The sequence below is a fragment of the Pezoporus flaviventris genome, unplaced genomic scaffold, assembly GCF_033815535.1.
Source record: "Pezoporus flaviventris isolate CSIRO_AGI_PZ_B2104156 unplaced genomic scaffold, CSIRO_AGI_Pfla_v1 ptg000088l, whole genome shotgun sequence".
NCBI classification, from domain to species: domain Eukaryota; kingdom Metazoa; phylum Chordata; class Aves; order Psittaciformes; family Psittacidae; genus Pezoporus; species Pezoporus flaviventris.
In genome coordinates, this window is record NW_026892636.1 from 1209650 (window position 1) to 1280679 (window position 71030).

A 71030-nucleotide genomic window follows, 5' to 3' on the forward strand; every position below is an offset into this window, starting at 1 on the left:
CCATTATGAATTTGGGATTGGAGAATAAGCATGGGTCACCCGACTCAACATCTAAAATTCATTGTCTAGTTATGAGATAGTCAGGTCCCTTCTAGGGTGGTTTGGAATAAAAGGATGTTTTATCACATCCTAGGACAGCTGGTGAGAATGCATGTGGTCCAGAGCAGGTCTGAACATCAGAAGGACTTGTATATGCATCTCAGAATAGCTTTCTCTGGATTGAACTAATTCTAGTCAGGATGTGAAGGCCTCCTAGAGGTCAAACTGCATCAGTTGCCCCCTCAAAACTATTTTCAGTTTGTTTTAATCCAAAAGACAGGACAAGAGGAAACGGCCTCAAGATGCACGAGGGCAGGTTTAGATGGAGCTGAGGAACAATTCCTGCCCCAGAAGGTGCTCAGGCATTGGAAAGGCTGCCCAGGGCAGGGCTGCAGGCACCGGCCCTGCAAGTGTTTACAAACCCTATAGACAAGGCCCTCAGTGCCATGGGTTAGTGGTGGCCTTGGCAGTGCTGTTGTAAGGGTTTGACTGGATGAGCTTGAAGGGCTTTTCCAACCTGGTTCATTCAATGAGTCTAAAAGGAGCCCAGTTCATGCAGCCTGACCCCAGCCTCTGATGGGGATGGAAACACAGTGAGGGGAGAACACTCTGTGTGTGTGTCTTCCAACTTGAACTCTTGAAACTGCTCTTTTTATCTGAACAAATACTAGAGATACAAAAACACACCTTCACTGAGCACAGATGGAGACACAAAACTGTGATTTAATGACTCAGCTTTTAATTATCTAAATTCGAAGAAGGTGAAACTACTTCAGATCTCCTAATCCCTCCTCCCAACACTCTTAAAAGAGGTATTTTAGTTTTCCTTTCAGTTGGACTAAAACTTCATACAGGGGGAAAACATATAAGATAATTGAAGGACTAAGAAACCACTTTCTTTGCATGTTTTCCTAGAAGTGGTGGGGAAACTTCATTTAAGTTGCAGGGAAGGAGACAGATGCAGTGAAATGCCCCAGGTCAGGTTTGGTCTCCCTTATATAGAAATGTGGTGCCATTTGCTCTGTCCTGAACGGCCCAGGACATTGCCATGCACTTGACATGTACATCCTGCAACCTTCAGAAGGGTTGGGTCATTCTGGAGCCACATCTGAAAGCTCAGAGTGAGCCCCAGGGGCATTTCCATGGTGTTAATAGTCAATGTTCAGGCAACTGAACTCCGTCCCAGATGCTTTTATGCTTCCTGACATGGTTCATCCAATCTGATCCACCTACCCATGCTCATGTGAATGTTTCATTGCGATAATGGTCTAGGACTATGGAATTATGTCTGTGTGGTGCAGTCATCATAGTGAAGAAATAACTGGGACAGCTCAGGAACAGACACACGTTACTTCATGACTTCTGGTTACCCAAAGCAGTGGTAAGTGCTCCATCCCTGGCAGTGTTCAAGGCCAGGTTGGACACAGGGGCTTGGAGCAAGCTGCTCTAGCGAAAGGTGACCCTGCCTGTGGCAGGGGGCTGGGACTGGATGATCTGAAGGGACTATATGGTATCTAAAGATGAGAATTGCTAACTAATTGTTAGGTTAACAAGGCTGTCATATGAATATCATCTTTAATGTTCATGTCAATAGAGGCCAGGTTTTGAATCATCTTCAGAAAAACCAATATTCTTCTCCAAAACATTTAGGCTGATCTAACAGCACCTGAAGCAGAGGACAAAGAGACCCATGTCCAGCTCTTCCTACCAAAAAGGTGCTTGCTATTTGAGGTATCAGAACCATTTATGCAGAGGACCCCCATCATGTATTTGATGTGGGAAGTTTGTGTCTACAGCCAAGGGTTGCTGCATTTTATAGATCCCTTCTCTGCCAAGATTGAAACAAAATTCATACAATGATGCTCTCAGTATGAAATGTATTTCCAAAACCTCAAGCCTGTTTCTTGTGTTGCTGGAATTCACCATGCTGCCTCCCCAGCATGTTAAACTGAGGTTTCTATTGCCAGCTCACTGAGCAGTTTCCTCCACACAAGACTATGGCAATCTAGAGCTCTATTAGTGAAGTAGCATCTAGTCTGGGTAAATGTTTGACCATTTCAGTTGTCTCTGAAATGGAAACTTTCTTAAACACAAGAGGAAATAAGGACACCAGAGTGGGCTAATTCATCAAGCAGCGATGAGCCCTACACAGGACACTGCTCATCTAGACTCCTGTTTACACAGAAGCTCAGACCAGAGTATCTTTTGAGGCCCAGCCTGGGCTTTCTGTGGCTCTATGATTCTATATGTATAGTCTAAGCCAAAATATCCAACAAAATGGAAGAAAACAAGATATGGTTAAAGTTTTGAAGGAAGCCCTCTGATATCCAAGGTGCCAAGCCCTTTAGCATTTAATGATACAGATTCTGGCTCCTTCATTGACTGCAGGTTGAAGCCACGTTGCCCCCACACCTATGACAGTGTATGCTTTCATACTGTTGTTTTTCTGAGCACATAAAAATTCTGTTCACCATCCATATACTTTCCCAATATAAGTTAATTGCCACTCACAGCAGGTAAGGGAAAGATACTTTCCCCCATCAGTGTGTTTTGGCTTTATTGAGACCCAGACAGCTCTCACTTACCATCAATTCTTTGTTCTTTCATTTATGGAAGCTTCCTACAAAGTTAATTCTAATGTGAAATAGACAATTTGGTTTTCGTGGTGTGCTTGAGCATGAGCAGGGCATGGACATGGGATATGGGTGCTTACCTCCAAGTGGAATTCCGTTTCTCTCACCATTTAGGTAAAAGGTTATTTCAGATGAATGTAAAACACCACGTAAAATGAATGGGAGGAGATCTTGATGTTCCCAAAATGTCCCTAACACTGGGTGGTCTCAGCACAGTCCATGATCCTCCATTATGAATTATATTGTCTATAACTTTTTCCTTTAAATGAAATCTCCTATGAAGCTGCAGCCTGGGGAGGGATTCCCTTTAACATTCAAAGGCGCAGCTTGAATCTTTATTCCCACCAGCTTCTGCTCCTTGAAAGGCACAAACAAATGCAATGAATGTTTTGAAACCTTTTCTGTGACTCTTTTTCAGCAAGCAACTGTAAAACTACACTTCCTCTTCCCTCCCACCCCAACAGCTTTAATAAAGAGCTCACAGGTAAGAGTGAGGAATTTTATTGGAGCTGAGGGAGAAGGTCAAGAATCTTGCAAGAAAAATAGATATTTATCAGTGACAAAAGTTATAACTGAATAAAGCTGATTGGTGTTTTCTGTGAGGAAAAGAGGCCTGGGATAATTGAGGGTAATTTCTTCCTACAGGCTACTAACTATGAAGTGAAATGAAGTATGAGGTGCCTCTCCTTTTGGTTTCCTTCCAAGGAAGGGAATTGGGATTTGGGGGATCTATATCTCATTAAAAACTGTAATTGAGTTTTGTGCAGGAAGCATGGAAGGATCTACATCAAATCATGGGGAGTATTGGGAAAAATTCCATTGTTTTAGTGCCCCATAGGCTTTCTCACTTGAGATGAACTGTTCGTGTCCTGGATGACAGAAAGCTTCTGTGTTGCCAGCAGCTGAAAATCCTCCTCCCGCATTTCACCAGAGACCCCTTCACCTCCCTGTTCCTCAGGCTGTAGATGAAGGGGTTGAGCATGGGGATGAGCACAGCATAGAAGATGGAGGCCACCTTATCCAGGCTCCTGTGGCTAGAAGGAGGTTGTAGGTACATGAAGAATCCTGTCCCAAAGTACATGGAAACAGCCATCAAATGGGAGGCACAGGTGTGGAAGGCTCTGGCCCTGCTCTGTGCTGAGCACATCCTCAGCACAGTGTGGATGATAGACATGTAGGAGAGAAAAATAACCACGATTGCACCCACCGCATTGATGGTGACGAAGGCAAAGATGACCATCTCACTGCTGTGAGTGTCAGAGCACACAAGCTTTAGCACAGGGAAAAGCTCGCAGAAGAAGTGGTCAATGCTGTTGGGACCACGGAAGGAACCTCCAAACGTGCACCAAGTGTAGGTGATGGCAGTGAGGAAGGCAAATAGGTAAGATAATGCTACCAGCTGCCAGCAGACACGGCTGGAGATGATGGTCACATAAAGCAGAGGATGGCAGATAGCAATGTGCCTATCGTAGGCCATCATGGCCAGGAGGTGACACTCACTAATAGCAAAGAAAGCAAAGGTGAGGAACTGCATCATGCAGCCAGTGAAAGAAATGGTTTTGTCCTCTGATAACAGGTCTGCCAGCATCCTGGGGGAGATGACTGTGGAATAGCAGATGTCAGTGAAGGCAAAATGGGTGAGGAAGAAGTACATGGGGGTGTGGAGGCTGGGAGACACCCGCACCAAGATGATAATGCCAAAGTTCCCCACTGTCGTGGTTTAAACCCAGTCAGGTAACTTGTTCACTCACTCCCAGTGAGTGGTGCCGAGCTGACAACAATCAAGGTCCGTGTCCGTCTCCCCCCCCCCCCCACCCTGCACCGGGGCTCTCCCCTTCCCCGCTCCCGGAGGAACGGGGAGGAGGATCGAGAGAGTGCAACTCCTACGGGTTGAGACAAGAACAGTCCAGCAACAAATCACCACCGCTACTATCAGCTAAAACAATGATAAGGGAAAATAACAAGGGAAGAGAATATGATACCACCGGCCAAGAAAACGAGTTCCACCCGGAAGCTCCTGTCCTTCCGGGTAACTCCCAGTTACCCCCCACCCCGGGCATGACGTGCTGTGGTATGGAATACCTCCCCGGCTAGCCCGGGTCAGGAGCCCCGTCTCTGCTTCCTCACAGCTTCCCCTCCTCCCTGGCAGAGCATGAGCCTCACAGAGTCCTTGGTCAGGGTAAACATCACTTAGCAACAACCGACAACATCGGCTTCACCAACGCTGTTCTCAAACTAGAAGTCAAAACACAGCACTGCACCAGTTAACACAAAGGAAAAAACATGACTGCTACTGCTGAACCCAGGACATTATCCACCCCTTATTCCATACCATTCACGTCGTGCTCAGATCCCACATTTTCAATACACCATCGCTCTCCCACATATATACATCCATATACATACAGACCAAGAGGAAAAAAAATCATTTTCTTAGTGCATGGACCAATCCCGATAATGCTGCCGAGTCCATTCGGTCCATGATGTTCCAAGTTCATTCTCTGTTGGGATGATGGCTGGAGGGAAGTCAGGGCCAGTCGCTGTCTCCAGGTCAATCTAGTTGATGGGCTATAAAAGCATTACACAGCAGGCAACAGTATACAATTGAGTTCACTGGCTGTTTTCCCCTAAAATCAAATCCCCTTGAGGTATACATCGGACTTCCCCATCTTCCCGCATTACCCACCAAGTATATCCAGGTCCCTGAGCAAAAGCAATCCCACGAGTGGGTTTGCCTTTACCTGAAGCAGGAATAACCCAGACTGTCTTCCCCAGCAAATTCTTCATATGCACCACGGGAACTTTGTCCCCCTCTACAATATGTAAAAGTTCTGACTGGGCTGGGCCAGCCCTGTTGGCAGATCCTCTGGTGTTGACCAACCAGGTGGCCTTTGGTAAATGTGTATCCCAATGCTTGAAAGTTCCCCCACCCATCGCTCTCAGTGTAGTTTTTAACAGCCCATTGTACCGTTCGATTTTCCCAGAGGCTGGTGCATGGTAGGGGATGTGATATACCCACTCAATGCCATGCTCTTTGGCCCAAATATCTATAAGGTTATTCCGGAAATGAGTCCCATTGTCTGATTCAATTCTCTCTGGGGTGCCGTGTCGCCACAAAATCTGTTTCTCAAGGCCCAGGATAGTGTTCCGGGCAGTGGCATGGGGCACAGCGTATGTTTCCAGCCACCCGGTGGTTGCTTCCACCATGGTAAGCACATGGCGCTTGCCTTGGCGGGTTGGTGGCAGTGTGATATAGTCAATCTGCCAGGCCTCCCCATATTTATACTTCAACCATCGTCCTCCATACCAAAGAGGCTTTAACCGCTTGGCTTGTTTAATTGCAGCACATGTTTCACACTCATGAATAACCTGGGCAATAGTGTCCATTGTTAAGTCCACCCCTCGGTCACGGGCCCATCTGTATGTTGCATCTCTGCCCTGATGGCCTGAAGTGTCATGGGCCCACCGGGCCAGAAATAATTCACCTTTATGTTGCCAATCTAAGTCCATCTGAGCCACTTCAATCTTATCCGCTTTATCCACTTGTTGGTTGTTCTGGCGTTCCTCAGTGGCCCGACTCTTGGGTACATGGGCATCTACATGACGTACCTTCACCACCAGGTTCTGCACCCGGGCAGCAATATCTTTCCACAGTGCAGCAGCCCAGATGGGTTTACCTCTGCGTTGCCAGTTGTTCTGCTTCCATTGCTTCAACCACCCCCACAGGGCATTTGCCACCATCCATGAGTCAGTATAGAGATAAAGTACTGGCCACTTTTCTCGTTCAGCAATGTCCAGGGCCAGCTGGATGGCTTTCACCTCGGCAAATTGACTCGATTCACCCTCTCCTTCAGCAGTTTCTGCAACTTGTCGTCCAGGACTCCATACAGCTGCCTTCCATCTCCGATGCTTTCCCACAATACGGCAAGAGCCATCAGTAAACAAGGCATACTGCTTTTCACTTTCTGACAGTTTATTATATGGTGGGGCCTCTTCAGCACGCACCACCTCCTCCTCTGGTGACATTCCGAAATCTTTGCCCTCTGGCCAGTCCATGATGACTTCTAGAATGCCTGGACGACTGGGATTTCCTATTCGAGTTCGTTGTGTAATTAGTGCAGCCCATTTACTCCATGTAGCATCAGTTGCATGATGTGTAGAGGAGACCCTGCCTTTGAACATCCAGCCCAGCACGGGCAGCCGGGGTGCCAGGAGGAGCTGTGCTTCAGTGCCAATCACTTCCGAAGCAGCTCGAACCCCTTCATAGGCTGCCAGTATCTCTTTCTCAGTTGGGGTATAGCTGGCCTCAGATCCTTTGTATCCCCGACTCCAAAAGCCGAGGGGTCGACCTCGAGTCTCCCCTGGAGCTTTCTGCCAGAGGCTCCAGGTAGGACCGTTCTCCCCAGCTGCAGTGTACAGCACATTTTTTACATCTGGCCCGGTCTGGACTGGTCCAAGGGCTACTGCATGAACTATCTCGCGTTTAATTTGCTCAAAGGCTTGTTGCTGCTCAGGGCCCCATTTAAAATCATTCTTCTTCCGGGTCACATGATAGAGAGGGCTTACAATCGAACTGTAATTTGGGATGTGCATTCTCCAGAACCCCACTGCACCCAAGAAAGCTTGCGTTTCTTTCTTATTAGTTGGTGGAGACATTGCTGTTATCTTGTTGATCACATCTGTGGGGATCTGTCTACGTCCATCTTGCCATTTTATTCCCAAAAATTGAATCTCCTGTGCAGGTCCCTTGACCTTACTCCGTTTTATGGCAAAACCGGCTTTCAGCAGGATTTGGATTATTTTCCTCCCTTTCTCAAAGACTTCTTCCGCTGTATCGCCCCACACAATAATGTCATCAATGTATTGCAGGTGTTCTGGAGCTTGCCCCTGTTCCAGTGCAGTCTGGATCAGTCCATGGCAAATGGTAGGGCTGTGTTTCCACCCCTGGGGCAGTCGGTTCCAAGTGAACTGGACACCCCTCCAAGTAAAAGCAAACTGTGGCCTGCACTCTGCTGCCAAAGGAATGGAGAAAAATGCATTGGCAATATCAATCGTGGCATACCACTTGGCTGCCTTTGACTCTAGTTCATACTGAAGTTCTAGCATGTCCGGTACGGCAGCACTCAATGGTGGTGTGACTTCATTCAGGCCACGATAGTCTACTGTTAGTCTCCATTCTCCATTAGACTTTCGCACTGGCCATATGGGGCTATTGAAGGGTGAGCGGGTCCTGCTGATCACCCCCTGACTCTCCAGTCTACGGATCAGCTGATGGATGGGAATCAGGGAGTCTCGGTTGGTGCGATATTGCCGCCGGTGCACTGTTGTGGTCGCAATTGGCACTTGTTGTTCTTCAACTTTCAGCAACCCCACAGCAGAGGGATCTTCTGAGAGACCAGGCAAGGTGGACAGCTGCTCAATTTCCTCAGTCTCCAAAGCAGCAATACCAAAAGCCCACCGGTACCCTTTTGGGTCTTTGAAGTACCCTCTCTTGAGGTAGTCTATGCCGAGGATGCATGGAGCCTCTGGACCAGTCACAATAGGGTGCTTTTGCCACTCCCTCCCAGTCAGGCTGATTTCAGCCTCCAGCACAGTCAACTCTTGGGATCCTCCTATTACTCCAGAAATATAGATGGGTTCCACCCCTTGACAGCTTGATGGCATCAGGGTACACTGTGCACCGGTATCTACTAGAGCCTTATACTTCTGTGGGACTGATGTGCCAGGCCATCTGATCCACACAGCCCAGTAAATCCGATTGTCCCCTACCTCCACCTGGCTGGAGGCAGGGCCCCTCTAATGGTCGTCACAGCATTGGATACTTAAGTCGTGTTGAAAGGGATTATTCTTCGTTATCACAGGAGCTGGAGTAAAATCAGCTCTTCCACTCCATCTGGGAAACTGCTCACCAGAGACTGAAGCCGTAGCTCTCATGGGACGATCAGTCTTGGCCCTTGCTCCCCTCTTCAGTTCACTCACCCGTTCCTCCAAAGCTGAAGTAGGTTTTCCATCCCACTTTGTCATGTCTTCTCCGTGATCCAGCAGGTAAAACCATAGGGTACCCCGTGGCGTATACCTTCTGTATCTCCTCTCTTGAATAATAGGACGTCTTTTGTTAATAGCTGAGACATGTGTTGGTACACGTGAGGAGCTGGATAAATCAGATAGATCGTCCCTCAATTTGTCGAGGTCCTGGGACAGTTTTTTCACAGCTGAGATGATGGAAGGAGTGAGATTGTCTTCGAACTCTCGGAGTTTATGAACCATTTCATCCACTGTTAGTGGTACTATGTCATTCCAGGTCACTGTTGCCAATGAATGGGCATATGATGACGGTGCATTCCGTGTAAGTTTTCGCCACATGGGTCGTGTACATTCAACTTCATCTGGATCTATAGGTGTATCCCCGTTATTCGGCTTGATGTGATAGATCATCTCTATGATGGCCGATTCCCTCAGAGACTGGATGCCTTTGTCTATAGTAGTCCACTTGGCCGAACGACTCGTAACATCGTCCTTGTACGGAAACCTTTCTTTCACAGCTGCCAAGAGCCTCCTCCAAAGGCTGAGGGACTTTTTCTCTCTTGCAATTGCTTTGTCAATTCCCCCTTCTCTAGCAAGTGATCCCAGCTGCTTGGCTTCTGTACCTTCTAGTTCGTGACCATCGGCCCCATTGTCCCAGCATCGGAGTAACCAGGTGATGATGTGCTCCCCTGGTTGACGGGTAAAATCTTTTCGCATATTCCGCAGCTCGGTTGAGGTCCGAGGTCGAGAAGTTACCTCTTCTTCTTCTTCTTCGTCATGTGATGATGACTCCTGATCAGATTCTGGACCGGGTGGTGAATTCATTGGTTCTTCATCTCGCTTCACCCTTTTTGCCTCCTTTTTGCTTGTTCTCTTGCGTACAGGGGCAACTGATATTGGTACGAATTGGTCCTCTGGTTTGGCTGCAGTGATTATCACTGTGGTTTGAGTAGCGACTGTACTTGTTGCTGGGGGTGGTGTAGCTACCGTGCTTGGAGCTGGGGTAACCGCGCTGTCTGTTGCAGTTGAAGTTTGAGCAACTGCTGTACTTGCCACTGGGGTAGCTGCGCAGTTCATTGCAGCCAAAGTTTGAGTAGCGACTGTCACTTTGCCCTCAAATCCGCCGACATTCTTTTCCTTTTGAAGGTGCTGGATAGTGTTGAACAAGGCCCTGTAAGCATAGGCCAAGCCCCAGCACGTTGCCGTGATTTGTCCATCTCTGGTATGGCCAGAATGACCACACACCTCATTTAAGTGTTTTACTAATTCTTCTGGATTTTGCAGTTGTTCGGTAGTGAAATTCCAAAATACTGGAGGGGCCCACTGACCTAGATACTTGCCCATACTATCCCACACACCCTGCCACTCATGGCTGTCCAGCCTCTGGGAAAATCTCTCGGTCCTCCTACATCGTCGTTTGACCCCAGACAAGACCCAAACCTGAATCTGCTTAACTCTTGAAATCAGTAGTGGGCAAAACACACTCTGTATGCGTGTTAGCATGGTGATTCCCATCACCATCAGCAAAGAAGTCTCAACAGCATTAAAAGGCCATTCAAAAAATTCAAAACTCTCAAATGTAAATGGTCTGGGGGGACGACTAGGAGGGTAAAAGGATGTCTCCTTCACAGGTTGAGCACCTGAGAAGGAGAAAAAAGATGTGTAATTGCTAAGCACCTCCATCATATACCTCCCAAAGTATAAAGGTGGTGACCACACTGGGAACATAAGCCAGATCAGTTTCATGATCAATGATTCTATTGTATTACAAGTCATTACCATAAAGTACAATGGGATAAAAACCTTAGCCCAAGCCCCACACTTGAAAAACACTAATACAGCCAATACCGGATGGACGTAAGATATGATATACTGAAACTGTGAGATCAAGAGGAAAAACCTTGAGAGCCAATAAATCAGCATTGTGACGAGTGACTATCAATCCAGTCAGATCTGTTCTTATCTCAACCCCTCGAGCCCCACGTTGGGCGCCAAAAAGAACTGTCGTGGTTTAAACCCAGTCAGGTAACTTGTTCACTCACTCCCAGTGAGTGGTGCCGAGCTGACAACAATCAAGGTCCGTGTCCGTCTCCCCCCCCCCCACCCTGCACCGGGGCTCTCCCCTTCCCCGCTCCCGGAGGAACGGGGAGGAGGATCGAGAGAGTGCAACTCCTACGGGTTGAGACAAGAACAGTCCAGCAACAAATCACCACCGCTACTATCAGCTAAAACAATGATAAGGGAAAATAACAAGAGAAGAGAATACGATACCACCGGCCAAGAAAGCGAGTTCCACCCGGAAGCCCCTGTCCTTCCAGGTAACTCCCAGTTACCCCCCACCCCGGGCATGACGTGCTGTGGTATGGAATACCTCCCCGGCTAGCCCGGGTCAGGCGCCCCGTCTCTGCTTCCTCACAGCCTCCCCTCCTCCCTGGCAGAGCATGAGCCTCACAGAGTCCTTGGTCAGGGTAAACATCACTTAGCAACAACCGAAAACATCGGCTTCACCAACACTGTTCTCAAACTAGAAGTCAAAACACAGCACTGCACCAGTTAACACAAAGGAAAAAACATGACTGCTACTGCTGAACCCAGGACACTTGCCTTACCTGGCCTTCCGTTGACTGTCCTGGACTGGCCTTGCCTTGCCTTGCAGTGCATTACCTGGCCTAGCATTGCCTGTCCTGGAGAGGCCTTGCATTGCCTTGCCTTGCATTGCCTTACTTACCAGGCCTTACCTGGCCTTGCATTACCTGTCCTAGACTGTCCTTGCCTTACCTTGCAATGGTCCAAACCCAAATCAATCTATTACAAACAGGTTCTTTCATCAGTTTTGGGGCTGTTTTGCCTGGTTTTCAGGGTGCTTTGGGCTGCCTTGGGTGGTTTGGGCACTTTTAGGGGTGTTTTGGGGTGATTCGTGGTGTTTTGAGGGCATTTAGGATTGTTTCAGGTTGTTTTGGGGGTGTTAAACTGTTGTGGAGGGGGTTTGGGCTGGTTTTGGGTTTTTTTTTTGAGCTGTTTCAGGGATGTTTTGGGGTGTTTTGGGGCTGGGTTTGGGGTGTTTCAGACTGCATTGTGGGTGTTTTGGAGTGTTCTGCAGTGTTTAGGGCTAGTTTGGGGGTATTTTGGGCTGGTTTGGGTGTATTTTATGGGCTGTTTTGGGCTGCTTTTGGGGTACTTTAGGCTGGTTTGGGCTGGTTTTGGGGTATTTGGGGCTGGTTTGGGCTTGTTTAGGGGTATTTTGAGCTGGTTTGGAGGTATTTTACCTGTTTTGGGCTGGTTTTGGGGTATTTTGGGCTGGTTTGGGCTGGTTTGGGGGTATTTTGGCTGTTTTGGGCTGTTTTGGGGGATTTTGGGCTGGTTTGGGGGTATTTTAGGCTGGTTTGGGCTGGTTTTGGGGTGCTGAAGTGCCACCCCCCCAGTGCAAAGGGCCATGTCCCTATACTCCCTCACGGAGCTGGTGCTGAACCCTGACTCCCCCCTACCCCTGGAGAGGCTGCGGAGGAGCACCCCCCATCAGGTACAGGGACCCCCCCTCCCCCATATGGAGACCTGCCCCCCATGTCCTCCTTGTATGTGGGGCTGGGACCCCCACATGTGGGTCTGGAGAGGAGAGGAGAGGAGAGAGGAGAGGAGAGGAGAGGAGAGGAGAGAAGAGAAGAGAAGAGAAGAGAAGAGAAGAGAAGAGAAGAGAAGAGAAGAGAAGAGAAGAGAAGAGAAGAGAAGAGAAGAGAAGAGAAGAGAAGAGAAGAGAAGAGAGAGAAGAGAAAGGAAGGGATGCGGAGGATGAAATGAAATTCAATGAGATTACGTCAGATGAACATGAAATGAAATAAAATAAAATTAAAAGAAAAGAAAGGAAAATGAAATTATATGATATGATACAAAATGGTATATTTTTGGAGAGGATACGAGATGAGACAAGATGAGGTGATGTGAGATTCAATGAGGTGAGAGCAGTTGAGATGTGATGCAATTCGATGTGATGTGATGAGATCAGATGAGAGGAGAGGAGAGGAGAAGGATGAAATGAAATGAAATGGAAATGAAACTATATCATACAATATAATATGATATGAAATGATATATTTTCAGAGAGGAGAAGAGAGGAGATGAATGAGATGAAATGGGAGGATGCAGGATGAGTTTAGAGGAGTTGAGATGAGATGAAATGAGAAGGAAGAAATAACGGGAACTGATATGATGCTATAACATAACATGATTTGATACAGCGTGAGAAGACATGATGTGAATGGAAAGGAAATGGAAATGGAAATTAAATCAAAGTAAATTAAAGTAAATTATGATATAACGTAAAATGATACGACATGAAAGGTAAATGAAATGAAATAAAATGATAGGATGGTTATTATATGATAGATTATGACATGATATATATGATATATAATTTGATATGGCATTACATGATACAGTATTTTCGGAGAGGACAGGGGGAAAGAAAATGAGAAGGAGGAGAAATGAAAACAAATGCAATGAAATGGAAATGAAATGAAATGAAATTATATGATCTGATATGACGCCGTAACATGATGTAACATGGTATAACACGACAAAACATAATATGTAACGTGATATGATACGAGATATACAATGAGATGAGGAGGATGAAATAAAATTAAACAAAATGACATCAAATGGACATGAAATGAAACGAAAGGAAATGAAATGAAATGAAATGAAATGACATATAATTAAATTATATGGTACGGAACGGTACGACATGGTATGACACGGTACGAAATGGTAGGGCATGGTACGGTATGGCGCGGCACGGTATGGCACAGTACGGTACAGAACGGCACTGTATGGCACAAAATGACATCAACTGGACATGAAATGAAATGAAATGAAATGAAATGAAATGAAATGAAATGGTACGGCACATTACGAAACGGTAGGGCATGGTACGGTACGCAACGGTACGGCACGGTACGGCACAAAATGAAATGAAATGAAATGAAAGGAAAGGAAAGGAAAGGAAATTATATATAATTAAATTATATGGTACGGTACGGTACGGAACGGTACGATACGGTACGAAACGGTAGGGCATGGTAAGGTATAGCGCGGCACGGTACGACACAGTACGCAACGGTACGGCACCGTACGGCACAAAATGACATCAAATGGACATGAAATGAAATGAAATTAAATGAAAGGAAAGGAAATTACATGGTACGGTACGGTACGGAACGGTACGGCACGGAACGGTACGGCATGGAACGGTACAGCATGGTACGAAATGGTAGGACATGGTACGGTATAGCGCAGCACGGTACGGCACAGTACGGTACAGAACGGCACTGTATGGCACAAAATGACATCAAATGGACATGAAATGAAATGAAATGAAATGAAATGAAATGTCATGGTACAGTACGGCACGGAACGATACGGCACAGTATGAAACGGTAGGGCAGGGTACGGAATGGTGCGGCATGGTAGGGCACAGTGCGGTACGTAACGGTACGGCACCGTACAAGACAAAATGGCATCAAATGGAAATGAAATGAAATGAAAGGAAATGAAAGGAAATCAAATTACATATAATTAAATTATATGGTAGGGTACCGTATGGAACGGTATGGCATGGTACGACACGGTAGGGCATGGTATGGTATCGTGCGGCACGGTACAGCACAGTACACTACGCAACGGTACGGCACAAAATGACATGAAATGAAATGAAATGAAATGAAATGAAATGAAATGAAATGAAGTGAAATTACATGGTATGGTACGGCACGGCACTGTATGAAATGGTGGGGCATGGTACGGTATCGTGCGGCACGGTAGAGCATGGTCTGGTACGCAACGGTACGGCACGGTATGGCACAAAAAGAAATCAAATGGACATGAAATGAAATGAAATGAAATGAAATGAAATGAAATGAAATTACATGGTACGGTACGGCACGGAACGGTACGGCACCATATGAAAGGGTAGAGCATAGTACGGTAAGGCGCGGCATGGTAGGGCACGGTACGGCATGCAACGGTACGGCACCGTACGGCACAAAATGACATCAAATGGACATGAAATGAAATGAAACGAAATGAAATGAAATTACATATAATTAAATTATAGGGTATGGTACTGTACGGAACGGTACAGCACGGTACGAAACGGTAGGGCATGGTACGGTATGGCGCGGCACGGTACGGCACAGTACAGTACGCAACGGTACGGCATGAAATGAAATGAAATGAAAAGAAATGACATGGTACGGTACGGCACGGAACGGTACGGCACGGTACAAAACAGTAGGGCATGGTACGGTATCGCGCGGCACGGAACGACACAGTACACTATGCAACGGCACTGCACCGTACGGCACAAAATGACATCAAATGGACATGAAATGAAAGGAAAGGAAAGGAAATTACATATAATTAGATTATATGGTACGGTACGGTACGGAACGGTACGACACGGTACGAAACGGTAGGGCATGGTACGGTATCGCGCGGCACGGTACAGCACAGTACAGTACGCAACGGTACGGCACAAAATGACATCAAATGGAAATGAAAGGAAAGGCAATGAAATTACATATAATTAAATTATATGGTATGGTACAGTACAGAATGGCACGACACGATACAAAACGGTAGGGCATGGTATGGTATGGCGCGGCACGGTACGGCACAATACGGTACAGAACGGCACTGTATGGCACAAAATGACATCAAATGGACATGAAATGAAATGAAATGAAATGAAATGAAATGTCATGGTACAGTACAGCACGGAACGGTACGGCACGGTATGAAACGGTAGGGCAGGGTACAGAATGGTGCGGCACAGTAGGGCACTGTACAGTACGTAACGGTACGGCACCGTACAAGACAAAATGGCATCAAATGGAAATGAAATGAAATGAAATGAAAGGAAAGGAAAGGAAATGAAAGGAAAGGAAATTACATATAATTAAATTATATGGTACGGTACCGTACGGAACGGTATGGCATGGTACGAAATGGTAGGGCATGCTACGGTATCGCGCAGTACGGTACGGCACAGCACACTACGGAACGGTACGGCACAAAATGACATCAAATGAAATGAAATGAAATGAAATGAAATGAAATGAAATGAAATGAAATGACATGGTACGGTACAGCACGGCACGGAACGGCACGAAACGGTAGGGCATGGTACGGTATCGCAAGGCACGGTAGAGCATGGTCTGGTACGCAACGGTACGGCACGGTATGGCACAAAAAGAAATCAAATGGACATGAAATGAAATGAAATGAAATGAAATGAAATGAAATGAAATTACATGGGACGGTACGGCACGGAACGGTACGGCACCATATGAAAGGGTAGGGCATGGTACGGTAAGGCGCGGCATGGTAGGGCACGGTACAGCATGCAACGGTACGGCACCGTACGGCACAAAATGATATCAAATGGATATGAAATGAAATGAAATTACATATAATTAAACTACATGGTATGGTACGGTACGGAACGGTACAGCATGGTAGGAAACGGTAGGGCATGGTACGGTATGGCGCGGCACGGTACGGCACAGTACAGTACGCAACGGTACGGCATGAAATGAAATGAAATGAAATGAAATGAAATTAAATTAAATTAAATTAAATGACATGACATGGTACGGTATGGCACGGTATGAAACAGTAGGGCATGGTACGGTATCGCGCGGCACGGAACGACACAGTACACTACGCAACGGTACTGCACCGTACGGCACAAAATGACATCAAATGGAAATGAAATGAAATGAAATGAAATGAAATGAAATGAAATGAAATGACATGGTACGGTACAGCACGGAACGGTACGGCACGGTACAAAACGGTAGGGCAGGGTACGGTATCGCACGGCACGGAACAGCACGGTACGGTATGCAACGGTACGGCACCGTACGGCACAAAATGACATCAAATGGAAATGAAAGGAAATGAAATTACATATAATTAAATTATATGGTACGGTACAGTACGGAACGGAACAACACGACACAATACTGTAGGGCATGGTACGGTATGGCGCGGCACGGTACAGCACAGTACAGTACAGAATGGCACTGTATGGCACAAAATGACATCAAATGGACATGAAATGAAATGAAATGAAATGAAATGAAATGAAATTACATGGTACGGCACGGCACGGTACGAAACGGTAGGGCATGGTATGGTATCGCGCGGCGCGGTAGAGCATGGTCTGGTACGCAATGGTACGGCACGGTATGGCACAAAAAGAAATCAAATGGAAATGAAATGAAATGAAATGAAATAAAATGAAATGAAATGAAATTACATGGTATGGTACGGCACGGAACGGTACAGCACAATACGGCACAAAATGACATCAAATGGACATGAAATGAAATGAAATGAAATGAAATGAAATGAAATGAAATTACATATGATTAAATTATATGGTATGGTACGGTACGGAACGGTACAGCATGGTACGAAACGGTAGGTCATGGTACAGTATCGTGCGGCACAGGACGGCACAGTACAGTACGCAACAGTACGGCATGAAATGAAATGAAATGAAATGAAATGAAATGACATGGTACGGTACGGCACGGAACGGTACGGCACAGTACGAAACAGTAGGGCATGGTATGGTATTGCGCGGCACAGAACGGCACAGTACACTACGCAACGGTACTGCACCGTACGGCACAAAATGACATCAAATGGTCATGAAATGAAATGAAAGGAAAGGAAATTACATATAATTAAATTATATGGTACGGTACGGTACGGAACGGTACGACACGGTACGAAACGGTAGGGCATGGTACGGTATGTCGCGGCACGGTACGGCACAGTACAGTACACAACGGTACGGCACCGTACGGCACAAAATGACATGAAATGAAATGAAATGAAATGAAATGAAATGAAATGAAATGACATGGTATGGTACAGCACGGAACGGTACGGCACAGTACAAAACGGTAGGGCATGGTACGGTATCACGCGGCACGGAACAGCCCAGTACGGTATGCAACGGTACGGCACTGTGCAGCACAAAATGACATCAAATGGAAATGAAAGGAAAGGAAATGAAATTACATATAATTAAATTATATGGTACGGTACAGTACGGAACGGCACGACACGATACAAAACGGTAGGGCATGGTACGGTATGGCGTGGCACAGTACGGCACAATACGGTACAGAACGGCACTGTATGGCACAAAATGACATGAAATGAAATGAAATGAAATGAAATGAAATGACATGGTACGGTACGGCACGGAATGGTACGGCATGGTACGAAACGGTAGGGCAGGGTACGGAATGGCGCAGCACGGTAGGGCACGGTACGGTACGCAACAGTACGGCACCGTACGGCACAAAATGACATCAAATGGGCATGACACCCAACCGCTCGCAGAGCTCTTCCCTCCTGACCCAGACACAGCGACGGGCCTGCTTTTATACCCGGCTGCGTTACGTAAGCGCCGGTGATTTGTGACGTCATACGTGATGGGTGATGTCACAGCAAGGCAGCTTTGGGAGCTGTGTTGCCCTAAAGCGGGAATGTGAGCAGGAGAGGTTGAGCATCTTCCTGCATTTCCTGTGCTTTGATGGATCCATCCCTGCAAGCAGTCCCAGAGCTTGCTCTTGTGCATTTCCAGGTGGACCTTGGCAGCGGAGGAGCCTCCAGCCCCTTTGCCATGGGAAGCCCCATCCTTTGATGGACACTGTTAATGGGGGAGCAGCGGCAGCATGCAGGGATGGGGATGCAGCAGAGTTAGGCTCAGCTCCTTGGGGGCTGACCGACGGGGCTGCCCCTTTGCCTCAGCACGTACCTGCAGCGCTCGCTCGCAGGCTTCATCTGATGGGAGGGCAGCCATGGGCTTGCATGCAGGAAGCCACCTGCATCCATGGTGCTAGGGGAGCAGAGCAGCCCCATAAGCACGGGGCACTTGGTGGCCCGCTGTCAGCCACTATCAGAAGCTGCAGAGAAGATGGGGCCCTCACTCAGTTCCAACCCCCTGCCATGGGCAGGGACACCTCACACTAAACCGTGTCACCCAAGGCTCCATCCAACCTGGCCTTCAACACGGACAGGGATGGAGCATTCACAACCTTGATGGGCAACACATTCCAGTGCCTTGTTCCCATACCCCTGCACGTCCAATGGGAATGAATCTTACCTGCATGCAAGGTCCCTTTCCCACCATAGTCTCACATTAAAGGATTCTTTCCTCTGTGCGATTGGATGGCTCATGGGGGAAATCACCCGGGGGAGTCTTCTGTGGGGGGAACAGGGGGAGCCATGGACCAGGGGTGGACCAGGGATGGATGGATGGATGGATGGATGGATGGATGGATGGATGGATGGATGATGGATGGATGGACGGATGGATGGATGGATGGATGGATGATGGATGGATGGATGGATGGATGGATGGATGGATGATGGATGGAACATGGATGATGGATGGATGCTGAATTGTTGATGGATCGATGATTGAAGATGAATGGATGGATGGATGGATGGATGGATGGATGGATGGATGGACGGATGAATGGATGAATGTATGATGGATGGATGGATGAATGTATGGATGGAAGACAAATGATGGATGAATGGATGGATGGATGGATGGATGGATGGATGGATGGATGGATGAATGGATGGATGATAGATTGGGGATGGATGGCTGATGGATGGATGGATGGATGGATGGATGGATGGATGGATGACAAATGATGGATACTGGATGGATCGATGATGGATGGATGATAGATTGGGGATGGATGGATGATGGATGGATGGATGGATGGATGGATGGATGGATGGATGGATGGATGGATGATAGACTGGTGATGGATGGATGATTGATGATGGAAGGATGGATGGATGGATGGATGGATGATAGATTGGGGATGGATGGATGATGGATGGATGGATGGATGGATGGATGGATGGATGGATGGATGATAGACTGGTGATGGATGGATGATTGATGATGGAAGGATGGATGGATGGATGGATGATAGATTGGGGATGGATGGATGATGGATGGATGGATGGATGGATGGATGGATGGATGGATGGATGGATGGATGATAGACTGGTGATGGATGGATGATTGATGATGGAAGGATGGATGGATGGATGGATGATAGATTGGGGATGGATGGATGATGGATGGATGGATGGATGGATGGATGGATGGATGGATGGATGGATGAATGGATGGATGGATGATAGACTGGTGATGGATGGATGATAGACTGGTGATGGATGGATGATTGATGATGGAAGGATGGATGATGAATGGAAGATGGGTGATGGATGGATGGATGGATGATGGATGAATGGATGATGGATGATGGAAGATGAATGATGGATGGATGGATGGATGGATGGGTGATGGATGATGGATGAATGGATGAAGGGATACATGTTGATCCCATAAGTCTCATCTCCTATTAGTTTCCCATCTAGGTTGGAGATGCCTTGCGTTGTTTGGATTTGGGGTACAAGGTGGATTTTGGAATGGTTTAGGGGTACCATTTAGGGGATTGGAAGGGATGGAGATGCCTGGGGTTGGTTGGGGTTTGGGATACCATGTAGTTTCGGGGTGGCTTAGCGCTACTGGGATGGATGGAGACGGCTGGGGCGGGGTGGGTTTCTGATTACCAGATGGGTTATGGGATGCTTCAAGGGTCTCAGGGCTCCTGGGAGCAGTGGGAATGTTGGGAGTGATGGAGATGCCTGGGATTCAGGTGAAGCAGTACCCTCATGCGAGGACGTGGAAGCTGTGGGGCCGGGGGAGTGGCAGAGCTGTGGGTTGTGTTTTGAGATGTTTTGGGCTGTTTGCAGGTATTTTGGGCTGGTTTGGAGGTGTTTCGGGGTGTTGTAGGGGTGCTTCGGAGTGGTTTGGGCTGGTTTGGGGGTATTTGGGGGTGTTTTGGGCTGGTTTTGGGGTATTTTGGCTGTCTTGGGCTATTTTGGGGGTATTTTGGGGTGTTTTGAGCTGGTTTTGGGGTATTTTGGCTGTTTTGGGGTGGTTTGGGGGATTTGGGGCTGGCTTTGGGGGTATTTTGGGCTGTTTTGGGCTGGTTTTTGGGCACTTTGATTGTTTTGGGCTGGTTTTGGGGTATTATGGTTGTTTTGGGCTGGTTTTGGGGTATTTTAGGCTGGTTTGGGCTGGTTTTGGGGTGCTGACGTGCCACCCCCCCCAGTGCAAAGCAGGACAAGGTTATTTTTGGGGTGGGTTTTGGGGTGTTTTGGGATGTTTTTGGCCTCTTTTGGGTCTGTTTTGGGGCTCTGACCCTGTATCCCACAGGAGAAGCAGGAAAAGGTGATTTTGGGATGGTTTTGGCCTGTTTTGGGCTTTGCTTTGCGTGTTTTGGGCTGGTTTTCACCTGGTTTTGGCCTGTTTTGGGACTGGTTTTGGTCTGTTTTGGGTCTCTGACCCTGTATCCTATAGGAGAAGCAGAACAAGGTTTTTTTGGGGGTGGGTTTTGGGGTGTTCTGTGTTGTTTTTGGCCTGTTTTGCGTCTTTTTTTGGGATCTGACCCTGTATCCCAAAGGAGAAGCTGGACAAGGTGGTTTTGGGCTGGGTTTGTGTTGTTTTGGGACTGTTTTGTGCGTGTTTTATTTGGTTTTGGCCTGGTTTTGGCCTGTTTTGGTGCTGTTCTCAGAGTCTGACCCTGTATCCCATAGGAGAAGCAGGGCAAGGTGGTTTTGGGGTGGTTTGGGTGTGTTTTGGGGTGTTTTTGTACTGTGTTGGGTCTGTTTTGGGGCTCTGACCCTGTATCCCACAGGAGAAGCAGGACAAGGTGGTTTTGGGCTGCTTTTGGGGTGTTTTGGGGCTGGTTTTGGGGTGTTTGGGGGCTCTGACCCTGTATCCCATAGGAGAAGCAGGACAAGGTGGTTTTGGGGTGGTTTTGTTCTGTTTTTGGTCTGTTTTGGGGCTCTGACCTGTGTCCCATAGGAGAAGCATGACAAGGTTACTTTGGGGTGGTTTTGGTCAGTTTCCGGTTTGCTTTGGGTGTGTTGGCCTGTTTTTCGCCTGGTTTTGGTCTGTTTTGGGGCTGTTTTGGATCTGTTTTGCGGCTCTGACCTTGTATCCCATAGGAGAAGCAGGGCAAGGTGCTTTTGGGCAGGGTTTTGGGTTGTTTCTGGCCTGTTTTTGGTCTGTTTTGGGGCTCTGAAATGTGTCCCATAGGAAAAGCAGTACAAGGTTATTTTGGGGTGGTTTTGGTCAGTTTCCGGTTTGCTTTGGGTGTTTTGGCCTGTTTCTCACCTGTTTTTGGTCTGTTTTGGGGCTGTTTTGGATCTGTTTGCGGCTCTGACCCTGTATGCCATAGCAGAAGCAGGACAACGTGGCTTGGGGTGTTTTGGGGCTGTTTTGGGGGTTTTTGACTGTTTTTGGCATGTTTTGGGGCTGTTTTGGGGCTCTGACCCTGTATCATATAGCAGAAGCAGGAGAAGGTGGTTTTGGGGTAGGTTTGGGCCGTTTTAGGGGTGTTTTTGTGTGATTTGGGGTGTGTTTTTGGCCTGTTTTGGGTCTGTTTTGGGGCTCTGACCCTTTATCCCACAGGAGAAGCAGGACAAGGTGATTTTGGGCTGGATTTGTCCTGTTTTTTGGGTGTTTTGGGGCTGTTCTGGGGCTCTGACCTTCTATCCAATAGCAGAAGCAGGAGAAGGCGGTTTTGGGCTGGTTTTTCGGGTGTTTTGGGGGTTGTGTTTGGCTGGTTTTGGGTCTGTTTTGGGGCTCTGACCCTGTATCCCATAGGAGAAGCAGGACATTGTGGTTTTGAGGTGTTTTGGGCCTGTTTTGGGGATTTTGGAGTGTTTTTGGCCTGGTTTTGGCCTGTTCTGGGGCTCTGACCCTGTATCCCACAGAAGAAGCAGGATGAGATTTTGGGGTGGTTTTGGCCTGTTTTGGGGTTTACTTGGGGGTTTTAGGCCTGGTTTTCACCTGGTTTTGGCCAGTTTTAGGGCTATTTTGAGGCTCTGACCCTGTATCCCACAGGAGAAGCAGGACAAGGTGGTTTTGGGTCTGTTTTGGGGCTCTGACCCTGTATCTCATAGCAGAAGCCGGACAAGGTGGTTTTTGGCTGTTTTTTTGGGTGTTTTGGGTTGGTTGGGGGTTTATTTTGGGGCTCTGACCCTGTATCCCATAGCAGAAGCAAGACAAGGTGGGTTTGGGCTGGTTTTGGGGTGTTTTAGGTTGTTTTTGGCCTCTTTTGAATCTGTTTTGGCTCTCTGACCCTGTATCCCATAGGAGAAGAGGGACAAGTTGGTTTTGAGGTGTTTTGGGGCTGTTTTGAGGGGTTTGGTTTTTTTTTTGTCCTGTTTTAGGTCTGTTTTGGGGCTCTGACCCTGTATCTCATAGCAGAAGCAGGAGAAGTTGGTTTTGGGCTATTTTTTGGGTGTTTTGGTTTGGTTTTGGCCATTTTGGGGGCTCTGACCCTGTATCCCATAGGAGAAGCAAAACAAGGTGGCTTTGGGTTGGTTTGGGGGTGTTTTGGGGCTGGTTATGGGTGATTTTCTTCTGTTTTTCTCCTGTTTTGGGGCTGTTTCGGGGCTCTGACCCTGTATCCCATAGCAGAAGCAGAACAAGGTGGGTTTGGGGTGTTTTGGGAGGTTTTTTTGGCCTGTTTTGTGTTTCTTTTTGGGCTCTGACCCTGTATCCCACAGCAGAAGCAGGACAAGGTGATTTTGGGTGGTTTTGGCGTGTTTTGGGCTTTACTTTGCGTGTTTTGGCCTGGTTTTTGCCTGTTTTTGGCGTGGTTAGAGGCTGTTTTGAGGCTCTGACCCTGTATCCCATAGCAGAAGCATTACAAGGTGGTTTTGGGCTGGTTTTGTCTTGTAGGAGAGGGACTGGTTCGAGACCATCTTAAAAATCTGAATGTGCACAAGTCCATGTGAGATCCACCCGCGGGTCCTGAAGGAGCTGGCGAATGAAGTTGCGAAGTCGCTGGCCGTCATATTTGAGAAATCCTGGCAGTCAGGGGAAGTTCCCAATGACTGGTGTCATGGTTTAAACCCAGTCAGGTAACTCGTTCACTCACTTCCCCCCCTTCTTTCCCTCCCCCTACTCCCGGAGGGACGGAGAGGAGAATCGAAAAGAATACAACTCGCACAGGTTGAGATATGAACAGTTTAGTAACTAAGGTATAACACAGATCACAACTGCTACCACCAATAATAATAATGATAAAGGAAATAACAAGGGAAGAGAATACATCACCTCACCACCAGCCAACTGATAACTCGCCCCCCCAGCCCGACCAAGCACCGACCGATACCTCCTCCAACCCTGCAGTCTCCCAGCCCTTCCAGCTAACTCCCAGTTACATCCTGGGCATGACGTGCTGTGGTATGGAATAGCTCTTTGGTCAGTTTGGGTCAGGTGTCCTGTCTCTGCCTCCTCCTGGCTTCCCCTCCTCCCTGGCAGAGCATGAGGCTCACAAAGTCCTTGGCCAAACCAAAACATCCTTGTTATCAGCTCTGTTCCCAAGCCGAAAGTCAAAACACTGCACTGCACCAGCTACCAAGAAGGAGAAAAATGACTGCTACTGCTGAACCCAGGACAAGGAGTCATTCAGGAGTCATGGAGGAGTCCTGAAGGATTCATGGAGGACTCATGGAGGAGTCATAGTGGAGTCATAGAGGAGTGGTATAGCTGTCATGGTGGAGTCCTGGAGGAGTCATATAGAAGTCATCGAGTTACTCTGGTGTCATATAGTCATAGAGGAGTCATAGAGGAGTCATAGAAAAGTCATAGAGGAATCATAGAGGAGTCTGAGGTGCCATAGAGGAGTCAGAGGAATCATAGTGGAGACCTAGAGGAGTCATAGAGAAGTCATAGAGGAGTCATATAGAGTTCATAGACCAGTCATAGAGGGGTCATAGAGCGGTCATAGAGGAGTCATGGAGGAGTCACGGAGGATTCATAAAAGAGTCATAGCTGAGTCATAGAGGAGTAATAGAGGAGTCATAGAGGAGTCCTAGGCAAGTCATAGGGGAGTCATAGAGGAGCAATTGTGTTATAAAGTCTAGAGGAGTCATAGAGAATTCATAGAAGAGTCATGGAGGCGTCATAGAGGAGTCATGTAGGAGTCATAGGGGTATCATAGAGGAGTCATAGAAAAGTCTTAGAGGAGTCATAGAGGGCTCATAGTGAGGTCATAGAGGAGTCATAGATGAATCATAGTGGGGACGTACAGCACTCATACCGGAGTCATAGACAGGGCACAGAGTCATCATAGAAGCGTCATAGATGCATCATAGAGGTGTCATATTGGAGGAGTCATAGAGGGCTCCTAGAGGGCTCCTAGAGGAGTCATAGGAGTTATAGGGGTCATAGAGGCATCATAGAGGAGTCTTAGAGGCATCATAGAGGTGTCATAGAGGCATCATAGAGGTGTCATAGAAGAGTCAAAGAGGAGTCATAGAGGAGTCAGAGGAGTCATAGTGGAGACAAAGAAGAGTCATACAGAACTCATAGAGGTGTCATAGAAGAGTCACAGAGGAGTCATAGGGGAGTCTTAGAGGACTCATATAGGAGTCATAGAATATTCATAGAGGACTCAGAGTGTCCTAGAGTCATAGAGGAGTTGGAGAGGAGTCATAGTGTCATAGAGTCATAGAGGTGACCTAGAGGAGTCATAGAGCAGTCAAGTATCAGTCATAGAGGAGTCATAGAAGGGGCCATAGAGGGGTCATAGAAGGGTCATAGGAATCATAGCGGAGTCACAGAGGTAGCATAGAGCTGTCATAAAGGCATCATAGAAACATCAGAGAGGTGTCATGGAGGAGTCATAGAGAGTAATAGGGGAGTCATAGACTTATAGAGGAGTCATAGGAGAGTCATATTGGAGTCATAGAAGAGTCATAGAGGAGTCATGGTGAAGTCACAGAGCAGTCAGAGCAGTCATAGAGGAGTCAGAGGAGTCACAGCGGAGTCATAGAGGAGTCAGAGCAGTAACAGCAGTCATAGAGAACTCATAGAGGAGTCATACAGCAGTCAGAGCAGTCATAGAAGAGTCATAGAGGAGTCATAGAAGAGTCATAGAGGAGTCATAGAGAAGTCAAAGAAGAGTCATAGAGGAGTCATAGAGGTGTTATAGTGTCATAGAGAAGTCATAGAGGATTAAAGAGCAGTCAATTAGGGGTCATAGAGGAGTCATAGAGGAGTCTGAGACGTGTCAGAGAGGAGTCCGAAAAGAGTCTTAGGGGAGTCATAGAGAACTCATAGAGAAGTCATAGACGGGTCATAGAGGATTCAAAGAGGGGTCACTGAGGGGTCATAGAGGATACATAGAGGAGTCAGAGAGGAGTCATACTGTCATAGAGGAGTCATAGAGTCTTAGAGGAGTCATAGAGGAGTCTAAGAGTATTCATACAGGAGTCATATAGGAGTTGGAGAGGAGTCATAAAGTCATAGAGTCATAGAAGTGTCATAGCGAAGTCATACAGGAGTCATAGAGTAGTCAGAGGAGTCACAGAGTAGTCATAGAGAAGTCAATAAGGAGTGATAGTGAAGTCATGGAAAAATCATAGAATCTTAGAATGGATCGGGTTGGAAAGGACCTTAAGATCATCCAGTTCCAACCCCCCTGCCATGAGCAGGGACACCTCACACTAAACCATATCACCCAAGGCCTCGTCCAACCTGGCCTTGAACACTGCCAGGGATGGAGCATTCACAACCTCCCTGGGCAACCCATTCCAGTGCCTCACCACCATAACAGGAAAGAATTTCCTCCTTAGATCCAATCTAATCTTCCCCGGTTTCAGTTTTAACCTGTTACCCCTTGTACTGCCACTACAGTCCCTAATGAAGAGTCCGTCCACAGCATCCCCATAGCCCCCTTTCAGATACTGCAAGGCTGCTATGAGGTCTCCGCGCAGCCTTCTCTACTCCAGACTGAACAGCCCGAGCAACCTCAACCTGTCTTCATACGGGAGGTGCTTCACACCCTGATCACCCTCTTTCCCTCCTCTGGACTTGTTCCAACAGTTCCATGTCCTCTTTATGTTGAGGACACAGGAACTGCACACAATGCTCCAGGTGAGGTCTCGCGACAGAAGAGTAGAGGGGCAGGATCACCTCCTTTGACCTGCTGGTAACGCTCCTTTTGATGCAGCCCAGGATAAGATTCGCTTTCTTGGCTGCACGCCCACACTGATGGCTCATGTTCATTGTCTCATCAAATACTAATAATGGGGCTCTCTGAAACAATAATGGGGCTCTATGAAGCAATAATGGGGCTCTGTGAGGCTATAATGCGGCTCTATGACAAAATAATGGGCTCTACGAGGCAATAATGGGGCTCTATGAGGGAATAATGGGGCTCTATGAGGCAATAATGGGTACCTATGATGAAATAATGGGGCTCTATGGGGCAATAATGAGGCTCTGTGATGCAATAATGGGGCTCTATGTGGTTATAAAGAGGATCTATGATGCAAAAATGAGGCTCTATGATGTAATAATGGGGCTCTATGAGGCTATAATGGGGCTCTATGAGGCAATAATGGGAGACTATGACGCAATAATGGGGCTCTATGTGATTATAAAGGGGCTCTCTGAGGCGATAATAGGGCTCTATGAGGCAATAATGGGGCTCTGTGATGCAATAATGAGGTCTATGAGGTTATACTGGGGCTATATGAAGCAATAATGGGGCTCTAAGAAGCAATAATGGGGGTTCTATGACGCAAAAATGGAGATCTATGACGCAATAATGGGGCTCTATGATGCAATAATGGGGCTCTGTGATGCAATAATGGGGCTCTATAAAGCAATAATGGGGCTCTGTGATGCAATAATGGGGCTCTATGAGGTTATAATGGGGCCCTATGAGGCAATAAGGGGCTCTATGGGGCAATAATGGGGCCCTGTGAGGCAATAATGGGGCTCTATGAGGCTATAATAGGGTTTACGAGGCAATAATGGGGCTCTTAGATGCAATAATGTAACTCTATGAAGCAGTAATGGGGCTCTGTAACCCAATAATGGGGCTGCACGAGGTAATAATGGGGCTCTATGCGGAAATAATGGGTCTCTATGAGGAAATAATGGGGCTCCATGATGCAATCATGGGGCTCAGTGATGCAATAATGCGGCTCTATGAGGTTATAATGGGACTCTATGAGGCAATACTGAGGCTCTATGCGGCAATAATTGAGCTCTATAAGGTAAAAATGTGGTTCTCTGAGGCAATAATGGGGCTCTATGATGCAAAAATGGGGATCTATGATGCAATAATGGGGCTCTATGAAGCAATAATGCGGCTCCATGTGGCTATAATGGGGTCTATGACGCAATAATGGAGCTCTATGTGGCAATAATGGAGCTCTATGAGGCAATAATGGGGCTCCATGAGGCAATAGTGGGGCTCTATGAGGCAAAAATGGGGGTCTATGAGGAAATAATGGGGCTCTATTAGGCAATAATGGAGCTCTATGAGGTAATAATGGGGCTCTAAGAGCCAATACTGGGGCTCTATGTGGTTACAAAGGGGCTCTATGACACAATAATGGGGCTCTATGAGGCAATAATGGGGCTCTATGTCGGAACAATGGGGCTCTATGAGGCAATAATGGGCCTCTATTAGGCAATAATGGGGTTCTATAGGGTAATAATCGGCCTCTATGAGGCAATACTGGGGCTCTATGATGCAATAATGGGGCTCTATGAGGTTTTAATGGGGCTCTATGACGCAATAATGGGGATCTATGAGGCTATAATGGGGTATGTGAGGCAATAATGGGGCTGTATGAGGCAATAACGGGGCTCCATTAGGCAATAATGGGGCTCTATGAGGCTATAATGAGGTCTACGTGGCTGTAATGGCGTCTATGGGGTTATAATGTGGCTCTATGAGGCTATAATGGGGCTCTACGAGGTAATAATGGGGCTCTGTGAGAAATACTGGGCCTCCATGATGCAATAATGGGGCTCTGTGAGGCAATAATGGGGCTCTATGAGGTTATAATGGGGCTCTGTTAGGCTATACTAGGGTTTATGAGGCAATAATGGGGCTCTATGAGGCAATAATGGGGCTCTATGAGGTAATAATGGGGCTCTATGAGGCAATAGTGGGGCTCTGTGAGTCAGTACTGAAGCTCTATGATGCAATAATGGGGCTCTATGAGGCAATAATGGGGTGCTATGATGCAATAATGGACTCTATGAGGCAATAATGGGGCTCTATGAGGCTATAATGGGGATCTATAAGGTTATAATGGGGCTCTATGAGGCTATAATGAAGTCTATGAGGCAATAATGGGGTTCTATGTGGTTATAAAGGGTCTCTATGATGCAATAATGTGGCTCTACGAGCCAAAAATGGGGCTCTAAAACACAATACTGGGGCTCTACGAGGTAATAATGGGGCGCTAAGATGCAATAATGGGGCTCTATGAGGCAATAATGGGGCTCTATGAGGCTATAATGGGGTCTATGAGGCTATAATAGGATTTATGAGGCAATAATGGGTCTCTGTGATGGAATAATGGAACACTATGAAGCAATAATGGGGCTCTATAACGCAATAATGGGGCTCTACGAGGAAATAATGGGGCTCTATGAGGCAATAATGGGGCTCTATGAGGGCTATAATGAGGTCTATGAGGCTATAAGGGGGCTCTATGGTGTTATAATTCGCCTCTATGAGGCAGTAATAGGGCTCTATGAGGGAATAATGGGGCTCTATATAGCAACAATGGGACTCTATGAGGCTATGATGGGGTCTATGAGGCTATTCTGGGGCTCTATGGAGCAATAATGGGACTCTAAGTGTAAATAATGGGGCTCTATGTTGCAATCATGGTGCTCTATGAGGTAAGAATTGGGCTCTAGGATGCAATAATGGGGCTCTATGAGGCAATAATGGGGCTCTGATGCAAAAATGAGGCTCTATGAGGTTATAATGGGCCTCTATGATGCAATAATGGGGCTCTATGAGGCAATAATGCGGCTCTATGAGGCTATAATGATGTCTTTGAGGCTATAATGAGCCTCTATGAGGTTATAATGGGGATGTGTTAGGCTATAATAGGGTTTATGAGGCAATAATGGGGCTCTATGATGCAATTATGAGGCTCTATGAGGCAATAATGGGGCTCTGATGCAATATTGAGGCTCTGTGAGGTTATAATGGGCATCCATGATGAAATAAGTGGGCTCTATGAGGCAATAATGGGGCTCTATGTCGTTATAAAGGGGCTCTATGAGGCAATACTGGGGCTCTATTAGGCAATAATAGGGCTCTATGAGGCTATAATAGGGTATATAAGGCAGTAATGGGGCTCTATGAGGCAATAACGGGGCTCTATTAGGGAATAATGGGGCTCTATGAGGCTATAATGAGGTCTATGAGGCAATAATGGGGCTCTATGTGGTGATAAAGGGTCTCTATGATGCAATAATGTGGCTCTATGTGGTGATAAAGGGTCTCTATGATGCAATAATGTGGCTCTATGAGGCTATAATGGGGCTCTATGATGCAATAATGGAGCTCTATGAGGTAATAATGGGGCGCTATGATGCAATAATGGGGCTCTATGAGGCTATAATGGGGATCTATGAGGTTCTAATGGGGCTCTAGGAGGCTATAATGAAGTCTATGAGGCAATAATGGGGCTCTAAGTGGTTATAAATGGTCTCTGATGCAATAATGTGGCTCTATGAGCCAATAATGGGGCTCTAAAACGCAATAATGGGGCTCTACGAGGTTATAATGGGGCTCTATTAGGCAATAATGGGGCTCTATGAGGAAATAATCGGGCTCTATGAGGCAATACTGGGGCTCTGTGAGTCAGTACTGGGGATCTATAATGCAAGAATGGGGCTCTATGAGGTAATAATGGGGCGCTATGATGCAATAATGGGGCTCTATGTGGCAATAATGGGGCTCTATGACGCAATAATAGGGCTCTATGAGGCAATAATGGGGCTCTATGAGGCTATAATGGGGTCTATGAGGCTATAATAGGATTTATGAGGCAATAATGGGGCTCTGTGATGCAATAATGGAACACTATGAAGCAATAATGGGGCTCTACAACGCAATAATGCGGCTCTATGAGGCTATAATGATGTCTTTGAGGCTATAATGGGCCTCTATGAGGTTATAATAGGGATGTGCTAGGCTATAATAGGGTTTATGAGGCAATAATGGGGCTCTATGTAGCAATAATGGAGCTCTATGAGGCAATAATGCGGTTCTATGTCGTTATAAAGGGGCTCTATGACACAATAATGGGGCTCTATGAGGCAATAATGGGGATCTATGTCGCAACAATGGGGCTCTATGAGGCAATAATGGGCCTGTATTAGGCAATAATGGGTCTCTATGCGGTAATAATCGGGCTCTATGAGGCAATAATGGGGCTCTATGAGGCAATAATGCGGCTCTATGAGGCTATAATGATGTCTTTGAGGCTATAATGGGCCTCTATGAGGTTATAATGGGGATGTGTTAGGCTATAATAGGGTTTATGAGGCAATAATGGCGCTCTATGATTCAATAATGGGGCTCTATGTCGCAACAATGGGGCTCTAGGAGGCTATAATGAAGTCTATGAGGCAATAATGGGGCTCTGTGTGGTTATAAATGGTCTCTATGATGCAATAATGTGGCTCTATGAGCCAATAATGGGGCTCTAAAACGCAATACTGGGGCTCTACGAGGTAATAATGGGGCTCTATTAGGCAATAATGGGTCTCTATGAGGTAATAATCGGGCTCGATGAGGCAATACTGGGTCTCTGTGAGTCAGTACTGGGGCTCTATAATGCAAGAATGGGGCTCTATGAGGTAATAATGGGGTACTATGAGGCAATAATGGGGCTCTAAGAGGCTATAATGGGGCTCTTTGAGGCTATAATGGGGTCTACGAGGCTATAATGGAGTCTATGGGGTTATAATGGGGCTCTTGGAGGCTATAACGGGGATCCACGAGGTAATAATGGGGCTCTGTGAGCAATACTAAGGCTCTATGATGCAATAATGGGGCTCTATGAGGCTATAATGGGGCTCTATGTGGTTATAATGGGGCTCTGTTAGGCTACAATAGGGTTTATGAGGCAATAATTGGGCTCTATGACGCAATAACGGGGCTGTATGAGGCAATAATAGGCTCTATGAGGAAATAATTTGGCTCTATGAGGTTATACTGGGGCTCTATGAAGCAATCATGGGGCTCTATGACGCACTAATGCGGGTTCTATGACGCAATAATGGGGCTCTATGAGGCAATAATGGGGTCTATGAGGAAATAATGGGGCTCTATGTGTGGATAAAGGGTCTCTATGATGCAATAATGTGGCTCGATGAGGCTATAAAGGAGCTCTATGAGGCTATAAATGGGCTCTATGATGCAATAATGGGGCTCTATGAGGAAATAATCGGGCTCTATGAGGCAATACTGGGGCTCTGTGAGTCAGTACTGGGGCTCTATAATGCAATAATCGGGCTCTATGAGGTAATAATGGGGCGCTATGATGCAATAATGGGGCTCTATGTGGCAATAATGGGGCTCTATGAGGCTATAATGGGGCTCTACGAGGCAATAACAGGGCTCTATGACGCATACTGGGGCTCAACTATGGCTATAATGAGGTCTATGAGGCTATAATGGGGCTCTATAGGGTTATAATTGGCCTCTATGAGGCAGTAATAGGTCTCTACGAGGGAATAATGGGGCTCTATATAGCAACAATGGGACTCTATGAGGCTATAATGGGGTATATGAGGCAATAATGGAGCTCTATGAGGCAATAACGGGGCTCTATAAGGCAATAATGGGGCTCTATGAGGTAATAATTGGGCGCTATGATGCAATAATGGGGCTCTATGTGGCAATAATGGGGCACTATGAGGCAATAATGGGGTCTACGACGCAATAATAGGGCTCTATGAGGCAATAATGGGGCTCTATGAGGCTATAATGGGGCTCTATGTGGTAATAATGGGGCTCTATGAGGCAATACTGGGGTCTATGTGGTTATAAAGGGGCTCTATGACACAATAATGGAGCTCTATGAGGCAATAATGGGGCTCTATGTCGCAACAATGGGGGTCTATAATGCAATAATAGGGCTCTATGAGCCAATAATGGGGCTCTATGATGCAATAATGGGGCTCTATGAGGTTTTAATGGGGCTCTATGACGCAATAATGGGGCTCTATGAGGCTATAATGGGGTATATGAGGCAATAATGGGGCTCTATGAGGCAATAACGGGGCTCTATGAGGCTATAATGGGGTCTGTGGGGCAATAATGGGGGTTGTATGACGCAATAATGGAGCTCTATAAGGCAATAATGGGGCTCTATGAGGCAATAATGGGGTCTATGGGGCAATAATGGGGCTCTGTGAGGCAAGAATGTGGCTCTATGAGGCTATAATGGGGTCTGTGAGGCTATAATAGGATTTGTGAGGCAATAATGGGGCTCTGTGATGCAATAATGGAACACTATGGAGCAATAATGGGGCTCTATGAGGTAATAATGGGGCTCTATGAGGCAATAATGGGGGTCTATGACGCAATACTGGGGCTCAATAATGGCTATAATGAGGTCTATGAGTCTATAATGGGCCTCTATGAGGTTATAATGGGGATCTGTTAGGTCATAGTAGTGTTTATGAGGCAATAATGGGACTCTATGATGCAATAATGGGGCACTATGAGGCAATAATGGGGTCTATGAGGCTATTATGGGTCTCTATGTGTCAATAATGGGGCTCTAAGAGGCAATAATGGGGCTCTATGAGGTTATAATGGGGCAGTATGATGCAATAATGGGGCTCTATTAAGCAAGAATGGGGGATCTATGACGCCTAAACAGAGCTCTATGACGCAGGAATGGGGCTCTATGTGGCTATAATGGGGCTCTATGTCGCAAGAATGGGGCTCTATGAGGCAATAATGGGGCTCTATTAGGCAATAATGGGGCTCTATGAGGCAATACTGGGGCTCTATGTGGTTATAAAGGGGCTCTATGACACAATAATGGGGCTCTATGAGGCATTAATGGGGCTCTATGAGGCTATAATGGGGTCTATGAGGCAATAATGGGGCACTATGAGGCAATAATAGGGCTCTATGGGGCAGTATTTGGGCTCTATAAGGTAAAAATGGGCCTCTATGAGGCAATAATGGGGCTCTATGTGGCTATAATGGGGGGTATGAGGCAGTAATTGGGTGTATGAGGCAGTAATGGGGCTCTATGTGGTTATAATTGGTGTCGGGGGGGGCAATAATGGGGCTCCATGAGGCATTAATGGGGCTCTATGAGGCTACAATGGGGTGTATGAGGCAGTAATGGGGCTCTATGTGATTATAATTGGGCTCTGGGGGGCAATAGTGGGGCTCCATGAGGCAATAGTCATGGAATCATAGAATCATCATCGTTGGAAAGGCCCTTAAGATCATCCAGTTCCAACCCCCCTGCCATGGGCAGGGACACCTCACACTAAACCATCTCACCCAAGTCTTCGTCCAACCTGTTCTTGAACACTGCCAGGGATGGAGCATTCACAACCTCCCTGGGCAACCCATTCCAGTGCCTCACCACCCTCACAGGAAAGAATTTCCTCCTTAGATCCAATCTAAACTTCCCCTGTTTCAGTTTTAACCCATCACCCCTTGTCCTGTCACTACAGTCCCTAATGAAGAGTCCCTCCCCAGCATCCCTATAGGCCCCCTTCAGGTACTGGATGGCTGCTATGAGGTCTCCACGCAGCCTTCTCTTCTCTGCTTCTGCAGAAACCCCAGAGAACTAGATGGTACTGGTATGGGTAATCAAAGCTAGGAAGTAAGATCCCGAAACATCAGCATTACAGTGCAGATGCCCTGCTAACAGTTTCCCAAATGAACTTACCCAAGTGCCCAGTGCCAGCAGAGAGCACGCCGGGTACTGCGGCTCACGGTAGCCGGCCCGTTCGGTGCGCATGGCCATGCACAGCACAGTCAGGATGCTCCTCTTCACACACAGCTCTGCAAACGCACCGCAGTCCTGACCTCCAGGGCTGCTTATTGTGGTTTGGAATGTTTCTGAACAGCTGCTGCCAGAATTGTCAAAATGAATGAAATTAAAAACTGACCTACAGTGAAAACCACGCTCGGTTTTTTATTTATGACTCAAAATAAGAATATATCTTCCTACTTTTAAAGTCTGTCAAATAAGGAAAGTTTAAAATTACGTAGATAATTCACAATCAGTGATGAATTTTAAAGTCAGCCACCTGTCTCCAGTTCGTGTCAATACGTCTGAGGAAATTCTCTCGGTCGTCTTTGGTATTTGAAGAGTTAGAAGCACGTTGTAACAAACAAACAAGGACCCATGCAGAGATATCAATGGGTGGTATTGCCACAAGGCATGAAAAATTCACCAACAATATGTCAAGGTTATGTTGATGTAGCTGCGTCCATTTCGGGAAAGACACCCCCAATTATTAGTGTATCGTTATATGGATGATATACTGGTGGCTGGGAAAGTAACCTAGAAGCTGTTAAACAAGAATTGTGTTCAGTGTTGCAACAATATAAATTGCAAATTGCCCCTGAAAAGGTTCAGGATACCACACCATGGAAATATTTGGGTTGGAAAATCTTAGATCATACCACTGAACCTCAGAAAATTAGCCATCAAGGTCAATATCCATACACTTAACGATGTGCAAGTCTTGTTAGGGAATATCAATTGGATTCGAACATTATTGGGAATTGACAGCAAAACTTTAGAACCATTGTTTGAATGGTTGAAGGGTGACACAGACTTCAATGCACCCAGACAATTAACACCAGCAGCAAAACGAGCAATAGCAATGGTAGAAGCCGCATTAAGTGAGAGACAGGCACATCGTGCGATGAATGGAGTTCCTACTGAGTTTTTGACTGTCAGTAATGATTTCCAGACAGTAGGATTAATCATGCAATGGGTTGACTCTGATAAGGAGAAATTGAAAAAACAGTGCAAAACCCCCAAAATAGCCCCAAAACACCTCAAAACCACCTTCTCCTGCTTCTCCTCTGCGATACAGGGTCAGAGTCCCAAAACAGACAAAAAACACCCTGAAAACCACCCCAAAACCACCTTGTCCTGCTTCTCCTGTAGGATACAGGGTCAGAGACCCAAAACAGACCCAAAACAGGACAAAAACAACCCAAAACACCCCAAACTACCCAAAACCGACCTTGTCCTGCTTCTCCTGTGAAATACAGGGTCAGGGCCCCAAAATAGGACAAAAACAACACAAAAAAACCCAAAACCAGCCCAAAACCACCTTCTCCAGCTTCTGCTCCGGGATACAGGGTTGGAGACCCCAAACAGACCCAAAACAGGCCAAAACCAGTCAGAAACCCCAAAACACCCCAAAACTACCTTGTCTTGTTTCTCCTGTGGGATACAGTGTCAGAGCCCCAAAACAGGACAAAACCAGACCCAAAACAGGACAAAAACACCCCAAAACTCCCAAAACCACCCAAAAAAACTCCCCCAAAGCACCCTAAAACCACCCCAAAACCATGTTATCCGCCTGCTTCTGTGGGATACAGGGTCAGAGCCCCAAAACAGCCTCAAAACAGGCCAAAATCACTCCAAAACCCCCAAACCACCCGAAAACCTCATTGACCTGCTTCTCCTGGGGGATACAGGGTCAGAGCCTCAAAACAGTCCAAAACCAGGCCAAAAACAGGACAAAACACGCAAAAAAAAAGGTCAAACAGGCCAAAACCACCCCAAAATCACCTTGTCCTGATTCTCCTATGGGACACAGGTCAGAGCCCCAGAACAGCCCCAAAACAGCCCAAACACAGGACTAAAACACCCCACAACCACCCCAGAACGACCCCAAAACCACCCTGTCCTGCTTCTCCTAGGGGATACAGGGTCAGAGCCCCAATACGGGACAAAAACAGCCCTAAAACTCCCCAAAAACGAACCCAAAACCACCTTGTCCAGCTTCTCCTGTGGGACACAGGGTCACACCACAAAACAGATGCAAAACAGGACAAAAGCAACCCAAAACCACCCCAAAACCACCTTGTCCTGCTTCTTTTATGGGATACAAGGTCAGAGACCCAAAACAGCCTTAAAAACAGAGAAAACCACCCCAAAACACCGAGTCCTGCTTCTACTATGGGTGCCACCCAGTGAGAACCCAAAACAGCCCCAAATCACCCCAACCCCCCCCCAAAATGTTACCTTCTGGAAGTTGCTTTGGAGCTGCTTTAGCCTGGCCTTGAGCTGCGACACCTTGCCAAAACTGCATGGTGCCCCAAACCCCAATCAACCACAGGCATCTCCACCCCTCCCAACACTGCTGGCACCCCTAAATGACCCCAAACCCCATCTTTATTGAGCTCCATAAGGAAGGGTCCCCACACCCAGCACGTTGGGGTTTGGAGCCAGCGGCCCAGCTCCGCCATGATGGCCGAAATTGGCGCGCTGGGAGCGCCGCGCGGCACGACGGGAGTTGTAGTCCAAGCCGGGCGGCTCCTTAGTGGTGCTGTAGGGGTGTCGTACTGCATCATGGGAGTTGTAGTCCAGGCTGGGTGCCGCCATAACGGGGCTCAACGGGTGCCGCGCGGCATGATGGGAGTTGTAGTCATAACTGGGCGCCGCCATAACGGGGCTCATGGGTGCCGCGCTGCATGATGGAAGTTGTAGCCCGGCTGGGCGCCACCGTAAAGGGGCTCTATGGGTGCCGCATTGCATGATCAGGGTTGTAGTCCCTGCAGTCTATGGGTCTCTATGGGGTCTCTATGGGGTCTCTATGGAGTCTCTATGGGGTCTCTATGAAGTCTCTATGGTTCACTTTGGGTTGCTTTCGGGCTCTGTGCAGTGTCTATGGATCTCTATGGGTTTCTATGAGTCTCTATGGGGTCTCTAAGGGCCTCTATGAGTCTCTGTGGGCTGTGGGTCTCTCTATGGGGTCTCTATGGGTCCCTGCAGCGTCTGACCATGGAGGGGGGGGGTCTCTTTACGAGTCCCTTGGAGGGGGAAGCAGCAGCAGCTCCAGTACCAGGATGCAGGGGGCAGAGCTCAAAACCCCGAGACCCCCCCTTTACCCCCATTGCCCCCGTTACCCCAAATTGCTCCCATTGCCCCATTACCGCCATTGCCCCCATATAAAGCCATGGGGGGAGCCAGCAGTGGGTGTGAACCTGTCCCTGCCCCATAGGGTTCTATAGGGGTCCATAGGGGTCCCATCGCCCCCCATCTCCCTCCTTTCCCCCCCAACCAACGCACGCTCTGTTCCTGTCTCCCCGCCCACTTCCACGACAGCCAATCAGCGCCTGGCCCCGCGCACTGCGCCGCGGACCCAATCAGAGCACAGGGTGGGAGAGTAACCCCTCCGCTCCCCTCAGCTGACTCCGCCCCCTGTAACAGCCGCAGGCGCGAGGAGAGGTGGGGGGCGGGGGGCAATGGGGCCGATGGGGGGCAATGGGAGTAATGGGGGGTAATGGGGACAGTCGGGGGTAATCGGGGGCAATGGGGGTAATGGGTTTATATGGGGCCAATGTGGGGGTAAAGGGGGGCAATGGGGCAGTGGGGGCAATGGAGATAATGGGGGGTGATGGGAGGTAATGTGGGCAATGGGGGTAATGGGGACAGTGGGGGTTATGAGGGACAATGGGGGTTATGGCCGGTAATGAAGGCAATGAGTGTAATGGGGATAATGGGGGGCAATGAAGCCAATGTGGGGGTAATGGAGGCCATGGGGGTAATGGGGGGTAATGGAGGAAATGGGGTAATGGGGCAATGGGTTAATGGGGGCAGTGGGGTCAATGGCGACAACAGGGTGTGATGGGAGGTAATGTGGGCAATGGGGGCAATGGGGGGTAATGGGGGCAATGGGGGGCAATGGGGGCAATGGGGTGGTAATGGGGGGTAAAAGGGGCATGGGGGGCAATGGGGACAATGGGGGTTGGTCAGTGGGGATCCTGGGGTCTCCACAGGGCGAACTGCGGCCCTTTGGGGGATCAAACTTCACAACTCCATTTCCTCACCCACATTTCATAGAATCATACAATCATAGAATAGTAAGGGTTGGAAAGGACCTTAAGATCATCCAGTTCCAACCCCCCTGCCATGGGCAGGGACACCTCACACTAAACCATCTCACCCAAGGCCTCGTCCAACCTGGCCTTGAACACTGCCAGGGATGGAGCATTCACAACCTCCCTGGGCAACCCATTCCAGTGCCTCACCACCCTCACAGGAAAGAATTTCCTCCTTAGATCCAATCTAAACTTCCCCTGTTTAACTTTCAACCCATCACCCCTTGTCCTATCACTACAGTCCCTAATGAAGAGTCCCTCCCCAGCATCCCTATAGGCCCCCTTCAGATACTGGAAGCTGCTATGAGGTCTCCACGCAGCTTCTCTTCTCCAGGCTGAACAGCCCCAACTTCCTCAGCCTGTCTTCATACGGGAGGTGCTCCAGTCCCTGATCATCCTCGTGGCCTCCTCTGGACTTGTTCCAACAGTTCCATGTCCTTTTTATGTTGAGGACACCAGAACTGCACACAATGCTCCAGGTGAGGTCTCACCAGAGCAGAGCAGAGGGGCAGGATCACCTCCTTCGACCTGCTGGTCACGCTCCTTTTGATGCCCAGGATACAGTTGGTTTCTGGGCTGCAAGTGCACACTGAAGCCGGCTCATGTTCATTTTCTCATCGACCAACACCCCCAAGTCCTTCTCCTTGGGCTGCTCTGAATCTCTTCTCTGCCCAGCCTGTAGCTGTGCCTGGGATTGCTCCCACCCAGATGTAGGACCTTGCACTTGGCATGGTTAAACTCCATGAGGTTAGCATCAGCCCACCTCACAAGCGTGTCGAGGTCCCTCTGGATGGCATTCCTTCCCTCCAGGGTACCAACCGAACCACACAGCTCGGTGTCATCGGCAAACTTGCTGAGGGCGCGCTCAATCCCACTGTCCATGTCAGCGACAAAGATGTTGAACAAGACCGGTCCCAACACCGATCCCTGAGGGACCCCACTCGTTACTGGTCTCCAGCTGGACATTGAGCCATTGACAAGGCAAGGGAAAGCAAGGCCACTCCAGGACAGCCAGGTAGGGCCAGGTAAGGCAAGGCAAGGCAAGGCCAGTCCAGGACAGGCAACACAAGGCCAGATAAGGCCAGGGAAGGCAAGGCAAAAAAAAGCCAGGCAAGACAAGGCAAGAAAAGTCAATGCAAGGCAAGGTAAGGCAAGGCAAGGCCCATGCAGTAGTTGCAGTTCAGGCCAGGTAAGGCAAGCCCAGGACAGGTAAGGCCAAGTAAGGCAAGGCCTGGCCAGCCAAGGCCAGGCAAGGGCAGGCAAGCTCAGGCCAATCAAGGCCGGCGAGGGCAAGGCCAGTCCAGGCTAGGCCAGGCAAGGAAAGGCTAGGCAGGGAAAGGCAAGGCACAGCAAGGCAACAGAAGGCCAGGCAATGCCAGTCCAGGCAAGGCCAAGCAGGTCAAGGCCAGGCCAGGCAAGGCTAGGCGAGGCAAAGCAATTCAAAGCAAGGCAAGGCTAGGCAAGGCAAGGCAATGCAAGGCAAGGCAAGTCCAGGACAGGCAATGCTAGGCCAGGTAAGGCCAGGTAAGGCAAGGCAAGGAAAGGCCATGCCATGAAGGCAAGGCTAGGCAAGGCAAGGCAATGCAAGGCAAGGCAAGTCCAGGACAGGCAATGCTAGGCCAGGTAAGGCCAGGTAAGGCAAGGCAAGGAAAGGCCATGCCATGAAGGCCAGGCCAGGCCAGGCCAGGCCAGGCCAGGCAAGGCAAGGAAAGGCAACATAAGGCTAGGCAAGGCAAGGCCAGTCGAGGCAAGGCCAGGCAAGGTCAGGCCAGGCCAGGCCAGGTCAGGCCAATCAAGGCAATGCAAGGCCAGGAAATGACAGGGAAGGCAAGGCCAGGCCAGGCCAAACCAGGGCAGGCCTGGCAAGGCCTGGCAAGGCAAGGCAAGGCAAGGCAAGGCCAGTCCAAGACAGGCAATGCAAGGCCAGGTAAAGCCAGGTAAGCCAAGGCCAGGCCAGGCCAGGCCATGAATGCAAGGCCAGGCAAAGCAAGGCAATGCAAGGCACGGCAAGGCAACGCCAGGCCAGGCCAGGCCAGTCCAGAGCAGGCCAGGATAGGCCAGGCAAGGCCATTCAAGTCAAGGCAAGGCAAGGCAAGGGAAGGACAGGCCAGACAATCAAGGCAAGGCAAGGCAAGCCTAGACAAGGCAAGGCTACACAACACAAGGAAAAGCAAGTTTACGCAGCTCCAGGACAGGCAATAGAAAGCTCGGTAAGGCAAGGCAAGGCCAAGCCAAGCCAGTCCAGGTCATACAAAACCAGGGCAGGCCAGGCAAGTCCAGGCAAGGCAAGGTAATACAAGGCAAGGCAAGTCAAGACAACCCAGGAGAGGCAAGACATAGCCAGGCGAGACATGGGCAGGCAGGAAAGGCCAGGCCAGGCCATGCCAGGCCATGCAAGCCCAGGCAAGGCAAGGCAAGGCAAGGCAAGGTAAGGCCAGGCAAGGCAAGCCCAGTTCAGTCCAGGAGAGGCCAGGACATGCAAGGCAAGACCAGGTAAGACCAGGTAAGACCAGGAAAGGCCAAGCCAGTCAAGGCCAGGCAAGGCAAGGCAAAGGAAGGCAAGGCAAGGCTAGGCAATGCCAGGCAAGGTAAGATAATACAATGCAAGGCAAGTCAAGAAAAGGCCAGGTGAGGCAAGACATGACCAGGCGACACATGGGCAGGCAAGGAAAGGCCAGGCCAGGCCATACAAGGCCATGCAAGGCAGGCAAGGCCAGGCAAGGCAAGGTAAGACTAGGCAAGGCAAGGCCAGTCCAGGACAGGCAATTCAAGGCCTGGTAAGGCCAGGTAAGCCAAGGCCAGGCCAGGCCATGAAGGCAAGGACAGGCGAGGCCAGGCAAGGCAAGGTAAGGCTAGCAAGGCAAGGCCTGTCCAGGACTGGCCAGGCAAGGCAAGGCCAGGCAAGGCAAAGCAAGGCCAGGCAAGGCCAGGCCAGGCCAGGCCAGGCAAGCTAGGACAGTCCAGTCAAGGCCAGGCCAGGCCAGGCCAGGGAAGGCCAGGTGAGTCTAGGCAAATCAAAGCAAGGCCAGGCAAGGCACGGCAATGCAAGGCAGTGCAAGGCCACTCTGGGACATACCAGGACAGGCATTGCAATGCCAGGTCAGACCAGGTAAGGCCAGGTAAGGATAGGTAATATCAGGACAGACAAGGCCAGCCAACGCCAGGCCAGGCCAGGCCAGTAAAGGAAATTCAAGACAAGGCAAGGCCAGGCAAGGCAAGGCAAGGAAATGAGAGGCAAGGCAAGGCAAGGCAAGGAAATCCAGGCCAGGGCAGGAAATGCTAGGCAAGGCAAGGCAAGGAAGCCTAGTTGAGGCAAGGCAAGGCAAGGCAAGGCCAGGCCAGGTAAGGATAAGCCATTAAGAACAGGCTGGGCAGGACTAGGCCAGGCCAGCAAGGCCAGTCCACACCAAGGAAGCCCAGGCAGACAAGGCAAGGCAAGGCAAAACCAGGTAAGGCCAGGCAAGACCAGGCGAGGCAAGGCCAGGCCAGGCCAGGCCAGGCCAGGTAAGCAAGGCCAGAACAGGGCAGGCAATGCAAGGCAAGGCCAGACTAGGCTAGGCAAGACAAGGCAAGCCCAGTCCAGTCCAGGAGAGGCCAGGACATGCAATGCAAGACCAGGTAAGACCAGGAAATGCCAAGCCAGTCAAGGCCAGGCAAGACGAGGCAAAGGAAGGCAAGGCAAGGCTAGGCAATGCCAGGCAAGGTAAGGCCAAGCCAGGCAAGGACAGGCAAGACAAAGCCAGGCCAAGCCAGGCCAGGTAAAGATCAGGCAAGGCCATGCTAGCCCAGGCCATGATAGCCCAGGTCATGCAAGGGAAGGCCAGGTCAGGCAAGGCAAGGCAAGGCTAAGCAAGGCAAGGCAAGGCAAGACAAGCCCAGGACAGGCAATGCAAGGCCAGGAAAGGCCAGGCAATGCAAGGCCAGGTAAGGCCAGGCAATGCCAGCCCAGGTCTGGCCAGGCCAGGCTAAGCCAAGTCATACAAAACCAGGGCAGGCCAGGCAAGGCCTGGCAAGGCAAGGTAAGGCGAGGCAAGGCAAGGCCAGTCCAGGACTGCCCAGTCCATGCAAGGCCAGGAAAGGCCAGGTAAGTCCAGGTAAAGCCAGGTCAGGCAAGGCCAGGGAAGTCCATGCATGGCCAGGCCAGGCCAGGCAAGGCATGGCAAGGCAAGGCAAGGCAAGGCAAGACAAAGAAAGGCAAGGCAAGGCAAGGCAAGGCAAGGCCAGGCAAGGAAAGGCAAGGCAAGGCAAGGCAAGGCAAGGAAAGGCAAGGCAAGGTGAAGCAAAGCAAGGCAAGGCAATGCAAGGAAATTGCAGGACGGGCAATGCAAGGCCAGGTAAGGCCATGCAAGACCAGGCCAGGCCAGGCTCGGCCAGGTCATACAAAACCAGGCAAGGCAAGGCAAGGCAAGCAAGGCCAGGCAAAGCAAGGGCAGGCCAGGCAAGGCCAGGCAAGTCCAGGCAAGGCAAGGCAAGGACAGGCAAGGGAAGGCAAGGCAAGGCCAGGCAAAGGAAGGAAAAGCAAATCAAGGGAAGGCAAGGAAAAGAAAGGCCAGGCAAGGTAAGGCCAAGCAAAGACTGGCAAGGAAAGGCAAGGCAAGACAAAGCAAGGCAAGGCGAGGCAAGGCAAGGACAGGCCAGGCCAGGCCAGGCCAGGCCAAGCCATGCAAGGAAAGTCCAGACCACGCCAGGCAAGGCAAGGCAATGCAAGGCAAGGCAAGGCCAGGGAAGGCAAGGCAGACCAGGCCAGGCCAGGCCAGGAGAGGCAAGTCTAGGCAAGGCAAGGCAAAGCAAGGCAAGGCTCGTCCCGGACAGGCAATGCAGGCCAGGTAAGGCCAGGTAAGGCAAGGCCAGTCAAGACCAGGACTGCCAATGCAAGGCCAGATATGGCAAGTTCAGTTGAGGAAAGGCCAGGCCAGGCAGTGCAAGTCCAGGTAAGGACAGGTAAGGCAAGGAATAGCCAGGTCAGGCAAGGGAAGGCAAGGCCAGGACAGCCCATGAAAGGCCAGGCCAGGCCATGCCAGGAAATGCAAGGGCAGGCCAGTATAGGCAAACCCTTGGCAGGCCAGGCAAGGCAAGGCAAGGCAAGACAAGGCAAGGCTCGTTCAGGACAGGCAATGCAGGCCAGGTAAGGCAAGACAAGGCCAGCCCAAGCCAGGCAAGGGCAGGTAAGGCCAGGTGAGGCTAGGCAAGCAAGGCCCGTCCAGGGCTGTCCAGTACATGCAAGGCTAGGTAAGGCCAGGTAAGGCAAGCCATGGAAAAGCCCGGCCAGGAAAGGCAAGGCAAGGCAAGGCAGGCAAGTCAAGGGAAGGGAAGGAAAGGGAAAGGAAGGGAAGGGAAGGCAAGGCTAGGGAAGGGAAGGCAAGGCTAGGCAAGGCAAGGCAAGGCCAGTCCAGGGCAGGCAATGCAAGGCCAGGTTAAGCCAGGGAAGGCCAGGGGAGGCAAGGCCAAGCCAGGCAAGGCCAGGCGACTCAAGGCCAGGGAACGTAAGGCCACCCCAGGTCATGACAGGCCAGGCCAGGCAAGGTATTTCAAGTCAACGCAAATCAAGGTAAGGCATGGCAAGGCAAGGCAAGGCAAGGCCAGGCCAGGCAGTGCAAGTCCAGTGCAAGTCCAGGACAGGCCAGACAAGGCCAGGCAAGGCAAGGCAATACAAGGCAAGATAAGGCAAGGCAAGCAAAGCAAGGCCAGGCAAGGCAAGGCCACGAGAAGCAATGCCAGGCAAGGCAAGACAAGGAGAGGCAAGTCAAGGCCAGGCAAGGCAAGGCAAGGGAAGGCAAGGCCAGGCAAAGCAAGGCAAGGCAAGGCAGGGCCAGGCAAAGGAAGGCAAGGCAATTCAAGGGCAGTTCAGGACAGGAAATGCTAGGCCAGGTAAGGTGAGGTAAGGCTATGCAAGGCAAGGCAAGGCCAGGCAAAGGAAGGCAAGGCAAGGATAGTCTAGGACAGGTAATGCAAGGACAGGTAAGGCCTGGTAAGTAAGGCAAGGCAAGGGCAAGCAAAGGAAGGCAAGGCAATTAAAGGGCAGTCCAGGACAGGTAATGCAAGGCCAGGTAAGGCCTGGTAAGTAAGGCAAGGCAAGGCAATTCAAGGGCAGTCCAGGACAGGCAATGCTAGGCCAGGTAAGGCAAGGTAAGGCTATGCAAGACAAGGCAAGGCCAGACATTGCAAGGCAAGGCAAGGACAGGTAATGCAAGGCCAGGTAAGGCCTGGTAAGTAAGGCAAGGCAAGGCCAGACATTGCAAGACAAGGCAAGGCCAGACATTGCAAGACAAGGCAAGGCCAGACATTGCAAGGCAAGGCAAGGACAGGTAATGCAAGGCCAGGTAAGGCCTGGTAAGTAAGGCAAGGCAAGGCCAGCCAAGGCAGGGCAATGCAAGGCAAGGCAAGGCAATGCAAGGCCTCTCCAGGACAGGCAATGCTAGGCCAGGTAATGCACTGCAAGGCAAGGCAAGGCCAGTCCAGGACAAGCAACGGAAGGCCAGGTAAGACAAGGGCAGGCAAGGGCAGGCAAGGCAAGGTAAGGCTAGGCAAGGCAAGGCCTGTCCAGGACAGGAAATGCAAGGCCTGGTAAGGCCAGGTAAGCCAAGGCCAGGCCAGGCCATGAATGCAGGGCCAGCCAAGGCAAGGCATAGCAAGGTAAGGCTAGGCTAGGCAAGGCAAGGCAAGGGAAGGGAAGGGAAGGGAAGGACAGGCCAATCAAGGCAAGAAAGGGCGAAGCAAGGCAATGCAAGGCAAGGCAAGGGCAGGCCAGGCCAGGCAAGTCAAGGCAAGGCAAGGATAGACAAGGCAAGACTACACAAGGCAAGGCAAGGCAAGTTTAGGCAAGACCAGGACCAGCAAGGGTAGGCTTGGAAAGTCCAGGCCAGGCCAGTCCAGGTCATACAAAACCAGGGCAGGCCAGGCAAATTCAGGCAAGGCAAAGTAATACAAGGCAAGTCAAGTCAAGAAAAGGCCAGGCAAGGCAAGACCAGGCCAGGCGAGGCATGGCCAGGCAAGGAAAGGCCAGGCCATGCAAGGCCATGCAAGGCCAGGCAAGGCAAGGAGAGGTAAGCCAAGGCCATGCCAGGCCATGTAGGCAGGGCCAGGCCAGGCCAGGCCAGGCCACGCAAGGCCAGGCAAGGCAAGGCAAGGCAAGGTAAGGCAAATCCAGGCAAGGCAAGGCAAGGCAAGGCAAACTTAGGCCAGGCCAGGCCAGGCAATGCAATGCCAAGTAATATAAGGCCAGGACAGGCAAGGGAAGGCTTGGTAAGGCCAGGCCAGGCAAGGCCAGTCAAGGCCATTAAAGACAAGGCAAGGCAAGGCCAAGCAAGGCCAAGCAAGGCCAAGCAAGGCCAGGCCATGCCAGGCCAGGCTAGGCCAGAGAAGGTAAGCAAAGGCAGGGTAAGTCAGTGCAAGTCAAGGCAAGGCGTGGCTAGGCAAGGCAAGGCCAGATCAAGCCATGCAAGGCAAATCCAGACCAGGACAAGCAAGGCAAGACAATGCAAGGCAAGGCCAGGACAGGCCAGGAGATGCAAGGGCAGGCAAGGCAAGGCAAGGCAAGGCAAGGCCGGGCCAGGCCAGGCAAAGTCAGTGACGGCCTGGCAAGGCCAGGCCAGGCAAGGCCAAGCCAATCAATGCTAGGCAAGGCCACGCAATGCATGGGCAGGCAAAGCAAGGCAAGACAAGGAAAAGCCAGGACAGGCAAGGCAAGTCAGTGCAAGTCAAGGCAAGGGAAGATAAGGCAACACAAGGCAAGGAAAGCCAGGCCAGGCCTGGCAAGGCAAGTCATGGCAAGGCAAGACAAGGCAATGAAAGGCAAGACAGAGACAGGCAATGCAAGGCCAGGTAATTCCAGGTAATTCAAGGACAGGTGAGTCCAGGCCAGGCAATCCAATTCAGAGCAATGCAAGGGAAGGGAAGGGAATGCAAGGCCAGGCCATGCCAGGCAATGCAAGGTCAGGTAAGGAAAGGCCAGGCTATGACATGCCAGGAAAAGCCAGGCCAGGCAAGGCCAGGCAAGAGCAGGGAAGGCCAGTCCAACACAGGAAATGCAAGAAAATGTAAGGCCAGCTAAGCCAAGGCCAGTCCAGGCCATAAAGGGAAGGCCAGGCCTGGCCAGGCAAGGCAAGGCAAGTCAAGGCCAGGCCAGGCCAGGCAAGGGAAGGCCTGTCCAGGACTGGCCAGGCAAGGCAGGGCCAGGCAAGGCCAGGCCAGTGAAGTAAAGTAAAGCCAAGGCCAGGCAAGGCCAGGCAAGGCAGGGAAATGACAGACAAGGCAAGGCAAGGCAAGGCACGGCAAAGCAAGGCAAGGCAAGTCCAGGACAGGCAGTGCAAATCCAGAACAGGCCAGGGAAGGCCAGGTAAGCCCAGGCCAGGCCAAATCATGAAGGCAAGGCCAGGCCAGGCAAGGCAAGGCCATGCAAGGCAAGGTAAGGCTAGGCAAGGCAAGGCCAGTCCAGGACTGGCCAGTGCATGCAAGGTCAGGGAAGGCCAGGCAAGGAAGGTAAGGCCATGTAAGGCCAGGTGAGGCAAGGAAAGGAAAGGCCAGCAAGGCAAGGCAAGGCAAGGCCAGTCCAGGACTGGACAGTATATTCAAGGCCAGGTAAGACAAGGTAAGGCCAGGCCAGACCAGGTAAGGCCAGGTCAGGCAAGGCCAGAGAAGGCCAGCAGGGCAAGGCAAGGCAAAGCAAGGCAGTGCGAGTCAAGGCCATGCAAGGCAAGGTAAGGCTAGGCAAGGCAAGGCAAGTCATGTCAATGCAAGGCAAGGCAAAGCTAGTCAAGGCAATGCAAGGCAAGGCAAGGCAAGTCATGTCAATGCAAGGCAAGGCAAAGCTAGTCAAGACAATGCAAGGCAAGGCAAGGCGAGGCAAGGCAAGGCAAGGCCAGAAAAAGCAAAGCAAGAAAATGAAAGGCCAGGGAAGCCAGGCACTGCCAGGCCACACCAGGCAAGGCAAGGCAAGGCCAGGACAGGCAAGGTAAGGGAAGGAAAGGCCAGGCCAGGCAAGGTAAGGGGAGGAAGGGGCAGACTAGGCAATGTAAGACTAGACAAGAAAAAGCCAGACAAGGCAAGGTAAGGCTAGGCAAGGCAAGACCAGTCCAGGACTGGCCAGTCGATGCAAGGCCAGGTAAGGCTAGGTAAGGCCAGGCAAGGCCAGGTAAGGCCAGGTCAGGTGTTGCAGAATGGCTCCAAGAGCAAGGCCATGGATCCTTAGAAGCCTCGTGCGAGCAAGGCAAAGTGTAGGCCTCACAGGTAACCGGAAACTGGATGTGGGAAGAGAATGTAAAGGAAGCCATGTAGAACTAACCAATAGTGTTGTGACTAGTAGGCGTGGCTAACACCACGCAGATATAAGCGATGTGCTCCACGAATAAAGTAGAAGCTTGCTTATCACCCATATTGGGTTGGCGTGTCTTGCTTCTCCTCGCCGCTAACAGCCTTGCTTTCTCTAGCCTTGCCTGGCATTGCCTTGCCTTGCCTTGGTTGCCTGGCCTGTCCTCCCTAGCCTTACCTTGCCTTGCCTGGCATTGCCTTGCCTTGCCTGGCCTGGCCTGGCCTGGCCTGGTTTTATATGAACTGGGCAGGCCTGGTTGGTCTGGCCTTGCCTGGCCTTACCTGCCATTGCATTGACTGTCCTGGACTTGCCTTATATTACCTTGCCTTGCCTTGCCTTGCCTAGCCTTGCCTTGCCTTGCATGGCCTGCCCTTGCCTTCATGGCCTGGCCTGGCCTGGGCTTACCTTGCCTTACCTGGCCATGCATGGCCTTGCCTTAACCTATATTACCTTGCCCTGTTTTGCCTTGCTTTGCCCTGCCTTGCGTAGCCTTGCCTGTCGTGGCCTTGCCTGGCCTGGCCTTCCCTTGTCTGGCCTGGCCAGGCCAGGCCTTGCCTTGCCTTGTCTTGCCTGGCCTTGCCTAGCCTGGCCTGGCATTGCCTGGCCTGGCCTTTTCTTGACCTGCTTGGCCTTGCCTGGACTGGCCTTGCCTTGCCTAGCCTTATCTTGGCTTGCCTGGCCTTGCCTTGCCTTGCCTTTATGGCCTGGCCTGGACTTGGCTTAGCTGGCCTTACATGGTCTTGCATTGCCTGTCTTGGACTGGCCTTGTCTTGCCTTGCCTTGCTTTGCCTTTCCTGGCCTTGCCTGGCCTGCCCTCATTTTGTATGACCTGGCCTGGCCTGGCCTGGCCTTTCCTGGGCTGGCCTTGTCTTGCCTTACCAGGCCTTCCATTGCCTGTCCTGGACATGCCTTACCTTGCCTTTCCTCGGCTTGTGTAGCCTTGCCTTGCCTTGCCTTGCCTGGCCTTGCCTTGCCTGGCCTGGCCTGGCCTGGCCTTACCTTGTCTTCGCTTGCCTTGCCTTGACTGGCCTTGCCTGGCCTAGTCTAGCTTTGCATTGCCTTGCATTACCTTCCCTTGCCTTGCCTTGCTTTGCCTTGCCTTGCCTTGGCTGGCCTTGCCTGGCGTGCCCTGGTTTTGTATGACCTGGTCTGGCCTTTCCTGGCCTGGCCTTCCCTTGCATTACCAGGGGTTCCATTGCCTGTCGTGGACTTGCCTTATCTTGTCTTGCCTTGCATTGCCTTACCTGGCCTTGCCAGACCTTCCCTGGCCTGGCCCAGCCTTGCCTTCCCTTCCCTTCCCTTGACTTGCATTGCACTGAATTGCCTTGCCTGGCCTGCCCAGGCCTGGCCTTGCCATGCCTTGCCTGTGCAGGCCTTGCCTGGATTGGCCTGGCCTGGCCTGACCTGGCCTGGCCTTGTCTTTCCTGACCTTCTCTGGCCTCGTCTGGCCTGGCCTTTTCTTACCTGGCCTTTTATTGCCTGGTCTGGCCTGGCCTTCCCTGCTCTTGTCTGGCCTTGCCTAGCCTCGCCTTTCCTGGCACGTCATAGCCTGGCCTTTCCTTACCTGGCCTTGCATTGCCTGGCATGGCCTGGCATGGCCTGGCCTTGCATTCCCTTCCCCTCCCTTGCATTGCTCTGAATTGGATTGCCTGGCCTGGCCTGGCCTCGCCTGTCCTTGAATTACCTGGAATTACCGGGCCTTGCATTGCCTGTCTCTGTCTTGCCTTTCATTGCGTTGTCTTGCCTTGCCTGGCCTTGCTATGACTTGACTTGCCTTATCAGGCCTGGCCTGGCTTTCCTTGCCTTGCCTTCCCTAGCCTTGACTTGCACTGACTTACCTTGCCTGGCCTGGCCTGGCCTGGCTTTTCCTTGTCTTACTTTGCTTTGTCTGGCCTTGCATTGCCTGGCATTGCTTAGCATTGATTGGCCTGGCCTTGCCTGGCCTTCCCTAACCTATCCTTGCCTTGCCTTGCCTTGCCTTGTCTTACCTTGCCTTGCCTTGCCTTGTCTTACCTTGCCTTGCCTTGCCTTGTCTTACCTTGCCTTGCCTGGCTTTGGCTTGCCTTGCCTGGCCTGACCTTGCCTGGCCTAGACTTGCCTTGACTTGCCTTGCCTTGCCTTGATTGTCCTTGCCTGGCCTGGCCTTGACTTGCTTTGCCTGGCCTGGCCTTCATTTGCCTTGCCTTTCCTTGCCTTGCCTTTATTGGCGTGGCCTTGCCTTGCATTGTCTTGCCTTGCTTGACCTTGCCTGGTCTGGATTTGCATTGCATGGTTTGGCCTGGCCTTGATTGTCTTTGCCTGGCCTGGCATTGACTTGCCTTGCCTGGCCTGGCCTTCATTTGCCTTGCCTTTCCTTTCCTTGACTTGATTGTCCTTGCCTCGCCTGGCCTGGCCTTGACTTGCCAGGCCTGGCCTTCATTTGCCTTGACTTGCCAGGCCTGGCCTTCATTTGCCTTGCCTTTCCTTGCCTTGCCTTTATTGGCCTGGCCTGGCCTGGCCTGGCGTGGCCTTGCCTTGCATTGTCTTGCCTTGCTTGTCCTGGTCTGGATTTGCCTTGCATGGCTTGGCCTGGCCTTGCCTTGCCTAGCCACGCCTTGCCTTGCATTGCACTGACTTGCCCTGCCTGTCCTTGCCTTCTCTGGCCTAGTCTTCCCTGGCCTGGCCTGACCTGGCCTGGCCCTGCCTACATGGCCTGGCCTGGCCTTGGCTTACCTGGCCTTACCAGGCCTTGCATTTCCAAGCCATGCAAGGAAAGTCCAGACCACGCCAGGCAAGGCAAGGCAATGCAAGGCAAGGCAAGGCCAGGGAAGGCAAGGCAGACCAGGCCAGGCCAGGCCAGGAGAGGCAAGTCTAGGCAAGGCAAGGCAAAGCAAGGCAAGGCTCATCCCGGACAGGCAATGCAGGCCAGGTAAGGCCAGGTAAGGCAAGACCAGGCCAGCCCAAGCCAGGCAAGGGCAGGCAAGGCCAGGACAGGCAAGGCCAGGCAAGGCCCGGCCAGGCAAGGCCAGTCAAGACCAGGACTGCCAATGCAAGGCCAGATATGGCAAGTTCAGTTGAGGACAGGCCAGGTCAGGCAGTGCAATTCCAGGTAAGGACAGGTAAGGCAAGGAATGGCCAGGTCAGGCAAGGGAAGGCAAGGCCAGGACAGCCCATGAAAGGCCAGGCCAGGCCATGCCAGGAAATGCAAGGGCAGGCCAGTATAGGCAAACCCTTGGCAGGCCAGGCAAGGCAAGGCAAGGCAAGACAAGGCAAGGCTCGTTCAGGACAGGCAATGCAGGCCAGGTAAGGCAAGACAAGGCCAGCCCAAGCCAGGCAAGGGCAGGTAAGGCCAGGTGAGGCTAGGCAAACAAGGCCAGTCCAGGACTGGCCAGTACATGCAAGGCCAGGTAAGGCCAGGTAAGGCAAGCCATGGAAAGGCCAGGCCAGGAAAGGCAAGGAAAGGCCAGGAAAGGGAAGGCAAGGCAAGGCAAGGCAAGGCAGGCAAGTCAAGGGAAGGGAAGGGAAGGCAAGGCTAGGCAATGCAAGGCAAGGCCAGTCCAGGACAGGCAATGCAAGGCCAGGTTAAGCCAGGGAAGGCCAGGGGAGGCAAGGCCAAGCCAGGCAAGGCCAGGCAACTCAAGGCCAGGGAACGCAAGGCCAGGCCATGTCATGACAGGCCAGGCCAGGCAAGGTATTTCAAGTCAATGCAAATCAAGGTAAGGCAATGTGAGGCAAAGCAAGGCAAGGCAAGGCAAGGCAAGGCAAGGCAAGTCCCGGACAGGCAGTGCAAGTCCAGGACAGGCCAGACAAGGCCAGGCAAGGCAAGGCAATGCAAGGCAAGACAAGGCAAGGCCAGGCCATTCAAAGCCAGGCAAGGCAAGGCCACGAGAAGCAATGCCAGGCAAGGCAAGGCCAGGCAAAGGAAGGCAAGGCAATTCAAGGGCAGTCCAGGACAGGCAATGATAGGCCAGGTAAGGCGAGGTAAGGCAATGCAAGGCAAGGCAAGGCCAGACATTGCAAGGCAAGGCAAGGACAGTCTAGGACAGGTAATGCAAGGCCAGGTAAGGCCTGGTAATTAAGGCAAGGCCAGGCAAGGCAAGGCAGGGCAATGCAAGTCAAGGCAAGGCAAGGCAATGCAAGGCCTCTCCAGGACAGGCAATGCTAGGCCAGGTAATGCACTGCAAGGCAAGGCAAGGCCAGTCCAGGACAGGCAACGGAAGGCCAGGTAAGGCAAGGCAAGGAAACGCCACGCCAGGGCAGGCCAGTCAAGGCAAATCAGTCCAAGGCAAGTCCCAGGACAGGCAATGCAAGGCCAGGGAAGGCCAGGAAAGGCAAGGCCAGGCCAGGGCAGGCCAGGCCAGGCAAGGCAAGGTAAGGCTAGGCAAGGCAAGGCCTGTCCACGACAGGAAATGCAAGGCCTGGTAAGGCCAGGTAAGCCAAGGCCAGGCCATGAAGGCAGGGCCAGGCCAGGCCAGGCCAGGCCAGGCAAGGCAAGGCAAGGCAAAAGCAGGCCAGGCCAGGCAAGTCAAGGCAAGGCAAGGATTGACAAGGCAAGCCTACACAAGGCAAGGCAAGTTTAGGCAAGTCCAGGACCAGCAAGGGTAGGCTTGGAGAGTCCAGGCAAGTCCAGGCCAGGCCAGTCCAGGTCATACAAAACCAGGGCAGGCCAGGCAAATACAGGCAAGGCAAAGTAATACAAGGCAAGGCAAGTCAAGACAAGGCTAGACAAGGCAAGACAAGGCCAGGCGAGGCATGGCCAGGAAAGACAAGGCCAGGAAAGGCATGGCCAGGCAAGGAAAGGCCAGGCCATGCAAGGCTAGGCAAGGCAAGGCAAGGTAAGGCTAGGCAAGGCAAGGCCTGTCCAGGACAGGAAATGCAAGGCCTGGTAAGGCCAGGTAAGCCAAGGCCAGGCCAAGCCATGTAGGCAGGGCCAGGCCAGGCCACGCAAGGCCAGGCAAGGCAAGACAAGGCAAGGCCTGGCCAGGCAAGGCACGGCAAGGCCAGGTCAGTCCAGGCCAGGCAATTCAGTGCAATGCAAATCAAGGGAAGGGAAGGCAAGACCGGGCCAGGCCAGGCCATGACAGGCAACGCAAGGCCAGGCAAGGCAAGGCCAAACCAGGCCAGGCCTGCCAAGGCCAGGGAAGGCAATGCAAGGCAAGACAAGGTAAGGCAAGTCCACGACAGGCAATGGAAGGCCTGGTAACGCAAAGCAAGGCCAGGTCAGGCCAGGCCAGGTCATACAAAACCAGGGCACGCCAAGCAAGGCCAGCCAAGGCAAGGCAAGACAAAGCAAGGCAAGGCAAGGGAAGGTAACGCAAGGCAACGCAAAGCAGGACCAGGCCAGGCAAGGCCAGTCAAGGCAAGGCAAGCGAAGACAAGGTAAGTCCAGGCAAGGCAAGGGAAGGGAAGGTAATGCAAGGCAATGCAAAGCAAGACTAGGCCAGGCAAGACAAGGCAAGCGAAGACAAGGTAAGGCCAGGCAAGGCAAGGCAATGGAAGGGAAGGTAATGCAAGGCAATGCAAGGCAATGCAAAGCAAGACTAGGCCAGGCAAGGCAAGGCAAGCGAAGACAAGGTAAGGCCAGGACAGGCAAGGGAATTCACAGCAAGGCAAGGCTAGGTAAGGCAAGACAATGCAAGGCATAGCAAGTCCACGACAGGCAATGGAAGGGCAGCTAAGGCCAGGCAAGGCCAGGCAAGCAAGGCAATACAAGGTAAGGCGAGTTAAAACAAGGCGAGCAATGCCAGGCCCAGCAAGGCAAAGAAAAGCAAGGCAAGGCAAGGCAAGGCCAGGCAAAGGAAGGCAAGGCAAGGCGAGGGCAGTCCACGACAAGCAATGCAAGGCCAGGTAAGGCCTGGTAAGGCAAAGCAAGTCAAGGCAAGTGAAGGCAAGTCAAGGCAAGTCAAGTCCAGGACAGGGAATGAAAGGGCAGGTAATGCAATGCCAGGTAAGGCCAGGCTAGGCAATTCAAGGAAAGGGAAGTCCAGGCAAGGCCAGGCAAGGCAAGGCCAGGCCAGGCAAGGCAAGGTCACTCCAGGACAGTCAATGCTATGCTAGGTAAGGCAGGTAAGGCTATGTAAGGCAATGCCAGGAAAGGCAAGGCAAGGCAAGGCAAGGCAATGCCAGCGAAGGCCAGGCAAGGCCAGACAATACAAGGCAAGTTAAAACAAGGCAAGTTAAGGCCAGCAGAGGCAATGCCAGGTCAGGCAAGGCAAGGCAATACAAGGCAAGGCAAGGCAAGACAAGGCCAGGACAAACCAGGACAGACCAGGCCATGCAAGGCCAGGAAAAGCAAGGCAAAGCAAAGCAAGGCAAGGCAAGGCCAGTCCCGGACAGGCAATGCAAGGCCAGGTAAAGCCAGGAAAGGCAAATCAAGGCAAGGCAAGGCAAGACAAGGCAAGGCCAGGCAAGGCCAGGCAATACAGGTTAAGGCAAGGCCAGGCAAGGCCAGGTAAGGCAAGGTAAGCCCAGGCCAAGCCAGGCCATGAAGTTAAGGCCAGGCCAGGCAAGGCAAGGCCATGCAAGGCAAGGTAAGGCTAGGCAAGGCAAGGCAAGTCAAGTCAATGCAAGACAAGGCAAGGCTAGTCAAGGCAAGGCAAGGCAAGGTAATACAAGGCAAGTTCAGGACAGTCAATGCAATGGCAGGTAAGGCCAGGCAAGGCCAGACCAACCAGGCCTGCCCAGTTCATATAAAACCAGGCCAGGCCAGGCAAGGCAAGGCAATGCCAGGCAAGGCAAGGTAAGGCTAGGGAAGGACAGGCCAGGCAACCAAGGCAAGGCAAGGCAAGGCGAGGCAAGGCTAGAGAAAGCAAGGCTGTTAGCGGCGAGGAGAAGCAAGACACGCCAACCCAATATGGGTGATAAGCAAGCTTCTACTTTATTCGTGGCGCACATCGCTTATATCCGCGTGGTGTTAGCCATGCCTACTAGTCACAACAGTATTGGTTAGTTCTACATGGCTTCTTTTACATTCTCCTCCCACGTCCGGTTTCTGGTTACCTGTGAGGCCTACACTTTGCTTTGCTTGCACAAGGCCTCTAAGGATCTATGGCCTTGCTCTTGGAGCCATTCTGCAACACCTGACCTGGCCTTACCTGGTCTTGCCTGGCCTTAGCTAGCCTTACCTGGCCTTGCAGGGACTGGCAAGTCCTGGACTGGTCTTGCCTTGCCTAGCCTTACCTTGCCTTGTCTGGCTTTTTCTTGTCTAGACTTACATTGCTTAGCCTGCTCTTTCCTTCCCTTACCTTGCCTGGCCTAGCCTGGCCTTGCATTGCCTGGTGTGGCCTGGCAGCGCCTGGCTTGCCTGGCCTTTCATTTTCATGCCTTGCTTTTTCTGGCCTTGCCTTGCCTTCCCTTGCCTTGCCTGGCCAGTCCTGCACAGGCCTTGCCTTGCTATCCTTACCTTGCCTTGCATGGCCTTGCCTTGCCTTGCCTGGCCTGGCCTTGCTTTTCATTGCCCTGATTTTGTATGACCTGGCCCGGCCTGGCCTTACCAGGCCTTCCATTGCCTGTCTTGGACTTGCTTTACCTTGTGTTGCCTTGCCTTGTCTAGCCTTGCCTTGCCTTGCCTCACCTTGCCTTGCCTTGCCTTGGTTGCATGGCCTGTCCTTCCCTAGCCTTACCTTGCCTTGCCTGGCATTGCCTTGCCTAGCCTTGCCTGGCCTGGCCTTGCCTTCATGGCCTGGCCTAGCCTGGGCATGCCTTGCCTTGCCTGGCCTTGTTTTCCCCTGTATTGCCTTGCCTTGTTTTGTCTTGCCTTGCCCTGCCTTGCCTGGCCTTGCCTGCCTGGCCAGGCCTGGCCTGGACTTGCCTTGCCTTGCCTGGCATTGCTTCTCCTGGCCATGCCTTGCCTTGTCTGGCCTGGCCAAGCCTTGCTTTGCCTTCCCTTGGATTGCATTGCCTTGCCTGGCCTGGCCTGATTGTATATGAACTGGGTAGGCCGGGTTGGTTTGGCCTTGCCTGGCCTTACCTGGCCTTGCATTGACTGCCCTGGACTTGCCTTCTATTACCTTGCCTTGCCTTGCATTGACTTGACTAGCCTTGCCTTGCCTTGCATTGACTTGACATGACTTGACTTGCCTTGCCTTGCCTTGCATTGCATTGCCTTGCCTTGCGTTGCCTTGCCTGGCCTTACCTTGCCTTTCATGGCCTTGCCTTGCATTGCCTTGCTTTGCCTTGCCTTGCCCTGCTGGCCTTCTCTGGCCTTGCCTGACCTGGCCTTACCTGGTCTGGCCTGGCCTTACCAGGTCTTACTTGGCCTTGTATATACTGTCCAGTCCTGGACTGGCCTTGCCTTGCCTTGCCTTGCTAGCCTTTCCTTTCCTTGCCTGACCTCGCCTTACATGGCCTTACCTGCCTTGCCTGGCCTTCCCTGACCTGGCCTTGCCTGGCCAGTCCTGGACTGGCCTTGCCTTGCCTAGCATTACCTTGCCTTGCATGGCCTTGCCTTGCCTGGCCTGGCCTTGCCTTCATGGTTTATCCTGGCCTGGTCTTACCTGGCCTTGCCTGGCCTGTCCTGGCCTTGCCTTCATGGTTTATCCTGGCCTGGTCTTACCTGGCCTTGCCTGGCCTGTCCTGGATTTGCACTGCCTGTCCTGGACTTGCCTTGCCTTGCTTTGCAGTGCCTTTCCTTGCCTGTCATTTCCCTGCCTTGCCTGGCCTTGACTTTACTTTACTTTACAGGCCTGGTCTGGCCTGGCCTTGCCTGGCCAGTCCTGGAAAGGCCTTCCCTTGCCTGTCCTTGCCTTGCCTGGCCTGGCCTTGCCTGGCCGTGCCTTGCCTGGCCAGTCCTGGAAAGGCCTTCCCTTGCCTGGCCTTGCCTTGCATTTATGGCCTGTCCTGGATTTGGCTTAGCTGGTCTTATATGGCCTTGCATTTCCTGTCTTGGACTGGCCTTTTCTTGCCTTGCCTTTCCTGGCCTTGCCTGGCCTGGCCTTGCCTGGCCTGCCCTCCTTTTGTATGACTTGGCCTGGCCTTTCCTGGGCTGGCCTTGTCTTGCCTTACCAGGCCTTCCATTGCCTGTCCTGGACATGCCCTACCTTGCCTTTCCTCGCCTTGTGTAGCCTTGCCTTGCCTTGCCTTGCCTTGCCTTGCCCTGCCTTACCTTGTCTTCGCTTGCCTTGCCTTGCCTGGCCTTGCCTGTCCTAGTCTTGCCTTGCATTGCCTTGCATTACCTTCCCTTGCCTTGCCTTGCTTTGCCTTGCCTTGCATCGGCTGGCCTTGCCTGGCATGCCCTGGTTTTGTATGACCTGGCCTGGCCTGCCCTGGCGTGGGCTTTCCTGGCCTGGACTTTCCTAGCCTGGCCTTGCTTTGCGTTACCAGGCCTTCCATTGCCTGTTGTGGACTTGCCTTATCTTGTCTTGCCTTGCATTGCCTTACCTGGCCTTGGTAGGCCTGGCCTGGTTTGGCCTTGCCTTGCCTGACCTTGCATTGCCTGTCATGGCCTCATCTGGCCCGGCCTTGCCTTCCCTTCCCTTGACTTCCATTGCACTGAATTGCCTAGCCTGGCCTGCCTAGGCCTGGCCTTGCCATGCCTTGCCTGGCCAGCCCTTGCCTGGCCTGGCCTGGCCTGGCCTGGCCTGACCTTGTCTTGCCTGGCAATCCCTGGCCTGCCCTTACATCTCCCTGCCTGGCCTGGCCTGGCCTGCCCTGAGATTGCCTGTCCTGCCATGGCCTGACCTGGCCTGGCCTTGTCTTTCCTGACCTTCTCTGGCTTCGTCTGGCCTGCCCTTTTCTTACATGGCCTTTTATTGCCTGATCTGGCCTGGCCTTCCCTGCGCTTGCCTGGCCTGGCTTTTCCTGGCATGTCATTGCCTGGCCTTTCCTTACCTGGCCCTGCATTGCCTGGCATGCCTTGGCATGGCCTGGCCTTGCATTCCCTTCCCTTGACTTGCATTGCACTGAATTTCCTTGCCTGGCGTGCCCTGGCCTGGCCTTGCTGTGCCTTGCCATGCCTTGCCTTGCCTGGCCTTGCGTCTCCTATCCTGGCCTGGCCTTGCCTTGCCTTGCATTGACTTGCCTTGCTTGTCCTGGTCTAGATTTGCCTTGCATGGCTTGATCTGGCCTTGCCTTGCCTTGCACTGACTTGCCCTGCCTTTCCTTGCCTTCTCTGGCCTAGCCTGGCCTGGCATGGCCTGGCCTTGCTTGGCCTTGCTTTGCCTTGTCTTTAATGGCCTTGACTGGCCTTGCCTAGCCTGGCCTTACCAAGCCTTCCCTTGCCTGTCCAGGCCTTATATTACCTGGCATTGCATTGCCTGGCCTGGCCTTGCATTGCTTTGCCTTGCCTTGCCTTGCCTTTCCTTGCATCTCCTGGCCTGGCCTTGTCTTGTCTTTAATGGCCTTGGCTGGCCTTGCCTGGCCTGGCCTTACCAAGCCTTCCTTGCCTGTCCTGGCCTTATATTACCTGGCATTGCATTGCCTGGCCTGGCCTGGCCTAAGTTTGCCTTGCCTTGCTTAGCCTTGCCTTGCCTTGCCTAGCCTTACCTTACCATGCCTTGCCTAGCCTTACCTTACCATGCCTTGCCTAGCCTTACCTTACCTTGCCTTTCCTTGCCTTGCCTGGCCTGGCCTTGCCCTGGCTGGCCTTGATTGGCCTGATCTTGCCTGCCCTTGCCTGGCTGGGACTCGCCCAGCCTTTCTTACCTGGCCTTACCTGTCCTGCATTTCTACTACTGTATGGGCCATGCCTTGTCTTACTTTGCCTTACCTTGCCTTACTTTGCCTTACCTGGCCTTTACCTGGCCTTGCAGGGACTGGCCAGTTCTGGACTGGCCTTGCCTTGCCTAGCCTTACCTTGCGTTGCCTGGCCTTGCACTGCCTTGCCTTGCTTTGCCTTGCCTTGCCCTGCTGGCCTTCCCTGGATTTGCCTAACCTGGCCTTACCTGGCCTTGACTAGGCTTACCTGGCCTTGCATGGACTGCCTAGTCCCGGACTTGCCTTGCCTTGCCTACACTTACCTTCCCTTGCCTGGCCTTGCCTTGCCTTTTCTTGCCTTGCATTGCCTTGTCTTGTCTTGCCTTGCCTTGCCTGGCCTAGCCTTGCCATGACTTGCCTGGCCTGGCCTGGCCTGGCCATGCCTGACATTGCCTTGCCTGGCCTTGCCTTGCCTTCCCTTGTATTTCCTTGCCTGGCCTTAACTGGCCTTGCATTGCCTATCCTAGACTTGCCTTGCTTTCCCGTTCCTTGCCTAGCCTTGCCTTGACTTGTCTTGACTTGCCTTGACTTGAATTGCCTTGCTTGGCCTGGCCTGTCATGACCTGGCCTGGTCTTGCCTTCCCAGGCCTTGACTAACCTGGTCTGACCTTGCCTGGCCTGGCCTTCCCTGGCCTTGCCTTGCCTTGCCTTGCCTGGCCTGGTCTTGACTTTCCTTGCATGGCTTGACTTGGCCTTGCCTTGCCTTTTATTGCCTTGTCTTGCCTGGCCTTGACTGGCCTGGCCTGGCCTGGCATAGCCTGGCCTAACCTGGCCTTGCATTGCCTGTCGTGGACTTGCTATGCCTTGCATTGTCTTGCCTTACCTAGCCTTGCCTTGCTTTGAATTCCCTTGCCTGGCCTGGCCTGTCATGGCCTGGCCTGGCCTTGAATTCCCTGGCCTTGCCTGGCCTGGCCTTGCCTTCCCTGTCCTTTTCTGGCCTTGCATTGCCATGGTTGGCCTATCCTGGCCTCTCCTGGCCTGGCCTTGCCTGGCCTGGCCTTGCCTGGCCATGCTTGGTATAGCCTGACCCAGACTGTCATGGCCTGGCCTTGCCTTTCCTAGCCTAGCCCTGCCTTGCATGGCCTAACCTGGCCTGGCCTTGTCCTGGCTGGCCTTGATTGGCCTGACCTTACCTGCCCTTGCCTGGCCTTACCTGTCCTGGCCTTGCCTTACCTGCCCTTCCCTGTCCTGCACTGCTACTACTGTATGGGCCTTGCCTTGCCTTACCTTGCCTTACCTGGCCTTCACCGGGCCTTGCATGGACTGGCCAGTCCTGGACTAGCCTTGCCTTGCTTGGCCTTGCCTTGCCTGGCCTGGTCTGGTCTTGTCTTGCATGGCTTGGCCTGGCCTGGCCTTGCCTTGTCTTGTCTTCTCTTGCCTTGCCTTGCCTGCCCTGGCCTGGTCTTGCCTTCCTTTGCCTTGCCTTGTCTTGCCTTGCCTTGCCTGGCCTTTCCTTGTCTTGACTTACCTGGCCTAACCTGGCCTTGAGTTGCCTGCCCTTGACTGGCCGTGCCTTGCATTGCTTTACCCTGCCTTACCTGGCCTAGCATTGCCTGTCCTGGAATGGCCTTGCCTTGCCTTGCCTTGCCTCGGCTGGCATGGCATGGCATGGCCTGGCCTGTCCGTCCCTGGTTTTGCCTGGCCTGGCCTTGTGTGGCCTGGCCTTTTCTGGCCTGGCCTGGCTTTGCCTTCCCTGTGATTTCCTGGCCTTGGATTGCCTTTATTAGCCTGGCCTGGCCTGGCCTTTCCCTGACCTGCTTGGCCTTGCCTGGCCTTTCCTTACCTGGCCTTGCCTGGCCTTACATGGCCTGTCTAGACCTGGACTAGCCTTGCCTTGCCTAGCCTTACCTTGCCTTAGCTGGCCTTTCCTTTCCTTGCCTGACCTGGCCTGGCCTTCCCTTCATGGGCCTTGCCTTCCCTTGCCTTGTCTTGCCTTGCCTTGCCTTGCCTCTCCTGGCCTGGTCTCACCTGTCTTGCCTGGTCTTGCCTTGCCTTGCCTTGCTGTCCTGGTTTAAACCCAGCCAGACAGCTTGTTCACTCACTTCCCCCCAGGGGACTTGAGGATATCACGGAAGCACACAATGGTTTGGACTGGGAGGGACCTTAAAGCTCCTCCAGCTCCAACCCCTGCCACTGGCAGAGACAACTTCCACTGGAGCAGCTTGCTCCAAGCTCCATTCAACCTGGCCTTGAGCACTGCCAGCCATGGGGCAGCCACAGCTTCTCTGGGCACCCTGTGCCACTGCCCCACCACCCTCACAGGGAACAGCTTCTAAGATCTCATCTCAATCTCCCCTCCATGTCACATTAAAGCCATCCCCCTTGTCCCATCCCCACAGGCCCTTGCTCTCCCCACAAGAAATGAGGGCAGATCCCAGGATCATCCCTCGGCAGCCGCAGCGCTCCGCTGCCGGCTCAGCCAGCCCAACTCACACACCGAGTCCAAAGCAGCCACTCTGGGGAAGTCTCTTGAGGTGTTCTGGCAACTCCTACAGCACCCCAAGATCGCCATCGCCACCCACCTCCTTCCACGCTCCTCTGTCCACAGGCATCACCGGCTCTGAGACACCAAGACGGGAACCACCAGAGGAGCTGCTCTTGCCTCCTCCACCAGTAGCTTGTGTTCCGTGGGGCAGCTGTCGTCTCCCGGTGCCTCCTCTGAAGGGTTCCATGGGGCTCTGTGACCTCACACACCTGAACACGGGGAGTTCCAGAATCAGCCACCCCTGTGGTCTCCATGTCCCCAAGGTCATTGTGATGCAGGAGCTCTGACTGGGTCCATGGGGTGCTCTGGAGGTGCTGCAGGCATTCTCTGGGATTCTCTAGGGGTATCCCCAGGATGCCCTGGGAGTGCACAGTGACACAGGGCCGTGGAGCAAGCTGCTCTAGTGGAAGGTTTCCCTGCCCGTGCCTTTGGGGATTGGAGCTGGGTGAGCTTTAAGGTCCCTTCCAGCCCAGCTCAGCCCACTCTGGGATTCCATGATTCTCTGCTGTGCCAATGTCGGTCCCTCTCCACTCCTCGTAGGTGGCCGTGACGCCCTGTTCCATGGCCCACGTTGAGCTGTGACCCCTCGCATGCTCCACCTCTGGACCAAAGGCACTGAGGAAGAGCAGCCCGTGAGGGACCTCCCCGAGCCGGCTGGGCAGAGGCTGGTCCCCCCGCAGCGACTCCCGGAGCACCCCTGGGTGCCCTCAGCTTCCAAAACGGGGGGGGGGGGGGGGAGGGTCCCCAATGGACACAACCTCCCATCCCCCACCCGGGGGTGTCGGGGGTGGGGACCTCCCCCCCTCTTTATAGCCGGGATGGGAGAGGGGAGGATAAAGGGGGGATGGGGGGGTGTCGATCCGAAGCCTTGTTGACACCAATGTAAATAGCGGGGGGGGGGAGGGGGGGAAGGGGAGGGAAGGCGGGAGGCGTCACCTTAAGACTGTATAAAAAGGAAAATTAACCAATAAATAAAGATTTCACAGGAAATCGAGGCCTCTTTTCCCCCCTAGCTCCCAAATTTCGGCCTTTCCCCATCCCTGTTCGGTGATGCTCGCCGCACTTCCGGGTTGGTTGCTAGGCAACGGGGTCTCCGCGTACCGCTTCCCCTGCGTTGCCAGGTGACGGCCAGTGAGCTTCCACCGCACTGCGCGTTGCCAGGCAACCTTGCCCCCGCCCCCCGCCTCGTTCTGGCGACCGTTGCCCAGGCAACAGCCAATCAGCTCTGAGCTCCCCAACTCGTGTCCCCATTTAACCCCGTCCCGGCTGCCCCCCCCATGGCCCTGAATATGGGGCTTTTCCTTCCCCCTGCCCCCCATTTGTCCCCTCTTCTCCTCCTCCCCTTATGCCCCCCATTCCCCCTCCCCTTTTTCCCACCCCCATTCCCCACATTCCTGCCATTTCTCCCCCTCTCCCTCCATCCCTCCCCATTTCTCATCCCACCATCGTTACCCCCCCCCTTATTTACATGCAATTAGCGTAGGACCTGCTTTACTCACACGCAGTTCATGTAGGCTTGAACTTATTTACATGTTACTAACACAGACCCTTCCTTATTTACATGTTATTAATGGAGGGCCTACTTAATTTGTGTCCTTTTAGTGGAGGACCTGCTTTATTTACATGTCATTAACATGGAGCCACTCGTATTTGCACGTTCTTACTGTAGGACCTCCTGTATTTACATGGTGCTGTGCCAGGACCTCCTGTATTTACTCACTTATTAATGTAGGACCTATTTTATGTACAGTTGCTGTCGGATCTGCTCTATTGACAGGGTATTGGGGCAGGACCTACTTCATTTATGGGCCCTTATTGTAGGTCCTACTTTATCGAGGAGGTATTATTGTAGGACCCATTTTTTTGAGGGAGTTATTAATGTAGGGCCTACTTTATTTACATGTTGTATTTACAGTTTCATTCCTGTAGGACCTACTGTATTGGGGGTGGTTGTTATGTCAGGACCCGCTTTACTGAGTAACTTATTTACAAGTTCTTAATGTAGGATCTACTTTTATGTACCTGTCATTAACATAGAGCCTGTCTAATTTACATATTCCTGTACGTCCTACTTTATTCCCAGGCTGTTATTGTAGGTCGTGCTTTATAAGGGAATTTAGTATGTCAGGACCTGCTTTGTTTACACTTTCGTTACTGTAGGACCTGCTTTATTTATGTGTTACTGTAGGCCACATGTTATCTGTGCATTGTTATTGGAGGCTCTGCTCTGTTGACATGCTGTTACTGCAGGCGGGACGAGATTATTAACACAAGACCTGCTTTGCATCTCATTAACATGGGTGCAATCTCATTTACATGTAATTAACAGAGGACCTGCTTTATTTACTGCTCTATTTCTATAGGACCTACTCTATTCCGCTTCCAGGACCGCAGCCTTGTGGCCACACCCCCCTCCAAGCCCTGCCTCCTGCACCCCATCCAATAGGAGCATCTGATGAAACCGAGGCTCAGGGGTGGGGCTTGCTCTGGTCACGCCCTTCCTTGTCGCTGGTGGGCGGCGCTAAGGGGAGGGGGCGGTGCAAGTTTAGGGTACGGGTGGCCTGGGACCAGCGCTTCAGCCAATGGGAGAAGGGGATGTTGCTGGGGGGGGTGGCCGGTATCCACTGAGCCGGCTGCTCCCACCTATGGGAGACGAAGGAGGGGGGAAGGGGGAATGTGACATCACACATGGTGGGCGTGGCCGCTCACGGACCCACCCTCGCCGTCTCACCATTGGCTGATGACGTCCTGGAGGTGGGGCCAGCCCTTGAGGCACTGCTGGACCCGAATGGACAGCGCCTGCAGCTGGGGGAGGAGCTCGGCGATGGCCACGCCCTCCGCGGGTGCTGCAAAGGGACGGGATCAGCGCAGGCCACACCCTCACCCCCCAGCTCGTCCCCCTCACTCACCGCGGGGTGGGCGGGGCTTCGCGGGTCCCGCCCCTTGAGCTGACCACGCCCCTTGCGCTGACCTCACCTCCTGCAGCTGTTCCAGCTCCCCCTGCAGCTCTGCCGCCCGCAACAGCGCCCCCTGTGGGGGCTGAGGCACAAACACCCCTGAGCAACGGCCCCATTGCCCCTCCCCCCTCTATGTCCCCTCCTTCCATTGCCCCGCCTTCCTTTATGTCCCCTTCTCGCATTGCCCTTCCCCCTTTATGGCCTTCCCCCTCTTTATAACCCATGCCTCCTCTATGGCACATCCTTCCAATTCCCCTCCCCGTCTATGGCCCCTCCACCACCTCACTCTCTGCCATTCCTAGGGCAGGTCTGATTGGCTGCAGTGGGTAGTGGGCGGGGCTAAAGGGAGAATGGAGGGGTCAGCACAGCCCTTCCCCCTCCTCCCCCACCACCCTCCCCCCCCCCAATTCACTCACCTCGGGGGGAGGGGCACTCTCTCCTTTCCCAGCATGCTCAGCGCTACCTGCAGCCGCTGCCCTTCCCCCTGCAGCCCTGGGGGGAGCCGCACAGCTCCTCGGGCCTGAAAGGGGCGTGGCCAAAGCTCTGAGGCCTCGCCCACTCACCATTAAGCCCCGCCCCACTTCCCTCCCCCTCGTTCCTCACCTGGGCCTGCAGGGGGCACAGCTGCGCCCGCAGCTTCCCATTGGATGCGGCCAGAGCCCGGAGCTGGATCCAGCGGCGGGACTGGAAGGGGTGGGGAGCGGGGACACAAGGAAATGAGGGACCCCAAAGCCATGGGAGGGACCCAAATACCCCCTCAAGACCCCCAAACACCTTAAATATCGCCCCATATTTCTCCCCAAAACCTCTCCCTTCACCCCAAACCAATCCAGAACCCCAGATACCCCTCCCAGCAATGCTGAATCCCCCAAATCCCCTCTAAAGCCCCAAACTCCCCCAGATCATCCCCTATAGACCCAAAATCCCCCTCCAGGACCCCCAGATATCCCTCATCCCTCCCAAAAAGTGGTGCTGGGACCCTTTAGGGACCCCAACCCCTCCCCATAACCATCAGATTCCACCCCCCAGCCCCCCCCAAGCCCATCAGGACCCCCCCCAAATCCCCACATTCCCCCGTTGGCACCCACCAGCCGCTGCTTCCCCTCCTGCAGCTGCCTCCTCAGTGGCCCCAGGGCAGCTTCTGGGGAGTCCATGGGGCTGCCCCGTAGCTCCAGGACCTGCTTGATCAGGGCGTCCCGAGCCCCTGAGAGCCCTGCGGCCTCCAGCATCAACCTGGGGGGCAATGGGGCCCCAAAGCCAAACGTTGAGGGGAGTTTGGGAGGCCCAAAGGGGTTCAAGAACCCTTTTTGGGGGGGGGACGGGACCATAAAAGGACTGCAGGGACCATGGAGGGATTGGGGGCACCCCAAAAGGTCCCAGCACTGGGTTTAGGGAGAATCTGGGGGGCTTTAAGGACCCCTATGAGCCCAGCACCCGCTTCAGAAGGAAACCCAGTGGGGTTTAAAGTACAGAGAGAGTCCCTAAAGGGTTCTGAGGTTCAGGAGTGGGGAGGAAAAAGTTATGGGGGAGGACCCAGGGGCAGTTTTGGGGTGCAGGGGGGGAAACCGGGCTGCAGGACGCATTCAGGGGGTCCTTGAGAGGGTTTTGGGTGCATGAGGGACTCCATAGGGAGGTTTTGGGGTGCAGGGGGGTTGTTTTGCGGTGCCGTGTGGGTTCTGGGGTGCATGGGGGTGGTTTTAGGGTGCAGGGGGTGTGTTCTGAGGTGCAGGGGATAAGGTTTTGGGGTGCAGGGGAGGTGGTTTGAAATGTAGTGGATTGTTTTGGGGTGCAGGGGGGATGGTTTTGGGGTGCAGAGGGGGTGTTTTCAGATGCAGGGGGTGTGCTTTGGGGTGCATGGGGAATGGTTTTGGAGTGCAAGTGGGTGTTTTGGGGTGCAGAGGGGTGGTTTTGGGGTTCAGGGAGGTGTTTTGGGGTGCAGGGTTTTACCTGGCAGCCTGCTGGGCTTTGGGGTCCCCCTCCAGGCGCTGCGGGATCTCCACCGGCAGCTGGAGGAGCCGGAGCTTCAACGGGGACAGGCGGGAAGCCAAGGAGTGGAGAGTCCCAGAGTCCCCCCACATCCACCCAGCAGTCCTGGGAGGTGCAAAGGGGGGATCCCACATCAATGGGGAGCTCCGAGCCCTAAAGCACCCCCAAATGTGCCCCTCAAGTCTCCCCATTTACCTGGATGAGGGTCTTCATAGGGGGCTGAGCATCAGGGTCAGGGTTGGGGTCAAGGTCAGGGCTGATTTTGGGGTACCCCTTCCTGCAATGGAACAACGGGGAATGGAGGGAGGACGCAACCCCGCCCCTCTGTTGGCTCCACCCACCGGTAGCCCCGCCCCTTCCCTAGTGCCCTGGGGCCACACCCTCAGAACCTTATAAGGGAAGTCCTGCCCCCTTTAAGCCACACCCCCAGCAGCCCACTGGCTCTGCCCCTTCTCTAAGCTCCACCCCCTCCCAAAGCCCCATTTCTTAAGTCCCTCCCCTCTCCTAAGCTCCTCCCCCTAAGCCCCACCCCTCATAAGCTCCTCCAGGGCCTCCTCCCGCAGCTTGCACACGGCCTGGGGGGGAGGGCGGGCGGGGCAATGGGGGCGTGGCCACGCTCAGACCCCTCCCCCGTAGATAAGCCCCTCCTCCTTCCCAATAAGCCCCGCCCCTTCTTACCGCCAATTTCCACGTTAGTCCCACCTTTGGCCCCGGCTCCCTGCAAGCGCAGAGCATCATGGGAATGCTGCCCCCCGCCTCCATTGGGATACCCATGGGGAAGCCCCGCCCACTCCTCGCTTACGAGTGGGCGGAGCTTATCTGGGCCCGCTCCCTCCGCAGCCATAGCCCCTCCTGCGCCGACTCCACCCCCAGGGCGCGAAGCTCCGCCCCTCGGCGACGCTCCGCCCCCTGGCCGTTAAGCTCCGCCCCCAGTGCCTCTTCTACAAGGAAACTAAGGGGGCAGAGCCTCAGGTCAGGTGACCGGTAGCCCCGCCCCTTTACCCCCCATCCCACCCCCCAGTCAACTCACCCAGCTCCAGCACCGCTGCCCCGGCCTCGCCCACGGCCCCACCCATCACTTTAAGCTCCGCCCTTACCTGCTCCAAGGCCTCATGCACTTCCATATAAGGCGTGCTTGACCCCGCCCCTCGCTGGGGAGAGACACCAAAGGTCACCTGAGGACACCACACCCCCTATCCTTAAGTCCCATTTTTTCTCCCTCCACCACCCCTGAAATTTGCACCCCCGCTCAAATCTTGCCCACCCCCGTCCCTCTGGGACCCCCCAAAACCCCATACAGCCCCCCAAAAACCCTCCCCCCCCCCAAACCTGAATCTCCTCGAGGTGCCGGTACCTGAGCCCTGAGTTAAGGAGGAAACGGGGGTTAAAGGAGGAGTTGGGGGGGGTTGGTGGGGGTGTCATGGGAGGGAATTGGGGGTTCCTGGGGATCCCAATGGGATTTGGAGTTGTCCTAAAGGAATTTGGGGCTCCTGTGCATGGATTTGGGAGGAGAAAAGAGGTTGGGGGGGTCACAGGGGGAACTGGGGGGTGCTGGGGTGGGTCTTGGGATCCCAATGCAATTTTGGAGGGGTTTTGGAGGCTCTCCAAGGAGCTTGGGGGTCCCCAGAGGGGGCAGCTTTGGGTCCCCACCCCTTTTTTGGGTGCAACGGTTACCACAGCAGGTTCCCTTTGATCTTCTTCACATTCCTATAGGAACACACACAACCCCCCCCTCCGCCATGTATTTTAGGGACCGATCCGAGGTTTGGGGTCCCTCCAGATGTTGCAGTTCCTCCCCCCCACATGTTGGGGTGCCCCCCTCACCGCGGGTGCCGCACGTGGCCCATGATGTACTCCCGGATGGGGGCACAGGGCCCCGTGCACAGCCTGGAGGAGGGGGGAGACAAAGAGAGGGGGTCAGGAGCACCCCAACCCCCCCAGGACCCCAAAAGTCCCCACTGGGGGGTCCCGCGGGCTCCAACCTGCGCAGGTCGGGATCGGAGGGGAGCTCCAGCTCCGCCACAATGGGCGAAATTGGAGCGCTGGGAGCGCCGCGCGGCACGACGGGAGTTGTAGTCCAACCTGGGCGGTGCCTTAGTGGTGCTGTAGGGGTGTCGCACTGCATCATGGGAGTTGTAGTCCAGGCTGGGCGACGCCCTCGTGGTGCTCTCTGGTTGCCGCGCGGCATGATGGGAGTCGTAGTACCGCCTGGCGGCTGTATAATGGTGTTCTATGGGAGCCGCGGGGTATGATGGGAGTTGTAGTCATAACTGGGCGCCGCCATAACAGGGCTCAATGGGTGCCGCGCTGCATGATGGGAGTAGTAGTCCCGGCTGGGCGCCACCGTAAAGGGGCTCTATGGGTGCCGCGTTGCATGATCAGGGTTGTAGTCCCTGTAGTCTATGGGTCTCTATGGGGTCTCTATGGAGTCTCTATGGGGTCTCTATGGGGCGTCTCTATGGTTCACTTTGGGTCGCTTTCAGGATCTCTGCGGTGTCTATGGATCTCTATGGGTCTCTATGCGTCTCTATGGGGTCTCTATGAGTCTCTGTGGGCTGTGGATCTATATGGTCTCTATGGGTCTCTGTGTTTGGCCTCTATGGGTCTCCCTATGGGGTCTCTATGGGTTCCTGCAGGGTCTGACTGATACAGAGGGTTGACCATTGTACAAGGGAGTTGTACAGGGGGGTTGTACAAGGGGGTTAGAGGAATTTGTTTAAACAAAAGGACTATCTATTGTAAATGCCTGCTAAGCAGAACAGAGACCTCCGGTCCTGTTAATAAGCAGATGCCTGAATCTACTGATAAAGGGGAGAAGTAGAGGATTTACGGCTGGGACACTGACCAAACTCTAAGGCTACACATAAGACTAAAAAGGTGAAAAGTGCAAGAAGAGGAAGACTCATTTACTTCATCTTGAAGACCCCTGCCCATGACCAGAGGGGGCACTGCGCAGGCGCAGAAGACCTTCTGGCTCATTATAATACGAAGCAGGGATAGGACATGAATATGTATAGGCGTATTGTGCAACCTTATGAATATATATAACTTTAGAGAATAAATGTAGAGGGAAACAACACTGAGGTACGCATGACTTTGAGGAATTATCCCCGTGCGTCTCAGCGCTGAATAAAAAGCATACCTACTTTACAACTTTTAATGAGTTGTGGAGTCAATCCACGCATCATGACCATGGAGGGGGTGTCTCTTTGCGAGTCCCTTGGAGGGGGAAGCAGCAGCAGCTCCAGTACCAGGATGCAGGGGGCAGAGCTCGAGACCCCGAGACCCCCCTTTTACCCCCATTGCCCCCCGTTACCCCAAATTGCTCCTATTGCCCCATTACTGCCATTGCCCCCATATAAAGCCATGGGGGGAGCCAGCAGTGGGTGTGAACCTGTCCCTGCCCCATAGGGTTCTATAGGGGTCCATAGGGGTCCCATCGCCCCCCATCTCCCTCCTTTCCTCCCCCCCAGACAACGCGCGCTCTGTTCCTGTCGCCCCGCCCACTTCCACGGCAGCCAATCAGCCCCTGGCCCCGCGCACTGCGCCACGGAGCCAATCAGAGCGCAGTGTGGGAGAGTAACCCCCTCCGCTCCCCTCAGCTGACTCCCCCCCCTGTAACGGCCGCAGGCCGTTGAACAAGACCGGTCCCAACCCCGATCCCTGAGGGACCCCACTCGTTACCGGTCTCCAGCCGGACACTGAGCCATTGACCACAACTCTCTGTGTGCGGCCATCCAGCCAGCTCTTTATCCACCCAGTGGTCCATCCATCAAGTTGATGTCTCTCCAATTTAGAGACAAGGATGTCGTGTGGGACGGTGTCGAACGCTTTGCACAAGTCCAGGTAGATGCCATCAACTGCTCTACCCCTGTCCATCAGTTCTGTAGCCCCATCATAGAAGGCCACCACATTGGTCAGGCAGGATTTCCCCTCAGTGAAGCCCTGCTGGCTGTCACCAAGCACCTTGTTGATTTTCATGTGCCTTAGCATGCCTTCCAGGAGAACCTGCTCCAAGCTTTTGCCAGGCACGGAGGTGAGACTGACTGCTCTGTCATTCCCCAGGTCATCCATTTTCCCCTTCTTGAAAATGGGGGTTATAGTTCCCTTTTTCCAGTCGTCAGGAACTTCACCTGACTTCCATGTTTTTTCAAATACGAAGGCCAGTGGCTTAGCAACTTCATTCGCCCGCTCCTTCAGGACCTGTGCATGGATTTCATTAGGCCCCATGGACTTGTGCATGTTCAGGTTTTTAAGATGGTCTCAAGCCAGCTCCTCTCCTACAGTGGGCCCAAGGTCTTCATTCTCACAGTTCCTGCATCTGCCTTCCAAGACTTGGTTGGTGTGGTCAGAGCCTTTGCCAGTGAAGACCGAGGCAAAGAAGTCATTAAGAACCTCAGCCTTCTCCAAATCCCGTGTAGCCAGTTCTCCCGAGAGCTTCCGGAAGGGGTCTATGTTCTCCCTAGTCTGTTTTTTATTTGCTACATACCTGAAGAATCCCTTCCTGTTATCCTTAACCTCCCGAGCCTATTTGAATTCTAACTGGGCCTCAGCTTTCCTAACCTGGTCCCTAGCTTCCTGGACAAATTGTTCCTCAGCTCCATCTAAACCTGCGCTGGTGCAGCTTGAGGCCATTTCTTCTTGTTCCATCCCTTGTTCCTTGGGAGCAGAGCCCAGCCCCTCCTGGCTCCATCCTCCTCGCAGGCAGTTGTAGGCAGCAATCAGGTCCCCCCAGGTCCCTCAGCCCTTCCCCATCACATTTGTGCTCCAGGCCCTGCACCAGCTCCATTGCCCTTCTCTGGCCCCGCTCCAGCACCTCAATGTCTCTCTTGTAGTGAGGGGCCCAGAGGT

General features: G+C 52.2%; 1 protein-coding gene across 1 annotated transcript; it reads right to left on the reverse strand.

The window, feature by feature from the left end:
- Positions 1 to 3516: 3516 nt before the first annotated feature.
- LOC133280762 (olfactory receptor 8U9-like) lies at positions 3517 to 37337 on the reverse strand. The gene is made up of 2 exons (XM_061475685.1): positions 37181 to 37337; positions 3517 to 4382 (listed from the first exon to the last, which is right to left on the reverse strand). Exons 1-2 carry the CDS (start codon positions 37335 to 37337, stop codon positions 3517 to 3519), a joined length of 1023 nt encoding a protein of 340 aa, XP_061331669.1.
- Positions 37338 to 71030: the final 33693 nt, after the last annotated feature.

Bases quoted from the DNA above. Each gene is read 5' to 3' on its own strand.
- LOC133280762 (XM_061475685.1), bottom strand. From the start codon at position 37,337: ATGGCGGCGCCCAGTTATGACTACAACTCCCATCATGCCGCGCGGCAC. The intron at 4,383-37,180 runs GTCGTGCCGCGC...AAACCACGACAG, and splicing joins CGGCTTGGACTACAACTCCC to TGGGGAACTTTGGCATTATC.